Raw genomic sequence first — 72089 nt, 5'->3', positions numbered from 1 at the left:
TGTTAGTCAAACGAATACGATTCGCTGGGAACTTCGTTCATAGGACTCTTTTTATCAATTGGGGGCTTATTCCTAGCTTTATGTTAGGGATAACTTCATATAGTGCACAAGAATCCATATGCAGTGATAGGGATTAGATCAGATTTAATCACATGCAGTGTTTCTTATTGTCTGGTTTAAACTTTGTATTACAATGCATATAATAAAAAGTACAAAAATAAGCTTTGATGAAAAGAACCAGAGAAAAATGCTCATTATCACTTATTCAGGAAAACACAAAGCATGAAAATGAAATGTTATCTCACATAAAATGACCAGATAGACCAGTATCAAAAAAGCTAGAAGCAAGTTCTGGTGGAATTATGGAGAAAAAGGAAAACTTATACACTATTTTTGAAAAATTAGTATGGATATTATTTTATGTAATCTTAAATTCATCTTATGATACAGCACAAGAATCTAAGAATTTAATTAAGAATCATAAAAACACACTAATTCAAATAGATATGTCTACGTATTTATTTCAGTATTTTTTATATATTCTTAGTTATGGAAAGAACTCAAGAACCCAGTGGTAGACTATTTTTAAAAATGTTACTATTTATGTACTTTGGTGATGGCTAAGTTATATCTTATATACAGACATAGTTATTGAATAAGTACAAAAATATTTTTCTAAAATCGCAATCATTTAAACTTAGCTCAAATAATTACTTTTATTTTAAATAAACAAAAAAGCACATGCCTGTTATTTTAAGTAGTACTTTTAAAGCCACCTTATACCTAAATTTTAAATTAACCATCACTATGTACCTAAAAGATACACAAATCAATTATCTTCTCTAATTATGTTTTGCCTCATTTTATTAGCATACAGTTGTCCATGATTCTTGAATTTTCTTCCCATTATATATTTCACAGTACCTTGTTCACTCTCCAGTTAATATGATTAGATTGCACATCTGTTTACATCATCTTCCAATTCTTTGAATTACAATGTTATGGTAAATATATAAACTTCCCTTTACTTTCTATTTCCATAGTTTTTAGACTCCATTCTCAAAGTTTCAGGACTTTTTTGTTTCCGATAGATATGAAAAGGTATGGAGTTCTGTGTTTCTCTCCCCTTCATCCTCTTTGAGTTTACTTTGAAGGATAAATCACAGTTTCTCAGGCCTTATGGCGGTGTGTTATTATAAAATATTTCATACCTGATGACCTTTGAACATTTATTATTCAAAGATTCATGAAAGCTTAGCATGAGGTACGTCTAATGATCCCTGTTGTAAACACATTGAAAGCTCCCTCCTACAAAGGCACAGGCAGGTGGAAGACATATTTTCGACACGCTGTCTTCAATCTAAGCGTCAATGGCAGTGTCTGACAGGTCTCATTTGCTAAATAAAGTACAACGTGTCAATTTGAAATAAATGTAAATTATTACCTTTCTTCCTTGTTAATTAAGGTCTGATTAATGAAATGCAGGCTGTTGTTGAGAATACAGTAAGAAAACGGCTTTTGTTGCAAAAACAAACAAAATCCCTCAAATATAAATCATGGTTTGCCTCACCCATTGAACTTTGGTTTACAAAGGTTACTTGGAATGATTTGTTCAGATGGAACATGGACAGATGTTCACATAACAGACTTCTAATAAATGAATACCAAGAAGTGGATTGCAAAAGGTACTGAAGGTTTTGAGGTAAGAACCAGCAAAGGTTTATCTAAACTTATTATAAATCAAAACGGAGGCTATATTTTAGTTTGGTTTTACAAAGAAATAAATGAGAGCTCTGGCTCAAGGACTATGCATGTTATTTATTTATGAATTATTTTGTAGGCTAAAAAAATGAATTTTCACATGGGATTCCTTCTTCTAGAGGTTTAAGAAATGATGTATGGGTAAAGGTAAACAAGTTTATAGGATAAAAAACTGATAGAAGCTAAAAGAAAAAATAATAATAAAGGAGTAAACATAGTCCATTATAATCCAGATGTCCATTTGGTTAGTTGTGCAATCCTAAAGTTAAAAACAACGCATACAAAAAATGTTAAGTCATGGAATTTTGGAAATGTGAGTATTATTTTTATAATTAACTGAGGTTATAAACTATAATTTTTTTCATAAAGAATAAAACTATTATTGGTACACAATGAAATAAGAGTCATGCTATTTGACCCATTGGCATGCTTTTCTTTCTAATATTTTCTAATTTTCTGCCTCCTTTTCTATAAGTTTGAAACATCTGTAAAATTTCTAAACTTCCAAATTTAAATATAAACTATGATATTAAACATGAGATTTTCAATATGAGAGTTATTATTTTTTACTAATATTATGTTTTTGGATTAAATATGTATAATTTAAACCAAAATACTATAATTTATAAATTTTCTTCATATTTTAAATAATTTTCAGATACATTTCATATAATTAATGAGTTATAAATACATTTATGATCATAGAAGTAGCAGAAATAGGTTTAATTTTTATTTATTTAAATTCAATGCTAGTTAAACAATGATATTGGAATAGATAATACTTTTGAACAAACACAAGGAATACATTCAATCACCAGCAATATATCAGCAGAATGATTAAATATTTCTAAACTTGTAGAAACTAATCAGTTACAAAACTATACTTTCTTTAAACACTCTCCACAGCAACCTGAAAAATACCCTTACTATATTCCTTACTTGCTTAGATAGGACAATTGTAGAGAGTGAACATGAGAAATGTTTGTCATAGATTGTAGAAACTATGTTTATGATATTGGTGACTGTACAACGTGTTCCTCCATATAATTGATTTGCTTCTTAGGAAGGACATAATAGTAAGATTTTTAAAAAGTCACTGATTAAAAAACTGCTAAAACAAGAAATTGATCATTTTTAAATAATGGTATCAGACTGAACAAATCAAATAGTTCTATCTTATTTGTTGAAACTATCAACTAATAGTTTCTTTATAGTACATTAAAAATTTTTTTCAAAAGTGTTATAAATTTCATTCATTGAGGCTGAAAAAACCCAGATTCTGACTGGAAAGACTACCACACAATATTTAAAAAACTCAAAAACCTATAGTTAAGCATTTATTCTATTCTTACATTAAAGACTCTTCTGGGGGGAAAAATGCCATTGTGCTCTAAATTATGAATTTCATTCCACTGAGCACAGGTTATAAGAGTCACTAATGAGTAACAAATTCAAAACTCACTTATAACTTGGTATAACGAGTCAATGTCTTAAGAAAAAGACATTAATCAAATGTATGCCTGGAACTTTGTATTTAGTATATTAAATGTTCTAAAAGATTTTTTGAGACTGGTATTATTAAAAATGTAACAATATCTCAATTAAGGTTAAAATAAAGTTTACCAATTCTAGTTCAGTTAGTTGGAAAGGAATATTCTATCAATTCAGTATTTATATTTAATTTAATTATTCTATTTATCTTTGAGAAAAGGAAAAAATATAAACTATAAAAATTATTAAAGTATACCAATTATAGTAATATTGATGGGTACAATTACAATTTCTAATTATTAATTAAAAATTTAAATTATCAATGGCAATAACCTTTTGCTCTTTGCTTCCTGATCCATGCTCCCACACATTTAGCTTGAAAACATAAACATTCCTACGATTGGCTCGAGCAGACCCAGTAACATCTCCATTGTGACACTTGTTGTTACTGTGTTTGGCATATCGAATACATCACAAGTAGCTTGCCAGGCTTTGCGGTGTAGGCAAGATACTCTTGATAGCTTGCCAGGCTCTCTGAGAGGGGCAGAGGAATTGAACCCAGGTCAGCTGGGTTGGCCAAGTGCAAGGCAAATGCCCTACCTGTTGGGTTATCGCTCCAGCCCAGGAAATAAAGGTAGGAGAGAAAAAAGGAAGGACATGCTCTACGGCAGTTATGACTCTCAATATGATTAAAATATTCTAAATTGAGAAAAAACATAGGGATTAAAGGAACATTTTTTAAACAAAGGATAGCAAAGAAAGGTTGGGTTTTACCTAATATTCTGAGCTTCACTCCAAACAAAAATTTTAAAATGATAAATAGTAGATGAGTCTATGTTAAATTTGAGGGACACACACCCAGAGGTCCTCAGTGCTGGGGTGTCCAAATGTTACTCCCAGATATGCTTCATCTTTTGTGTTCTCCCTCCTAAGTCTTGTATCTTGTTAAGCACCGACTGCGTGAGAAATAGTCTTTAAAGACCAACTTATATTCATTTTAAAAACATTAAATGAGAAGTCTAAGAAAGCAGTGAGTTTCAATTCTGGCTATGATGAAGTTATTTTTATTGCATGTGTGCTCCAGCATCAGAAAAAAATAAACACATATATAAGGAAATCTCTTTAGACATATTTCAAACAACACAAAATGATGACTCTTGAAGGGGAGAAAGAACCATTCTCTTTACTTTTCTAAAGGGACTCTTTTAGCACAGAAGAGAAGTCGAATCCAAGAAAAATCACAGTTGTATTGGTCTGAGGAACAGAAATATGATCCTACTAGTGTTATAAGTAAATTACATGGAAAATAATAGATGGCAAAACAGAGAAACAGAAAACTTCACAGTCATTAAGAAATGTCATTTGCCAATATCTGCATTGTAAATATCAAAAACAAAACTCTAAGTCAGGAACCAGAGAGAAAGTATAGTGCTAATATTCTTCCATTGCACGTGGTGGATTTGATCACCAGCCTCACATGGTCTTCCACGTCTCCAGAAATAATCCCTGACTACAGGACTAAGACCTAAGCATCACAGGATGTGGCACAAAGAAAATGAATAATAAAAAAAGAAAGACACAAATTTCATTATCTCATTTTAAAACTGCTATAAAACTTCTAAAACTAACAAGAATTTATCCAGAAATATATAAATGCAATTTATATGTAAATATTATATAGTTAATATATTTAATGAAAATTACTACAAGTATTATGTTGGGCATACTTGTACTCCAAAATCAATGCCTTCACCCTTTAATAAATTAAAAGGAAAATCAATTAATCAAATAAACACAATAGGTACATATAACTAGCATCCTAATTAAAAGGGGAAGTCGAAAACGTCCCCAAAAGATTGGAGCAAAGTAAGAACTTTTTTCCACCCGTCCAATCTTCCTTCCTTCATCCATCTTTCCTTTAATGCCTACCCTCCCTCCCTCTCTCCCTCCCTCCCTTCCTTCCTTCCTTCCTTTCTTCCTTCCTTCCTTCCTTCCTTCCTTCCTTCCTTCCTTCCTTCCTTCCTTCCTTCCTTCCTTCCTTCCTTCCCTCGCTCCCTTTTTTGTTATTTTGAGCCAAATTTGTCAGTGCTCTGTGCTTAGGGATCACTAATGGCGATACTCAGGGGACCATTTGTGGTACCCGGGATTTAGACAGAGGCTGGCCACATGTACAGCAAGTGCCATAATCCGTGTGCCATCTCTCTGGCCCTTGAATTCTAATTTTAACAACTAAAAGTACAAGGCTCTAAGAGCTTCAAGTTCCAGATCTTTTCTCCTAATTGTCCTTGTTCTGTGACACTAAGCAATTTAATTTGCTCATGTTTCTCACCCTGCATAGGGCAAGAATGGGCTTAGAAATAAATAAGTAAACACCCCTACACACAAAAAAAAAACCTAGTTACTATTTCTTATCGATATAACTTTTAAATTGCCAATAGACATGTAATTGAAGCAAGATAACATATAAATGAAAAGAAAATTTGAATGAAAATTAAAATAGATCATATTTTCAAAAAATACTATTACCTTTACAAAACATCCAAGAAATATGATACCATAAAAACTCATAATTAAATTTCTCAAGTGTAACATATGAACCCAAATTATTAAAACATTTACATATTATCTATAAACTATTAGAAAATGAAAAGTGAAGTATCATTTTGGTATTAATAAAAATCATACATCATGTAGAGATAACAGGAATTTTATTTAAAAATCACAGCACTAAATACCTAAGTGGAAATACATATACCATTTTCACTGATTAGTTTACTCAGTATCACTAGAAGAATCAAATGTCAATTCTTCCTAAACTTTTTACGCTTTATTTTATTTTTTTATTGAATCACCATGAAAAAGCTTTACAAAGCTGTTCATGATTGGGTTTCAGTCATACAATGTTCCAAACACCGGTCCCTCCACTAGTGTAATTTCCCAGCACCAATGTCCTCCCAAACCCCGACCCCAGCCTGCTTCTATGTCAGCCATCTCTCTCTTTTCTCTCTCTCTCTCTCCCTCTCCTTCTCCTATCCCTCTCTCTCTCTCTCTATCTCTCTCTCTCCTAGGCATTACGGTTTATAATACGGATATACAGATGTTGAAAGCTTATCATGTTTATCCTCTTACCTACTTTCAAGACTCAGTTCTTATCTAGTGTGATCATTTCCAACTATTGTTGTCGTACTGGACCCTCCTCTATCTTAACTACCCTAAACCCCCCCACAAACTTGTGGTAATTTCCACCCATTGATCAGTCTCCCTGGCCTGGCCCTGCCCTCTTTTTTCTAGTCTTGGATAATTGCTTCATACAGTTTTTTTTTTTTAATTTCCACAAATGAGTGCAGTAATTCTATATGATATGTTTCCCTCTCCTTCTTACTCATTTTGCTCAGCATGATACTCTCCACGCCCATCCATTTATAGGCAAATTTCATGACTTCATTTTTCCTAACAGCATGTAGCATTCCATTGTGTAGATCTAACACAGTTTCTTTATTCAGTCGTCTGTTCTCAGGTATTCAGGTAGTTTGCAGATTCTGGATATTGTGAATAGTGCTGAAATGAACATGCAGATGGTGTTTCTGCTGTGTGTTTTTGACCCCCAGGGTGTATTCACAGAAGTGGATTTTCTCAATTTCTAGTTTTTCTGAGGAATGTCCACATTGTTTTCCAAAACGGCTGGACCAGTTGGCATTCCCACCAACAAAGAATGAGATTCTCTTTCTCGCATCCATGCCAACACTGATTGCTCTTAGTCATTGGGATGTGTGTTATCTCTGTAGTGTGAAATGATACTTCATTGTTGTTTTGATTTGCATCTCCCTGATAATAAGAAGTGGAGAGTATTTTGCTTTGTATTTGTGGGCCTTTGGCCATTCGAATTTCTACTTTGAGGAAGTTACTGTTGGTTAATTCTCCCTATTTTTTGATTGTTCTGGGTACTTTAATCTTTGATAAGGAAGCAAGAAATGTGAGGTGGAGCAAGGAAAGCCTCTTTAATAAGTGGTGCTGGGAAAACTGGAAACTGGACATCTACAAGTAAAAATTGAACTCTGACCTCTGTGCAATTACCATGCATAAAAGTCAGATCAAAATGTGTTAAAGGCCTCAACAACATCAGACTTGAATCCATAAGAAACATAAAAGAAAATGTAGGCAAAACCCTCCATGGCATTCAAGCTAAAGGCATCTTCAAAGATAAAACACCACTGACCAAGCAAGGAAAATCAAAGATTAACAAATGGGACAACATTAAACTATGAAGCTTTTACACCTCAAGGGAAACAGTGACCAAGATACAAAGACAGCTCTTGGAATGGGAAAAACTAGTCACCTAATAACCATCTATAAGGGTTAATATCAAAGTTATATAAGACACTGGTAGAACTTTAAAATAAAGAAATATTTTTATGCTTTAAAACAGTCTAAACTAATCTCACCAAAAGTACCTTTTAGAAGTAGACAAAGATTTCACAAATAAATACAGAAATGCAAATAAACTAAAATGCAAAGACAGTTGACCGAAATGTTGAAAACAATCATCACACTTCAATTACGTATGAATCTACATTTAAATAAAACTGCTGCATTGATAGATAATAGAAAAATCTATTCTCACATACATATACAAATTTTCCTCAGGTTTTAATACAAATTATTGAGAAATGAAAGTATTCTAAATATATGATGCTAAAACTTCAAGAAAAATGAATGCAAATCTACCAATTTTGATCTCTACCAAACATCAAACATTAAAATTCATTTGAAATAAATCAGAAAAGGCAAAATAAAACTAACTTTTGGTTATAAAAAAATCTAAAAAATTGATGACCTTAATTAGTTAAATATTTCTTAAATATGTGACAAAAAACATCTGAGAGTGATAGATTGGACTCCACTGATATTAACAACTGTTATTAAAAATGTAAGCATTCAGACTATAGAAATAGTTATTTCAGACCATAGAAACACATAAATGAAGAAAATAGTCCAAGTATGTGTACCTAAAAAGTTTTTGTTCAAGTGATATAATAATTCAAATAGGATATGAATTCACTGTCACCATTTTCCCGTTGTTCATCTATTTTCTCGAGCAGGCTCAGTAATGTCTCCATTGTGAGACTTTGTTGTTACTGTGTTTGGCATATCGAATACGTCACGGGTAGCTTGCCAGGCTCTGCTGTGCGGGCTAGATACTCTTGGTAGCTTGCTGGGCTCTCTGAGAGGGGCAGAGGAATCGAATTCGGGTCGACCATGTTGGCTGCATGCAAGGCAAATGCCCTACCCGCTGTACTATTGCTCCAGCCCAGGGTATGAATTGAAAGACAAAAATAACAAGGAATAACATAAAGAACAGAAAAACTCTAATTTGACATTTCAAAAAGAAAGAAAATACATTAAATGTCAATGAAGAAGGGGTGTGTGGAAATATTAGTTGCTGAGAAATGTAGAGAAAAGAGCCACTTAATATCAATACCATTGTTTTTTTTTAAGATTTTGGAGCAAATAGCTTCAACCTGATAGGACACATACAGTTTTACAAAAACTATAATAGAGAATACTTGATAGTTGATTCAGAAACCTACTTCACTTTCCATTAGCATACTCTTTTTACTATGTATTTTAATATCTATCTTTCTTAGTTCTTAGTATCTAAGAAAAATAAATAAAACCATGCCTATATTAGAAACCATATGAATTTCTACCAATAGAATGGGTACTTGAGAGATGTGGATGTCCTTGGGGCTTAATTCTGGCTAGACACTAAAGGATTACTCTTGCTGGGACCAAGGGAAATATATGTATTCTGGGGATCAAACTAGGGTCAGTCATGTGCAAAGCAAGTGCCCTACCTGCTGTACTGGCTCTTGAATGTGTATTCAATATTCACAAAATCAAAGATTTAAATTTTAAAACTAAAGGAAAGCAAACTTTATGATACATGTGAATGCGTGTGTTTATCTCAACAAAGAAACTGGATAAAAAAAGAGTATGTGTCAAAAGGAAGATGGAAGCAAAAGTAATTCATGCACCAGTGATAATTGCACCAGTGAGTACATTACCTTAGTTGTCAATATTAACTAGACAGATATTTCTCAAAGAACCACTTCTAAATAAATAAAGTACAGTCAAATATCTAAAATTTTTCAAAAATCATGGGATTTTAAACTTAATATCAGATTTTTTTTATCTGTGTTGAGTAATTAATTTTGATAGCTTCAAATTGACCATGGTTAAAGCATTTACACATAGATATCTTGAAATGTCACTAAACAAGGCTTCCTAGTATGAACAAGTCACTGCTAAGATACCTGTCTTGAAGTGATTAATGTTAAAAATAAAACTTTTGGACTTAAACTACCATATGAACAAAGAGAAGAAAAATCTTTTCTTAAGTGAGAGACGAGAAATGAGAGATACTAAATAGAACTAAAGATAAGACAAAGAATATCATATCTTACAAAACTGGGAGGATAGTATCATTTATACTTACAGAAGGATGTAAACAGAGAATTCCAGTTTAATTACTTAAGTTAGCTGCTTTCTTTTTTTTCTCACTAAACTATCTCTGAAGACTTAGTATTATCAAATGCCATTAACTACAAGAAAAAAGGAAGTAATTATATGTCCATTCCTTTTATCATAGACTATCACTACCTGATATTATATATGTATATATTTTTTCTGTACATTATAATAATGACACCACATTAGAATGAGGACAGAAATTCATTCGACTTTTACTAATGTTAGTACCTAGACTATAACTAGCATATAGTAAGTCAACAATAAAAGTGAAATAAACAAGTTGATATCAGATTTCTACATGGAAGGTAGGGAAATGTTCTATCCAACACTCAGGTGTGTGAATCAGAAGGAAGCTTGGTTATTCATAAAGGATTCAATGTTTTTATTGATGACTTTGAGATTAGAGAGGATAAGGCTACTGGGGATACACAAAAGACAGTTAACTTGGGGTACTTTTTTTTCCAAAAAGTCACTAGAGATGGACATATAAATATGTAATACATGCGATAGTAGTTGTGAAAAAGGAGCCATAGGTCAACATCTTTGTTCATTGTTATTTTATTTGTCCTTTTATCCTTAAAGAGAGGTTTGGGAGACTCATATCTACCCAAGCCTATGAATTTTATCTTGTTTAATTAAGAGAGAAAACAATTTTGAGCATACACTGACGTGAGAAAATAGCTATCAAGTGATTCACTGAAGGAAAATTTTAACAACAAAGAAAAGGATCAAGCACACAGACTAAGGGAATTACTCATTTTCAGTGAACTCTGGAGAAAACAAACTACAACAGAATCGCTGGTGCTGCCAATTTGCCCTTATGCCAAAAGTGGTGAGATCCTGTTTTGCAACAGTCTAGCATTTTCTTTAACCCCAAGTGAGATTGTTAACATTCACTTCAGCATAACTTCACATCCTGACAAAGAGAAAATCAAAACTGAGAAAAAGTCAAGTCCCAGAATTTCCCAACAATGTGAAGCAAGCAATAGTTTTGTTTCTTCTCTTACTCCCTATATAATCTTCAACATTGGAAATCCCGCAACAGAAAGAAATTTTCCATCAAAAAAACATCAAATTCATTGACCTTGAGCTATATTTTTGTGGTTGATGTCTGTTTGCTTTCAGTTAAAATGTCAATTTCTCTCTAGATAAAAATTATCTTAAAATTTGTATACAAAAAAATGATTGGATGGAGCCGCGTGGGACGGGCACAGAGGCCCAGCTCTGGGCAACAAAGCTGAACGGCTCCAATTCCAACAGGTACAGCCCGCCCCCAAGGGCCTGGGTTCCTCTCTGGGCACGCGCAGCTAGAAACAGCCCCGAGACAGCCGGTTTTCAACCCCTGAGCCGCGTGGGATGGGCACAGAGGCCCAGCTCTGGGCAACAAAGCTGAACGGCTCCAATTCCAACAGGTACAGCCCGCCCCCAAGGGCCTGGGTTCCTCTCTGGGCACGCGCAGCTAGAAACAGCCCCGAGACAGCCGGTTTTCAACCCCTGAGCCGCGTGGGACGGGCACAGAGGCCCAGCTCTGGGCAACAAAGCTGAACGGCTCCAATTCCAACAGGTACAGCCCGCCCCCAAGGGCCTGGGTTCCTCTCTGGGCACGCGCAGCTAGAAACAGCCCCGAGACAGCCGGTTTTCAACCCCTGAGCCGCGTGGGACGGGCACAGAGGCCCAGCTCTGGGCAACAAAGCTGAACGGCTCCAATTCCAACAGGTACAGCCCGCCCCCAAGGGCCTGGGTTCCTCTCTGGGCACGCGCAGCTAGAAACAGCCCCGAGACAGCCGGTTTTCAACCCCTGAGCCGCGTGGGACGGGCACAGAGGCCCAGCTCTGGGCAACAAAGCTGAACGGCTCCAATTCCAACAGGTACAGCCCGCCCCCAAGGGCCTGGGTTCCTCTCTGGGCACGCGCAGCTAGAAACAGCCCCGAGACAGCCGGTTTTCAACCCCTGAGCCGCGTGGGACGGGCACAGAGGCCCAGCTCTGGGCAACAAAGCTGAACGGCTCCAATTCCAACAGGTACAGCCCGCCCCCAAGGGCCTGGGTTCCTCTCTGGGCACGCGCAGCTAGAAACAGCCCCGAGACAGCCGGTTTTCAACCCCTGAGCCGCGTGGGACGGGCACAGAGGCCCAGCTCTGGGCAACAAAGCTGAACGGCTCCAATTCCAACAGGTACAGCCCGCCCCCAAGGGCCTGGGTTCCTCTCTGGGCACGCGCAGCTAGAAACAGCCCCGAGACAGCCGGTTTTCAACCCCTGAGCCGCGTGGGACGGGCACAGAGGCCCAGCTCTGGGCAACAAAGCTGAACGGCTCCAATTCCAACAGGTACAGCCCGCCCCCAAGGGCCTGGGTTCCTCTCTGGGCACGCGCAGCTAGAAACAGCCCCGAGACAGCCGGTTTTCAACCCCTGAGCCGCGTGGGACGGGCACAGAGGCCCAGCTCTGGGCAACAAAGCTGAACGGCTCCAATTCCAACAGGTACAGCCCGCCCCCAAGGGCCTGGGTTCCTCTCTGGGCACGCGCAGCTAGAAACAGCCCCGAGACAGCCGGTTTTCAACCCCTGAGCCGCGTGGGACGGGCACAGAGGCCCAGCTCTGGGCAACAAAGCTGAACGGCTCCAATTCCAACAGGTACAGCCCGCCCCCAAGGGCCTGGGTTCCTCTCTGGGCACGCGCAGCTAGAAACAGCCCCGAGACAGCCGGTTTTCAACCCCTGAGCCGCGTGGGACGGGCACAGAGGCCCAGCTCTGGGCAACAAAGCTGAACGGCTCCAATTCCAAACAGGAGACATTCCCAACTCCTCGCCCAGTGCCAGGGACACTTTCCGGAGCCGCGGCCGCTAACGCGGCCGCGAAATATTTTCCCACTACATATGCCATAGGAACCATAAGCTAACTTCTTAGATGGAAACTTCTCTGTTTTAGCTCAGCCACTAGAAATACAGTTGCCAATAACTCATAAGCCTATCTTAACTCACACTGCATATCAAGCAGAATAGTAACACTGAACGTGAAGGACTAAACCACACCTCTCACAATGGTAAAGCAACGCAAAAGCCCACCAAACATTCATATTGAAGAGTCTAGCCCAGATGACACCAACAGTACTGTAGTGTTTGACAACCTCTCTGACAAGGAATTCAGAAGGGAGCTACTTAGGATGCTTAGGGAATTAAAAGAAACAATGGAAAGCAATGCCAATAGAAGACAAGAGGATCTGAAGGCAGAAATGAGGAAAATGCAATCAGAAATGTCAGACCTGAAAAATCTCGTAGGCGAATTGAAAAGCTCAGTGGAAGGCCTCAGCAGCAGAGTAACAGCGGCTGAGAACAGAATCAGTGAGCTCGAAGATGAAGTTCAGAGACTCTCCCGAAAAGAGCAGAAAATGGAAAAGAGACTCACAATTCGGGAACAGATGGCAAGAGAAGATCGTGATGAAGCCAAGAGGGGTAACATAAGAATTATTGGAGTCCCAGAGGGACAGGAAGAAAACCTCGATGAAGAAGAAACTGTCAAAGACATCATTGCTACAACATTTCCAGAGCTGAAGAAAACTTGTGACCACATTCAGGAGGCCCGAAGGGTACCAGCTAGAAGAAATCCGAATAAAAATACCCCAAGACACATTCTGATCAAAATGACCAAAACCTTAGACAGAGACAAAATTCTGAAAGCAGCAAGATCTAAGAAAGAAATCTCTTACAAAGGAGCATCCTTAAAATTCACAGCTGATTTTTCTGATGAAACCCTCATGGCCCGAAAACAGTGGTGGGACATAGTAAAAAAACTCAATGAAATAAATGCCTCCCCCAAAATACTTTTCCCAGCAAGACTCTCATTCATAATAGAAGGAACAACACACAGTTTCACAGACAAACAACAGCTCAGGAACTTCATAGACTCAAAACCATGGTTACAAGAACAACTAAATGGGCTACTTTAAGGCAAGAAAGGCCCCTCAAATACACCCAATTTTAACATAACAATGGGACAAAATCCCATAACAATAATCTCTCTCAATGTCAATGGGCTAAACGCACCAATTAAAAGACATAGAGTGGCAGGATGGATTAGAAAATTGAACCCAACATTCTGCTGCCTGCAAGAAACGCATCTCAATAGTCAAAGCAAACACAGACTCAGAGTCAAAGGCTGGAAAACAATCCTACAGGCAAACAGCTCCCATAAAAAAGCTGGGGTAGCCATCCTTATATCAGACCACATTGATTTCAGAGTGAGGAAGGTCATAAGAGACAGTGAAGGCCATTACTTATTGACCAGAGGATCTGTACAACAGGAAGAACTTACAATAATAAATGTATATGCACCTAATGAGAGACCAGCAAAGTACTTAAAACAACTACTCATAGATTTGGAAAAAGACATCAATAGCAACACAATACTAGTGGGAGACTTCAACACTGCTTTGTCACCTCTTGATAGATCAACCAGACTCAAGCTTAGCAAGTACATACTTCATTTGAGGGAAACAATGGAAGAAAGGGACTTAGTAGATATATACAGGACACTTCATCCACAAAAAGCTGAATACACATTCTTCTCAAGCGTACATGGAACATTCTCCAAGATAGACCACATGCTGAGCCACAAAACATGCCTCCATAAAATTAAGAAGATAGAGATTGTAGCAACAATCTTCTCAGACCATAATGCGCTGAAATTAGAAGTAAATCACACACAAAAACAGAAAACTAAATCAAACACCTGGAAATTAAACAGTGCACTATTGAACAACGAGTGGATTAGACAGGAAATCAAAGAGGAAATCAAAAGATTCCTAGAAACGAATGAAAATGAGAACACGAGTTACCAAAACTTATGGGACACAGCAAAGGCTGTGTTAAGAGGAAAGTTTATAGCTCTACAAGCATTCCTCAGAAAGGAGGAGCGAGCACACATAAGTAACCTAACCTCACAGCTTAAGAGCTTGGAGAAGGACCAAAAAAAGGAGCACAACCCGAACAGGAGAAAGGAAATAATAAAACTCAGAGCAGAGATTAACGAGATGGAAACCCAAAAAACAATCCGAAAGATCAATGAAACCAAGAGCTGGTTCTTTGAGAAAATTAACAAGATCGATAAGCCTCTAGCAAAACTCACAAAGAAAGGGAGAGAGAAAACCCTAATAAACCGAATCAGAAATGAAAAGGGGGTCATTACAACAGAAACCACAGAAATTCAGAGGATCCTCAGGGAGTACTTTGAGAAGCTTTATGCCACGGAACATCAAAACCTCGAGGAAATGGATAAATTCCTAGACTCCTACAGACTCCCAAGGCTGAACCAAGAAGACCTGGAATACCTGAACAGACCTATCACCATCAAGGAAATTGAAATGGTAATAAAAAGTCTCCCCAAGCACAAAAGTCCTGGCCCGGATGGATTCACTAGTGAATTCTTCCAAATCTTTAAAGAGGACTTACTCCCAATACTCTTTAAGCTTTTCCACGAAATTGAAATATCAAAAACACTTCCGAACAGTTTCTACGAAGCAAATATCACACTGATACCAAAAGCAGACAGAGATACCACAAAGAAAGAGAATTACAGGCCGATATCCCTGATGAACACAGATGCAAAGATCCTCAACAAACTACTAGCAAATAGAATCCAACTACTCATCAAAAAGATCATACACCATGACCAAGTAGGATTCATCCCAGGGATGCAAGGATGGTTCAACATTCGGAAATCAATCAACATAATCCACCATATCAACAAAAGAAAAGATAAAAAGCATATGATCATATCAATAGATGCAGAGAAAGCATTTGATAAGATCCAGCACCCCTTTATGATGAAAACCCTAGCCAAAATGGGTATAGAGGGGACCTTCCTCAACATAATTAAAGCCATCTACCACAAGCCTACAGCAAGCATCATCCTCAATGGGGAAAAACTGAGAGCCTTCCCTCTAAGATCAGGGACGAGACAGGGATGCCCACTCTCTCCACTGCTGTTCAATATAGTACTGGAAGTACTTGCAATAGCGATTAGGCAGGAAAAAGATATTAAGGGCATTCAGGTAGGAAAGGAAGAAATCAAGCTCTCACTATTCGCAGATGATATGATACTCTACTTAGAGAACCCAATAACTTCCACCAAAAAACTCTTAGAAACAATAGACTCGTATAGTAAAGTTGCAGGTTATAAAATCAATACCCAAAAGTCCATGGCTTTCCTATACGCAAACAGTGAGAGAGAAGAAAGCAACATGAAAAAAACAATCCCATTCACAATTGTGCCCCAGAAAATCAAGTACCTAGGAATCAGCTTAACTAAGGAAGTAAAGGACCTGTACAAAGAAAACTACAAAACGCTACTTCAGGAAATAAAAGAGGACATGAGGAAATGGAAAGATATCCCCTGCTCATGGGTCGGGAGACTTAACATTGTCAAAATGGCAATACTACCGAAAGGATTGTATAAATTCAATGCAATCCCTATAAGGATACCCATGACATTCTTCAAAGAAATGGAGCAAACACTCTTGAAATTTATATGGAACAATAAGCCCCCACGAATAGCTAAAGCAATTCTTGGGAAAAAGAAAATGGGAGGAATCAACCTCCCGAACTTCAAACTGTACTACAAAGCAGTAATAATTAAAACAGCATGGTACTGGAACAAAGGCAGAACTGCAGACCAATGGAACAGGGTTGAATACACTGACATCTCTCCTCAATCATATGCTCATCTAATCTTTGATAAAGGTGCAAGTAATGTGAAGTGGAGTAAGGAAAGCCTCTTTAATAAATTGTGTTGGCATCACTGGACGGCTACATGCAAAAAAATAGGCTCAGAACTCTGCCTAACACCATGTACAAAAGTAAGATCAAAATGGATTAAAGACCTCAACATCAGACCAGAAACCATAAGGTACATTGAAGATAAAGTTGGCAAAACCCTCCATGACATTGAAGCTAATGGTATCTTCAAAGATGCCACGCCACTGGCCGAGCAAGTGAAAACAGAGATAGATAAATGGGACTATCTTAAACTAAGAAGCTTCTGCACCTCCAAAGAAACAGTGACCAAAATACAAAGACAGTCTACAGAATGGGAAAGGATATTCACCGAATACACATCTGACAAGGGGTTGATATCCAGGATATACAAAATACTGGTTAAACTCCACAAGAAGAAAACATCCAACCCCATCCAAAAATGGGGCAATGAAATGAACAGAAACTTTCTCAAAGAAGAAATCCGAATGGCAAAAAAGCACATGAGAAAATGCTCTACATCATTAATCATCAGGGAGATGCAGATCAAAACCACAATGAGATACCATCTCACACCTCAGAGACTGGCCCAAATTCAAAAGAACAAAAGCAACCGATGCTGGCGTGGATGTGGCGAGAAAGGGACACTCCTTCACTGTTGGTGGGAATGTCCACTGGTTCAGCCCTTCTGGAAAACAGTATGGACGATTCTCAAAAAATTAGAAATTGAGCTCCCGTTTGACCCAGCAATACCACTCCTGGGAATATATCCCAGAGAGGCAAAAATGTATAGTCGAAGTGACATCTGCACTTGTTTGTTCATTGCAGCCCTCTTTACAATAGCCAGAAACTGGAAGAAACCTGAATGCCCAAGAACAGATGACTGGTTAAAGAAACTTTGGTACATCTACACAATGGAGTACTATGTAGCTCTTAGAAAAGATGAAGTCATGAAATTTACATACAAGTGGTACAATATGGAAAGTATCATGCTAAGCGAAATGAGTCAGAAAGAGAGGGATAGACATAGAAAGATTGCATTCATCTGGGGGATATAAAGTAACAAAGTATGAGATTAATACCCAAGAATAGCTGAGATCAGCACCAGGAGGATTACTTCATAACTTAGAGGCCAGCCGGGTATCCTAGAGGAAAGGGCTATTCAGATAGAGAAGGGAGCACCAAATAAAGGATGTTTGGAGGATCCTCCCAGGAGGGGAGATGCATGTCGAAAGTAGACTATGGAGTGAACATGTTTGCCACTCAATGCCTCTTTTGCAGACCACAACACCCAAAAGGAGAGAGAGGACACAGGGGATTGCCCTGCCACAGAGACGGGGGGATGGGGGGATGGGGGTGGGAGGGATATTATCCATGGTGGTGGAAAATGGGCACTGGTGGAGGGATGGGTATCTGATCATTGTATAATTGAAACCAAAGCACAAAAAATTGTAAATCTACAACTTTAAAAAAAATAAAATAAAATAAAGGGGGAAAAAAAAAAAAAAAAAAAAAAAAAAAAAAAAAAAAAAAAATGATTGGATATAGTATATTTTTATCTTGAGTAAATATTCTTATATTGAGATGCTAGAACTTTTGGGGGGAGTGTACACATTTTATTATTCAATGATAGGTTTGTATGTTCAGAAAAGGATAAATTAATTTGGGAAAAACACAAATTTAGGTGTTGACTTCCTCCATGCACCCACAATGTCAAAGTGATCAATCATATCTGAGTTAGTATCCTAGGAAGTTTCATATATGATAGTCTGTTCAAGGGGTAAATGATCAGAGACCACGTCAAAATGTTGATCGCTACTGATAACTTTTATACAGAAAGTCATGGCAGGAACTTAGAAGCCTTTTTGATCCACAAGCAGTTCTCCCTATTACTGCCACAAGGGAAACACAAACATACAGAAGAGTGAACAATAAAGAACATGTCATTTCTTGCTAGATCTTTTCTCCATACTCTAAGATCATCTTTGAGGTGATAAAACTATTCCCATGTGTAAAGGAATTTTTCTCTAGGCTAGGAGAAAGAACAAGCAGAAGGAAAGCTTTTCTATAATCCTGGCTCATAACTGACTTTATAAAAAGCAATGTTTCTGGAGCAGTACTGGTTGTTTTACCTACATCTTTAGGCACACACACACACACACAAAAGACAGTATAGATCAGCTTCTAAACAAGAAGAGATTGTGTTCCAGTTTTCTCCATATTTTCATAGAATAAAGAACACAGGGAAAAGATGTGCCATTTCTAAGAAAGAAAAATTTCTTACTTCTAGTTTCATAACAAAAAATTAATTAGAAAAGTGTCACTGCCATATTAACTGAATTTTAACTCTATTAACACAATAGCATGTATAATAGCATGTGTAATAGTTTTAAGTTCATTCAAGCTAAATATTTTAGATTTTACTGTCAATAGAAAGAACATAATTGGTGGATTGTTAAAATTAAGAATATTTATTAATGTATTAGAAATATCTGGGGACCTTAAATGTGGCTAAGTTCCATAGAAAGATGAAACTTGGGTGTTTTCCAAACATTCCCAGACTGGACCCTTTGTCCTCAGACTTTCTTACATTCACAGGTAATATTTTACTTTTCAAATACACCTAATTTCTATGGGGCAACTTATATTCTTATTAACTTTTAATCATCAGACTAACCCTTGAAATTTCCTTTCCTACTTTCATGCCTATTCTGATCTTTATCCATCTTTCCAGCATCTGGACACAGACTGTATCATTTATTCAGAAAGCCTCATGTGGCATTTCACCACCAATTTGCTTTCCTTGACTTTACTTCATTTTAGTAGTTCACTGCTTTCCTCCCCTATAGTGAAACCCTTTAAATGTTTTTTTTTCCTTCTAAACTGAAGCATGAAGTAGCCTTTGCAAACATAAATTACGTCATAGAAACTGCTGTTCAAGCAACTGTATGGAAAAATCCCTACTCTGAAGTCACTTGATCACTTGACTTCCCCTTAATCCTTGATTTGCTGGAGTGGGCATCAGTAACGTCTCCATTTGTCCCTGTCGCATGCTAGTGTAGCAAAAAGGCATCTGTTCACTCTAGGAACACAAAGAGCCTCAAACCGATCGTTCGTAATCTTGAGGAAGAAGTCTGACCATCTGGTAGGTGGGCGGCCACACAGTATTTTGACATCCCGTGGAATACATTCGGTAACAGCTCTAGTCCAGCGGTCGTCTTTAAATCTCATTACATGACCAGCCCATCTGATTTTTGACGCCTTGGCAAATGAGACAGCATTCTTGATTCTTGATCCTCCACAGGTCTGAACTCTGGATTCTTTCTCTCTTTTGAGTGAAACGTGATATCCCAAGCATATCTCTTTCAATTCCTCTATGGGAGACCCAAATAGCATTCTCATCCTGTTTGTGTAGGGCCCAGGTCTCTGAGGCATATGTTAATGCAGGAAGAACAATGGAATCAAAGAGATGTGCCCTGAGCCTAAGGTTCTTTGTCCCCTTAGCTATTTCTTTGATGCTCTTGAAGGCATTCCAAGCCACTCTCTTCCTCCTGCGCAGCTCAGGTGCCAGGTCATTTGTCATGTTGACTTTTCAACCTAGGTACACATAGCTGCTGCATTCGGAGATGGTTGTTCTGTTGAGAGTGAATGGGGTGTCAGGAACGAGGCTGTTTCTTGAGAGTGGCACTGAAGAGTTTTGGTGAAATGGTATCACCCTGCCGAACCCCTCTCTTGACATCAACGATTACTTCTTTGTAGAATGGTGAGATCCTGGTAGTGAATCCGTAATACAGTTCACGGAGGATCTTGATGTATTGAGATTGAGTGCCCTGATTGGCTAGGCCTTCAATGACCGCTTCCGTCTCAACAGAATCAAAGGCCTTCTTTAAGTCAATGAATGTTAGACAGAGCGGCATCTTGAACTCCCGACACACCTTAATGAGCTTGGTTATCATGTGGAAATGGTCGATGGTGCTGAATTCTTTGCGGAACCCGGCTTGCTCGCATGGTTCTTCTTCATCTAGTGTTCTGCCAATTCTATTTAGGATGACTTGAGTGAACAACTTGTAGATGACAGACAATAGGCAGATCAGGTGATAGTTGCCAATATCATGGATGTCTCCCTTCTTGAACAGTAGTACAGTCCTGTTGGTTTTCCATTGGGATGGAAACTTGCATTCAGACAGTTAGCATGTGAAGAGCAAGCCAGCATATTGATGAGCACTGACAGCAGGTTCTTCAGGTGTTCAGGTCTGACCTTCTCTGGGCCGGGTGCTGTTCATTTCTTTACTCATGAAACAGCATGTTGGATTTTGGAAGGGAGAACATTGGGAATGACATATCCATCCTGTGGAATTTGGTATATCGGTAAGTGGACATGGCTATCGAAGAGATTTGAGTAGAAGTCATGGATAATCTTCTCCATTGCCGCCGTTCTGGAGGATGTGATAGATCCATCAGGACGTTGGAGGGCAGTCATCTTGGTCTTGTAGTTGGCGAAGGACAGGCGGGCGTTACGAATACTTTTCCTGGCTTCTGTCACATCTACCAGCACTTCTGCTCTTTGAGGTCTTCCTTGATCACATCTCTGCACTGCTTTGTGAGCTCGGATGTTCGCTTGTGGTTTCCTGAGGCATGTGCCAAACCACGTTGTCAAATAAGCTCAAGAGTTTTCCAATACAGGCATTTTTTTGTGGCTATCTCTCTTTTGGCGTTCCTCTCACAATCATAGAGGTGCTGAACCAGTCGATAGTACTCCTCGTCAATGTTGTCAACAATGTCATCTTCCCATGTTGCCGCAATAGTGCCAAAGAGCTCCCAGTTGGTGGTCATTCTGGGAGTTCTCTTTTTAAACTTTGCAACCCTTTCTCCCTGCTCTGTGAAGTAGAATTTTGCACGAAGGAGACGGTGGTCCGATCCCGTTGGGAATTTTGGGACAACGGCATCATAGGTCAGGCAAAACTGTCGATTGAATATGATGTGGTCTATTTTGTTGTGGAATTATCCACCAGGAGACGCCCATGTCCAAGGTTTAGATTCGGCCTTCTGGAACTGTGAGTTACCATTGATGGTCTTGGTCGACATGATGAACTCAGACAGTCTCTCACGCTGTTCGTTTCATTCTAGGCCATGGGTCCCTATGTGAAGTTCATCGGCTGATCTTCTCGATCCTATCTTGGCATTAAAATCACCCACAATGATCTTGTAGAAGGTGTGGTCTTCTTTATAGAACTTCTCCAGATCCATGTAGAACTGTTCAATTTCTCCTTCATCATAATTAGATGTTGGTGCGTAAACAACGAAGATAGAAACTGCCGGCAGTGAGCCACATCTATTCAAATGTAAAGGTCCCATTCGGGTTGTTTGGCATTCAAATGAATCAATGCTCATGGCCAAGTTTGTGTTGACAAGGATACCGATGCCTCCGACACCTCTTTTATAGCATGTTCCAAGGGACAATTCTTCTCCAGTGTCGAAAACGGCATGATGAGATTGGTGTCTTCTTGTGTCGGTCAAACCAATGATGTCGTACTTGATCTTTCACACTTGTACCATCAGGTCCTCGATGGATGCATCTGATGCTAGTGTACGTGCATTGAAAGTACAGACAATCATTTTTGTATTCCTTCGTTGTGGCAGCCTAGTTCGGCCTTGAGATTTTATCGGCCTCTTCTTGGTGAAGCCTTTAGGGTCAGGGGAATGAGACCCATTGTAGTTACTGGTTTTGGCATATCGAATACACAACGGAAAGCTTGCGAAGCTCTGTCGTGCGGGCGGAATACTCTTGGTAGCTTGCCAGGCTTTCTGAGAGGAATCGAGGCTTTTGGAGCAACCTCTAATCGCCCTTGTAGGTGTTACCATATTTGAACCCTATCAAATATGGTAAGGCAATTCTGGAAGATGGGTATTTAATGTCTTATAATGTGTATAAGAAAGTGGGTCTTATAATGGTTCTTATAATGGGTCTGAAAAGCCTCCTGGAGTGTGGCAGTAGCTGGGTAGTGGAGGTAGTGTCGAAGTCAAAACCAAAAATATTAAGCTTTGCATAGTTCAGGCCTATGTCTGTTCCTGAAAGATCTTCTCTGCTTTACTTCAAACTTCTTTTAGTCCCTTGATTTAATGACAAGAACCTTTCACATATTTCTTTCAATCCATATAATATTCTCAAAAAATTGTTTACTTTTTAGTGGGCAAACAGAGGTTGGGGCTGAAGCTATACTAGCAATCTGGGAGAATTATATATATATATGCAATTTATAATATATTATATATATTATGTATACCCAAAATAGAGACTCAAATACATCAAGGTATTAGATCTAAGTTGCAATCGCAAAAATTTGAAGTGTATCTGTTAAGGTGACAGGTGGGTGGAGTGAAGTGTGAGGGAGGGATGAAATGTGGGAATACTGGTGGACAACGGAAGTTGACACTGGTGGTCGGATAGGTGTTAAAATATTATCATATGCTTTAAACTCGGTTATCAACAATTTTGAAAATCATGGCTCTTTAATTAGATTTTTTTAAAAAATTTGCTTTAGTTGACACCTATTAATTTTTCTAATCTTTGTTCAAATTTATTTCTATCATGTGAAAATTCCCTTAACCCCTTATAAATCTTGGTTCATGTGCTCTCGTAAAACCAGAAACTTTTGTGCAAAACCTTGTGTAATTAGACTGTTGACAAGATATTTTGTCTATTTTACTTTTTGCTAAGTCCCTAGAACCTATTTAAAACCCCATTGTATAAATAAAGTAAATTAATGTCAGTTTAGAGAGTAACTATGGTAATATGCTCAATAAGGTACAGTAGCTATTGCTATAACAACAATTGTACTTTATTTAAAAAAATTCTCTAAATGACTCTAGTATTAATGTCTCTGCATGATATTAATCAGAATGATAGCATTACATATATCCAGAAATAAATTTAAGAAAATATGAAATAAATAACTTTTGAATATCCAGACTTAGTTAAGAGTGGACTGAAAATTTTTGACATAATATCTTAATAACTTCCACGTGAATAATTCATTGTCATTATTCCATTGACATCAGAACACACCATCCAGAAAACATGCTCTGGACTATGGAGAAGACAGATATTCATTTTAATGTATTAGCAGTATATGTATTTCCATAATTCGAAAATCCATGCACTTATTATATTGTTTCACTCTCTAGAGAGTTAAAATAAAGACAGAATAGGATAATAAAAAACAAAGGTCCAAGGATCATGGATGTAGAATGAATGAATTTTGCCCCTGCAATGAACCAACTATACAGTCATGTGAATAGCTTTAACATTCATTACTTTAATATTCCATCTACAAAATGAAAATATAAACCTTAAAACATAAATGAAAAATAAGAAAAACCCTATATTATATTAAAGGATATATAAGATCTAATTTAGAGCTACATATTGTAACAACCAGCCAAAACATTATGCATTGGTAATTAATTATGAAAAAGTAATAATTGGATGTGATCTTCATTTTATCTCAACTCCTGTTTCTCCCTACATTGAGTTTTCCAGTTATGCTTGCAGCAGTAAAGCTTTATTTTCTATATCAAAATTTTAAGTATTTTAGTCATATATTTCATCAGTGATATTTTTATTTATATAATTTTAACTCCTCTCTTTATAAAATACTGCCATATTATAATTGACTATAATTTATATATATCACAACATATAAGAAGTGAGAAGGGGGTTCGGCAGGGTGATACCATTTCACCGAAACTCTTCAGTGCCACCCTCGAGAACATCATGGGATGACTGGAATGGGAAGGAATGGGAGTGAAGATAGATGGTCGGCAACTACACCACCTTCGCTTTGCTGATGACATTGTTTGAGTAACACCAAACATCAGCCAAGCGGCACAAATGCTGGCCAACTTTGACCGTGAGTGTGGAAAGGTCGGACTACAACTGAATCTTACGAAGACAATGTTTATGAGAAACAGCCTCGTTCCTGACGCCCCATTCGCTCTCAATGGAACAACCATCTCCCCATCTCCGAATGCAACATCTATGTGTACCTAGGTCGAGAAGTCAACATAACAAATGACCTGGCACCCGAGCTGCGCAGGAGGAAGAGAGTGGCTTGGAATGCCTTCAAGAGCATCAAAGAAATAGCTAAGAGGACAAAGAACCTCCGACTCCAGGCATATCTCTTTGATTCCACTGTTCTTTGTGCATTAACATGTGCCTCAGAGACCTGGGCCCTCTGTAAACAGGATGAGAACGCTATTCGGGTCTCCCAAAGAGGAATTGAAAGAGCTATGCTTTGAATATCACGTTTCACTCAAATGAGAGAAAGAATCCGGAGTTCCGACATCCGTTGACGATCAAGAATCAGGGACACTGTCTCGTTTGCCAAGGTGTCAAAAAATCAGATGGGCTGGTCTGGTCACGTAATGAGATTTAAAGACAACCACTGGACTAGAGCTGTTACTGACTGGATTCCACGGGATGTCAAAAGACCGTGTGGCCGCCCACCTACCAGATGGTCAGACTTCTTCATCAAGATTATGAATGATCGGTTTGAGGCTCTTTGTGTTCCTAGAGCGAACAGATGCCTTTGGGCTACACTAGCACACGACAGGGACAAATGGAGACACTACTGGCGCCCACTAGAGCAAATCGAAGATTAATGGGAAGTCAAGTGATCAAGTGATAAGAAGCGCATATATCATATATTTAATCAAATAATTTAAGAATAGAACTTGAACGTATTATTTGAGAAATGGTAAAAATCATTCACTTGGAATTTTAAATTTGAATAAATGAGGTGGCTATTGTGAGGTAATTTTGTTGTCTAAAAGTTTTTAGAGTTTGAAATGATGAAACTTTGCAAAATATATTTCAATATGTTCTAGCTATATAAATTAAAATATTTATTTAGTTATTAAGTGGTTATAAATATTTAGTTAAAACACAAGTCAGTTATCCATATCAATCTAATTTCTCATTTTTATGTATTTCTTATTTTGACCCTGCACAAGAGAGCAGTGTCCAAATGGTAATTTTCACCCGAAGAAGATTTATTATCCAATTTAGAACAATACTACTTTTTCGATTCAGAGCTGTATCAATTTTTGTTTGATAGATTTAACTTTTTTTCTAGCCTGACTTCAAAATGGAAGCAAGATTATATGTCAAATTAGATATTTATAAAAGAGCTTTTCTTTCTTGGTGCAACTCACATTTATGATAACCAAAATGTTAAATCAAGTGTAACAGGTAAGCAAAGGGTCTAAAATATGCAAAGTTGCTTTGCTTTCTTTGTAATGACAATAATATTACTAACAGCATTATGAGTTTATACTTAAAAAGTGTGAGGTACTATCATTTTCTCATTATCATTTTATATAACACTCACAAAGACCACATGAAGCACATCCCATCATCCTCCAAGTGACAGATAAAGACTCAATCCAAAGTTCATTGAAATGCCTGAATTCACATAACTAGTATTTCAAGGACTGTTTTGATGGGAAAACTTTGCTTTTCAAAATATTCTTTGTCTGAGCTATCTTCCTATTACTATAAGTCAGGACTTAATTGCTTCATCTCACAAACTACTCCTTATTTAATCTACACATAAAAAAATTCTGTAGCTCTGACCACATGTTGGGGCTTTCATCATTTTTTTTTAATATTTCCCCAAGTTCTAAATCAGATCAGAGAATTAGCTCCCATAGTCATGTTAAGCCCTGCCAAATGATTTTTGGACCACACCCACCTGTGCTCAGGGTATACTCTTGACTCTGGCTTCAGAAAGTGCTCAGGGTGTCAGAGATCAAACCCTGTTAACAATAGGCCAGGCAATGCAATACTCGCTGTATTATTACTCAGGTCTCCACACTGTAATTTCCTTTCTTGTTAGTTTCCAAAAAGAAAACAGGGTGAGGAGGCAATGCGGGGGACTTGAGCATTCAGTGGCTGAGAGTAGTCCCCTTCCTTCTCCCCCTTACCTCCCCCCACCCACCACCGTCCCTGACCGGTCCACTGGCAGCGGATAACAGGCAAAGGACTGGAGAAATAGGAAGTGGGCCCCAGGCTGGTAAGTTGGTGGTTTATTTCTCTCTCTTCCTCAGCAGTGTCCGATCTCCCCCTTAGGGCACAATCATAGTCATAGTTTTGGTTTTAGTCCCAGTCATCAGAGTTCCATCATTCCATAGTCCCCTTGTAGACCTCAAAGTCCTCTCCTTTGTTATATTCTTTTCCTCGATTCGATGTAGTCTCATAGTCCTCTACTTCCAGTCATCCTCACCAAATGGTTCTCCTTCTTGTCCCAACGTCTCCAAATATTCAGTTATCCTCCTCGCCTTCAACATCTCATTATCGACTTTCTCATCCTCAGCTTCTAGTCTTCAACATCTAGTTCTCAAGCATCTAGATTTCAGCGTCTTCAACAACTTGTCCTCAATGTCTTCAACATCTTATTCTCAACATCTAGTCCTCAGCATTTAGTCCCCCGACTTATAGTCCTCATCCCAATTCCTCTTGCCTTACAGCATAGTTATATAGAAATCATGAAGGGTGGAGATACAAAGGTGGTGTTAACATTTTTATAATAACAAAGGGATATAAATCCATTCCTAGAGGGGATTAACTCAAGGACAAAATCTCATTTTATGTTTCAGCACTCCAGATTGCTAGGAGATCTGCCCATGGCAGATTCCACCTAGGGTGTATAGCTTTCCCCTATCCTCAGCCAGTAATTCATTTAAACAGTCATAGTAAATTTACTTCTTATAGTTCTAACTATGCCATTTTGTCTGAGATATATTGAGCATAAAGTTTGGCTCTTTCTGGGGACATCTAGCTATATATTCCAGACTACTGTCCTCAGGCCAGGTTTGTTTTTCCTAACCCCAGCAAGGTCCTTATTCAGTTATTTCTTTTTGGATCATGACAGAGTTTGTCCATGACCGTGTTCTTAACTTATAGTTAACTATTATGCCACTTTGCCTGGCCCATTTCAATTCCAGGGTAGCCCTCAGCTTGCCCTGTGTCCACCCAATCCCTCATCAGAACCCTGCACTTGGAGTGCTAGGAAAAAAAGAAGAACCGAGGCTTAAGTCAAGTAAATATGGATGCTCGGGAGAAAATATTATTTGAGTCAATTAACTCCCACGTTACAAAAGCATAGCATCAATGTTCTGCCTGTGTCTCTACAAAAAAAGGACATTGCTAAATAAACCATGCAAATGGCATAAAGGAAAGAGAAAAGTAATATAGGATTATTAGTGCCTGATGGAATTGGGTGTGCCTCAGTTGCACTGTTGTGGGAGTGGCTCAATAAATCTTAAACTCCCTGGGAGAGGATCAAGTACAACCCAAGTTTTCCAACACTTTCTTTTTTGTCTTAGCTCTTTAAACTCACTGTGCAGATGACTAGCAACTAGTTTGGAATCATAAATGTTACTGGCACAATACTTGGCAAATATTTTGTGCCAATTTTACTAGACTAAATCAGTTAATTAGAACAAGTGCTTAGGTCAGTACCACATTTTTTCCCCAATTATTTAGCCTTTAACTCTCCTGCTAATTTAAGTCTTTAACAATTAAATGTTCTTTTCCAAATTATCAAAACTCTGAGTGGCTTCCCACTAAATGTAACTTGGAGTAACAACAGAGGTAAATATTAAAATTTATCAAGAAACCCAGTGCACATATTTCTTTTTATATGCAATCTCAAGTTGAAGGAACAAAAGGTAGAAGCATGGTTATAGAATCAACAAAGAAACTACTGTTACATAAAATAGAAGAAAACATATTTTAACTAAAATATCAGAGGACTGAGAGGTAGTACATTGGGTAAGGTGCTTTCCATACATGTAGCTAACCTGGGTTATAAACCAACCCAAGGTTATAACCTGGGTTAGCTATATGCTAACCTGGCATCCCATATGTTCCCCCAAGCACCACCTAGAGTGATTCCTGAATTCAGGGCCAGGAATAAACCCTGAATATCACCAGGTGGCCCCATCCCCTAAATAAATTAAATAAAATATAAAATGTAAAACACTATGTTTGGTTGCAAGAAGTCAAATCAATCTCTGTCCCTCTATTTTTTAATCTATACAAACATTAAGTCCTCAATAAATACTTGTTGGATAACAAATAAATATTGGATACCCACATACTTTTTTATGGGATGAATAAATCATGTTAAACAAATAATTTAATTACGACTTCTCATTATTAAAATTATCCTTGAATTTTTATACCTGAACCAGACTCAGTGTCAAAAATTTTGGAAACTATCCTACTGCTTTGAGTAATTCAAAATCTGCCCCCAAATATATTGCACAGCATTTATAAAATTCCAGCCTATGAGTTATTCTGAAATATTAGTATAATATTTATGGTTTTTACTCTGAATATGAGCCGGCATAAAATAATTCTCTATTTATTAAAAACAATTTTAAGGTGTTAATAGATACTTAACCTACTGTACCATCCACTTGATATTGGAAGAATTAAGATCAACTAGATAAAGAATCATCTGTATTTATCTAGAAGTACTACTTCAATGTCAGTAAGTCATTATTAATTTAATAGTTTTAGGGGGCTTTTGGGGAGAGATGTGAAGAAGTTTGGAAGTAGCAAACAAATACTTTATTTTTAATTTCATCTCCACATAGCATTTTGCTGCAAATGTTAAAATAGCTGCTCATTTTTTCTCACTAGTGCCTCATGTATTTTATGGAACTGTGTGGAGATTAATAGCAGCCAGCAATAATCTGTTGTCCTTTATGGAAAAAGCTGTGCTGCTGTTTCTGGAAAGAAATAATTGGTATGTAGCTTATAAAGTAAACGTCTGAATTTAATGGAGCATAAAGGGGTGGTATTTCTCATGAAGGAGGCATATTATCCGTTTAAACAGCCTTCAGTCTTGCAAATAAATTAAGCTTTCCAAAAGCTTTGGAAAAAAAGAGAAGCCACATGGTAATGAATTAGTATGCTTGCATATTCTTAACAAAGAAACCACCTCTTTTGAAAATAGAAAAAAAGCTCCAGTGTCTTTGCCACATTTGGAAATCTGAAATTAATTATTGACTTTTCCATATTGTTTGCAGTCACTTTGTTTTCCCATTTATTGTAAAATGTATATATGGTAATTGTTTTACAGGAGCTCATAAAATTCAAACTACAAATGGGATAATGTATGACCAATTTATTGCATATGCCCTTCAGACATAGAGCTAAACCTTGCATAAATGAAAAGTGGTCAATGCATGCTTTGTCAAGGTCTTTTCTTCAAGGCACTAGAGAAAGTAATTTTGCAGATTACTCATAGTGAAATTCTGAAAGAGCTTCAGTTTGAAAGCTATATTATGCTTTTTTCTAAAATAATTCCTTTACCACTTAAAAATCTAATTAACATGTTTTCTAGAATCCATTTTGATAAATATATTTATGCTAAATATGTCAATAATATATGGAATATAGAACTTTCCAAACTCCTTTCCCATCAAGTATATGCAGTAACATGATTTGTATTATTTAAAAAGGGACTCAAACACATATTTGTTGTCAAACTTTTACTTTGACATACATTTTAAGGACATTATTATAACACATGTTTTCCAAGTTATTCTCTGAGTGTTATGTCAGCTAGGAGGATCACCATTCGACATAGCTGCCTAATCTTTATGTAACGCCTCTTTTGCAAACCACAACACCCAAAAGGAGAGAGAGAACAGAGGAGAATACACTGCCATAGAGGGAGGGTGGGATGGGGGATTGGGGGTGGAGGGATACTGGGATCCATGGTGGTGGGAAATGGGCACTGGTGGAGGCATGGGTATTTGATCATTGTATAATTGAAACCCAAGCACAAAATTTCCAAGTCTACAACTGTTCCTCATGGTGTCTCACTAATAAAAATTCAAAAATAAATAAATAAATGTAAAAAAATTTAAAAAGAATTCTAATATCAATAAAAACTACTATTAATCACCTCCAGAAATTCTATACATTTTCAACAAAGTAGCTTCTTTCCACAAAGTTATTAACCTATTCCACTAAGACATTTCTACCACTGTATTGAAACTTTTCTGCTCATGGTTAACTCATTTGGTGTTTCTTCTATGACAAAGGCAGAAGAGATACAGAGTAATTACATTGAGAAAACTTTTCAAAGATCTGTGAAATATAATGGAACCTGCTTAAGTTCTCAATGAGCTGAATCAGAAGTTCATAAAGCTATAGTGCCAAAGGAGGCTATATTTAAGCAGACAGCATTTACCAAGATACTAGAGAAAAGAGAAATCTCAACACTTCAGAACAAGATGAACACAAATTTAAATATAAAGGTCCAATTATAAAGTTTATACTAATGAAAGGCAATTTAATGTTATGTGAAGGAATTATCATTGATACTTTTATGTACTTATTTTCTGTTTTGTGACCTTTCCCAATGGTGCTCAGGCCATACTCCCGATTCTGTGCTCAGGGATCACTCCTAGTGGTGCTTGGAACACAATATGTGGTACCAGAGATAGAAACTGTGTCAGCTATATGCAAGGCAAGCACCTTAATCTCTGTATTTTCCAACTCCAGAAATTATCAATATTAACAACTATTTTTAACATATGGACATCATAAAAATGCCTGAGAGAAAAAGAGGTAAAGGTAAAGGTAAAGGCCCTCCCATTGATCATCGATTTGCTTGAGCGGGCCCAGTAACGTCTCCATTGGAGATTTTGTTGTTACTGTGTCTGGCATATCGAATACTCTCAGTAGCTTGCCGGGCTCTCCGAGAGGGGTGGAGGAATCGAACTCGGGTCGGCCATGTTGGCTGCATGCAAGGCAAACGCCCTACCCGCTCTGCTATCGCTCCAGCCCGAGAGAGAGAGAGAGAGAGAGAAAGAAAGAAAGAAAGAAAGAAAGAAAGAAAGAAAGAAAGAAAGAAAGAAAGAAAGAGAAAGAGAAAAAGAATACGGCATAAAAATGGAATTTGACTTTTTACATATAAGACTGGAGTTTTAAGTTTTGGTAAGCAATGACTGACTTTAAAAAATGTTTCATGGAGATTGTGTGTGTGAGTGCATGTGCACACACGTGTATTCACCTGAATAGTCAGGAAATTTCCACCTTTTTAATTTAGATTTCATTTTATCAAATTCCAACCATAACCTTAATACAATTGGAAACTGATAAGCACGAAGTTTTACTTCAGAGGAGTAGACTCTTAGATTTACTCCAATAAAAGTATGCATTTCTAAGGAAAGTTTTTCTTCATTTCAAAGATTTTTAAAAAAATGAAAACAAAAACCCTATATATTAGTCTTTCTTTATGTTCATTGCACAAAATGAGATAATTTTCAACCTTCAACACTCATGGTTTTACAATTTAAGATTCCAACTTTTAATGACTTATCTATTCCCCCAAACCATTCAATATATTTTCCTTTATTTTGGGTAGAAATCAGTATTTTTGCACAATATTCTTTGTAATAAAAATCCCTTCTCTTTAAAACAAAGAACAGAACAAATTAATTTTTTTTAAGTTCTGAGATGATTATAAAATTCTCTGCAGTTATGAAAGAGAATGTAGAGAGTATAGACATTCTTTACCCAGTTTACCTTGAATGGTCCTATCAATATTCAACACTAGTACCTTAACATTAATGGGAAGAAAAATATTGCTCAAATAATCCACTTAATTTGTATTCATTTATGTGTTTATGGACACTAGTATCTACCATACAACTTACCACACGCTAAATACACTTTTATCACTACTGGCATTAGTTCTCATAACAATAATTCAAATTTTTCCCCATCTTTTGCCAAGTCTTTGACTCCTGACAATAGCAAATTGTTACTACTATTATTTTATTTCATAATTTTATGAATGTTGTATAAATGAAATCTTACAGCTTAATTTTTTGGAGATTGGATTATTTTAATTAGCATAATCCCTCAACAGTCCATACAAGTTGTTATGTGCAAAAGCTGTATTTAATTGCTAATTGGTGTATAATGGCATGCATGTACTAAAATTTACTACATTCTCTTGTTGAAGGACATCTGTAGTATAAAGAATGTTGGCTATTAAAATAGAGTTTCCATGAATATTTATTTAAAAAAATTAGTTTTAAAGGGCTGGAGCGATAACACAATGGTAGGGAAATGTTTGCCTTGCAAGTCGCCAGCCCGGCAGAGCCAGGTTCGATTCCTCCACCCCTCTCAGAGAGCCCGGCGAGCTACCGAGAGTATTTTGCCCAGTATTTTGCAAAGTTTGGCAAGCTACCTGTGACATATTTGATATGCCAAACATAGTAACAACAAGTCTCACAATGAATGGAGATGTTACTGGGCCTGCTCGAGCAAATCGATGAACAACGGGAGGACAGTGATACAGTGCTACAATTTTAAAAGGATGTGGGCAAGAAGTTCAAGTTTAATTAAGAGTTTCTCTCTTGGGGCTGGAGTGATAGCACAGCGGGTAGGATGTTTGCCTTGCATGCGGCCAACCCTGGTTCTATTCCCAGCATCCCATAGGGTTCCCCAGCACCACCAGGAGTAATTCCTGAGTGAAAAGCCAGAAGTAATCCCTGTGCATTGCCCGGTATGACCCAAAAAGAAAAGAAAAAGAGTTTCTTCCTTGATCCTATCCTTCAAGAAGAAGTTTATTCTTTAAAGGACCAGTATTCTGAATGTAATACAATATAATAGGTCATAATGCCTTATTTTCTAATAATTAGTTTTTTTCTATGATATTACTATTTCTTAGAGATAGGAATAGGGTACTTTGTTTCCTTGCTTTGTCCAAAAGAGGAGAGAGAACTTAGTGGTTAAAAAAAAAATAGTCAAAGCAGGGTCGAGAAGTTCTACCAATACAAAGCTCTATGACTTGGTACAAAATATTTAGTCACCAGTCTCAGTTCTTTTATATCTCTTTTCTCTGAATGGGAATGATAACACCAAATATTAGCATAAGGAGTTTATAAGGAGATGCAATGAAAAATACAAACCACAATTTCCCATTGATTGTAGGTTCAAAGATGCTACTTGCTGGTTATTCCTTACACAGCAGGTAGGGCATTTGCCTTGCACACGGCTGACCTGGGTTTGATTCCTCCGCCCATCTCAGAGAGCCTGGCAAACTACCCGTGGCATATCCCATATGCCAAAAACAGTAACAACAAGTCTCACAATGGAGACTTTACTGGTGCCTACTCTAGCAAATAGATGAACAATGGGACGACAGGGCTACTATTACTTTTTAGGTTTTTGTCTAAGAGACGAAAGCAGTTGCACTACATTTTCCCAGCATTATAAGTAATCAAATACCTATGACTTGTATACAAAATGCAAGGAAAATATAAAACATTGCTAACCGTCAAACATGCTATATTTGAAAATGAATGCTTTTTAAAATCTCTGTTTAAGAAAAAAATGGTTTGGGGAGAAGCATTAAATTATGTTTAGAATCACAGATTCCATTTATTTTTAAAAATTTACTATAAAACTAACCATTTTCCTTTTCTCAAAAATGATTTTCTTGGGGTACCAATTTTTAGTAATTTGAGGCCATGATGATTAGAATTTAGATCAACTTTTTTAAAGAAAGATATCGTTGGGTGCATGCAGCCAACCTGGGTTATATCCCGAATATCCCATATGGTCCTCTAAGCCTTTGGGAAGTGCCCTCAGTGCAGAAAAATGGGGCAAGTACTTAGAACTCCCAGGTATGCTTAAAATTAAAAAAAAAGATATTGGTATATTGAAAACTCATGGAATTTCAAAGTAGATTTCTACTTCAAAGTTAAACATTATTATTGTATAGCTTTCAACATACTTCACAGCATTTCTGAATATTAGGTCTATATTTTCTAAAGTGAAAATAGTAATGCAGGCTTGCCTTCTTTTGTGTTTCAAGTTTCCACATTTATTTACATTATTCTCAGATATAACAGAAACATAGCTTCTTCTTGTCTTATCATTTATATGACATTTTTGATATTATTTGTTTGTTTTTTCTGAACATTTTTCTTAATTTGAAGAAAATCATACCAGCACAATATGAGAAGGCAAATTTCATCCAATAGTTTAAACTCTTTATAGCACTGTAGCACTGTTCTCCCACTGTTCATTGATTTGCTTGAATGGGCATCAGTAACATCTCCATTGTGAGACTTGTTGGTACTGTTTTTGCCCTATCTAATATGTCACAGGGAGCTTGCCAGATTCTGCCATGTGGGCGGGATACTCTTGGTAGCTTGTTGGGCTCTCCGAGAAGGATGGAGGAATTAAACACAGGTTGAACACGTGCAAGGCAAATGCCCTACCCACTGTGCTATGGCTCCAGCCCTTAAAATCTTTAGGAAGCTAAATTCCTTTCATAAGAATAATTCTTTCACATGTACTTTTCTTTCCAGCTACTTTTTTTTAAAAAAGGACATAAGAATTTTATGTCATGGTTGAAAAGGACCCATGGGAGCATAGCATGTTGAGGAATTTTTACCATTTACAAAATTACTTGTCTAGGAAATATGAAAGCTATTATATATCACCTCCACAGGCTCTAATCTCCTGAAACTGAAGAAATCCTACAGAGTATGTAACTCTAGCTAGTAGAACTCTCTTGTACTTAATTAAAAAGACTTCTAATGACAGAAAAACAAATTTTAACCATCAAAAGATTCCATAACTACCAAGAACTCCTTGTAGCATATAAAAAATCTATTTCTTTGTCACTAAACTTATGCATTGACTTCCATCATTGAGTGTATTCCTTTACATGAAAAAGTGTAGTAAGAATTTTTCTTTAAGAAGATTTATTTTATTCCTTGATTATGTGCTGGCATCTTCTAAGATGAGGTTGAAACTACCGTCTATCTATTCCTCTTGTGATAATTGCTGGGATACTGCACTTAGGGTCCTTTTCCTCTCTTTCCTGAGGAGAACGTGATATTTCCTGACAATTTGTACATAAAAATGTCCCTAGGATTTGCTTCAGACTTCTTTCCTCCCTGGACTAAAGGTTTGCCGTCCAGGTTTCAGACAGAGTTCCTTCACCTGAAGCCTTGAACACTCTTGAATTAAGATATGGAATGTTGCAGGCAGATAGAGAACCCTGTAAATGAGTTTTGAGAACTAGTAAAACTAAGAAGAAACTGCTTAGCCTTGTAGCAGTCCAAAGGCATGAGGGACTCATTCCTTAAGATGCACACACTAAATTCTTTGGAAATGCAGAAACTGAGGCTCCACCCAGTGCAGCTAAGGCACCCCCACAGAAGAGTAAATCCCTATGAATAGAAAACGTTGCAGGAGAATTTAAATGTCTTGGAGGCCAGCCACACATGCTAGGGGAAAAGGGAGCTCAGTTAGAGAAGAGAGCAAAAGGTGTTTGGAGGATCCTCCCAGGATGGGAGATGCATGCTTAAAGTAGACTATAGACCAAACATGATTGCCACTCAATGTCTCTTTTGCAAACCACAACACCCAAAAGGAGAGAGAGAACAGAGTGGAATGCCCTGCCACAGAGGCAAGGTGGGATGGGGGGATGGGGTATAGGAAGGATGCTGGGATCCTTGGTGGTAGGAAATGGGCACTGGTGGAGGCATGAGTATTTGATCATTATATAATTGAAACCCAAGCACAAAATTTGCTAAGTCCAGAACAATAAATAAATAAAGTAGTGCCAGGCAAATGCTAAGAAAAAAGTCTTGATAAGAATATAAAAGAACCATCAAGAGTCCTCGAAGACTTTCCCTATTACAACACTCAGATGAACTGTTCATGATCATGATCACGATCATCCTGTTGTTCGTCGATTGCTTCGAGCAGGTACCAGTAATGTCTCCTTCTTCCTAGCCCTGAGATTTTAAAAGAGCCATATTCAATGCACTTTCAGGGTTAGGAGAATGAGACTCACCATTGTTACTGGTATTTGGCATATTGAGTACAACACGCGAAGTTTGCCAGACTCTGCCATGCAGGCAGGATACTTTCTGTAGCCTGCCAGGTTCTCCAAAGTAAGAACAAGATAGTAAGATGTAGCATGACTATAAATGTGGCCGTGCGCTTCCGGGAGTTGGGTTTTATAGTCTCTGGGTCTTGGCTGTTAATGGGACCAACCTGGCGCCAGCAGCAGTTGGTGGGTGTGATGCATACCCACTGGAAGATGGGGGATCTGGGTGGAGAAGGCCCAATCCCGATCCAAGTAGACTTGGAAATCTCAGCCCCAGGACCCACATGCTTGGGTTCCTCTGCCGGTTCCTTCATGCATGGCTTTTCCAGATGTTTGGAAAGTGGTCTCAGCATGGCTGTGGCTGGTTCTGGAGGTCTTTGGCTGCTGGGGCTCTGCTCAGGGGGTGGGGGGGGAGGGCGGGGGAGGAAACTCAACCTGCCCCTCATCCAAGGGGCCCTGGTGAGGACAACCAGGTGTGGGGGCTGGATGAACTGTTATCCATAATTAAAGAGGAATTAAAGAAACTTGACAATTTGGCTTCTCCCCAAAACTGTTTTCTCCTTTATTCCACTATAGAAAAGCCCATGTCTCTCTTGATGGTGTAACTTTCTTTTTCTCCTGAGCAATAGCACAGAGGGTAGGGCATTTTTCTTGCATCCCGCCGACAGAGTTGACCCGAGTTTGATTCCTCCACCATTCTTGGAGAGCCCAGCAAGCTACTGAGAGTATCTCGCCCGCACGGCAAAGCCTGGCAAGCTACCTGTGATGTTTTCGAAATGCCAAATACAGTAACAACAAAGTCTCACAATGGAGACGTTACTGGGCCCACTCGAGCAAATCGATGAATGACAGGAGGACAGTGCTACAGTGCTACATATTTCCCTAAGCAATTTCTTTCAGTAAAACCATTTTGATTTACAAAAATATTTACAAATCATATTCCAAATTCATTTGAGCATGTTTACATTTCTGCCAAGCAACCAACAGGATAGTAGTAAGTTTTCCACAACACAGGAAACAGTGTTGTTCTGGGGTGCCTTCTATGAATCAATCCTGATATCAGTACATTTCCTCAAGTACAGCTGTCTACAAATGGGTACCTGGCATAGCCTTCAGAGTATTAGTGAAAAAGCAGCTCTTTCCTCTGTAATATCTGCTCTATAAGAACAATAGCTTAGACAAAAGAGGTTGTGACACAAACCATCAGCTTTTGTTACTCTTCTTCCCTTGTTCTTCCCATAAAACTTCCTCATGAAGCAGCTATTCTTTTAACTTGATTTCTTTCTTTTTTTATTTTATTGAATCACCATGAGATACCGTTACAAGCTTTCATGTTTGAATTACATTCTTATGAGATAAAGTTTCCTTTAAAATCTTCCATGTTTCAACTTTCATGACTCTTCCAAAAGGATATTGAAAAATGGGGAGAGAAATTGGTTTAATGACAATGACATAAAACCAGAGAGGAATACAGATAACATTAAATTCATTTTTCATAAAAGTATTTGGTATATAGTATTTCAATATTTATAATTATGATCTTCATGGTAACTAGATTAATTATTTTTAGACAAGTAATGAATTCAGATCTTAATGATTACAAAGGAGGTCAGTTTCAATGGATTATATATGTACATGCATACATATATATATGATTATTTGTCACAATCTAAGAATCCTAAGAAATAATGCAAATGGGAAGCAATATAGCAGAACTCAGAAAGGAAAATAATCTATAGTCTATAACAACCTGAGTCACAGAGATACATTATTTTCATTTTCTGTGTGGATTAGGAAATAGATCTACACAGAATGAAACAAAATTACTATAATAAGATTCATGTTTTTCATAAAAAATATTTTTATTTTTGAGCCACACCAGAGGTCCTCAGAGTTTGGTCACAGTTTTGTGCTCAGAGATCATATCTGGAGGTACAGGGGGCCCATATGTAAATCTGGGAATCATACCCAGGGTAGCTATGTGCAAGACAAGTACTTTGCTGCCATGCTATCTCTCAGCTCAAAAACTCATTTATTTTAAACCTCAATTACTTAAATGATTTTTAACAACTAGTATAAAACAACTGATTCTATCCTGTAAAGGGGTGGATTCTGTTAGTATTGTAAGACAAACACATGCACCACAATGACCAAGATGATATCATCGCTATATGAACACAAAGTTTAAGAAGAGAACTCTCAGAACGACCACCAACTGGGAGCTTTTTGGCACTATTGCAGCAATGTGAGAAGATGCCGTCATTGACAAGATAGACAAGGAATATGATCAACTCAGCACCTCCATGACTGCGCAAGGAATGCCGAGAGTGAAAAAGACACAAAAAGACATCTGTTTTCGGAAACTCTCGAGTTCATTCACCAACATGGTTTGGCTCAAGCCTCAGGCAATCAAAAGCTAATGTCCAAGCTGGCAAAGCTATACAGAGAAGCGATAAAGGAAGACCTCAAAGACAGAAGAGCAGCAGAGTTGGCCAATGCAGCAGAAGATGGGAAAAATATTCACAATGCTCATCTATCCTTTGCCAACTACAAGACCAAGATGACTGCCCTCTGATGTCCTGATGAATCTCTCACATCTTCCAGAAGGGCAGTGGAGAAGATTATCCCTGACTTCTACTCAGATCTCTTCAATAGCCACATCTACCTACCCACATACCAAATTCCGCAGGATGGATATGATGTTTCCAAAGCTCTCCCTTCCAAAATCTGACATGCTGTTTTGTCAGTATGGAAGCGTACAGCACCCAGTCCAGACAAGGTCAGACCTGAACACCTGAATAAATCTGTCACCAGTACTCATCAATACACTGGCTCGGTTCATCATACTCTACTTGAACTGAATGCAAGGTTCTCTTTCAATGGAAAACTGGCAGGACCATTCTTTGTAAAAGAAGGGAAACATCCATGACATCGACAACTATCGCCCAATCTGCCTGTTGTCCGTTGTCTACAAGTTGTTCACTCGAGTCATCCTGAATAGAATAGGCAGAAAGCTATATGAAGGACATCCATGAGAGCAAGCCAGTTTCCTAAAAGGATTCAGCACAATTGACGATATCCACACAATGACCAAGCTCACTGAGGTCTTTAGAAAGTTCAAGAAGAGAGTTCAACGTCCATTCTAACGTTCATTGATTTAAAGAATGTCTTTGATTCTGCTCAACATACCCAATCTGCCGACACAGAAAATTCCATAGGATGGATATGTCCTTCCCAACATTCTCCCTTCCGAAATCCGACACGCCATTTCGTTGGTAAAGAAACAAACAGCACCCGGCCCACACAAGGTCAGACCTGAATACCTGAAGAACCTGCCATCAGTACTCATCAATACACTGGCTCGGCTCTTCACTCGCTACCTGTCTGAATGCAAGTTTCCGTCCCAATGGAAAACCAGCAGGACCGTACTACTGTTCAAGAAGGGAGACATCCATGACATTGGCAAGTATCGCCCGATCTGCCTATTGTCTGTCATCTACAAGTTGTTCACTCGAGTCATCCTAAATAGGATTGGCAGAACACTAGATGAAGGACAACTGTGCGAGCAAGCCGGGTTCCGCAAAGGATTCAGCACCATCGACCATATCCACACGAGAACCAAGCTCATTGAGGTTTCTCGGGAGTTCAAGATGACGCTCTGTTTAACGTTCATTGATTTAAAGAAGGTCTTTGATTCTGTTGAGACAGAAGCGGTCCTTGAAGCCCTAGCCAATCAGGGCATTCAAGCCCAATACATCAAGATCCTCCTTGAGCTGTATTGCGAATTCACTACCAGGATCTCACCATTCTACAAAGAAGTGATCGTTGATGTCAAGAGAGGGGTGCGGCAGGGTGATACCATTTCACCGAAACTCTTCAGTGCCACCCTCGAGAACATCATGCAACGACTGGAATGGGAAGGAATGGCAGTGAAGATAGATGGTCGGCAACTACAGCACCTCCGCTTTGCTGATGACATTGTTTTAATAACACCAAACATCAGCCAAGCGGCACAAATGCTAGCCGACTTTGACCGTGAGTGTGGAAAGGTAGGACTTCAGCTGAATCTTACGAAGACAATGTTTATGAGAAACAGCCTCGTTCCTGACACCCCATTCGCTATCAATGGAACGACCATCTCCGAATGCAACAGCTATGTGTACCTAGGTTGAGAGGTCAACATGACAAATGACCTGGCACCCGAGCTGCACAGGAGGAAGAGAGCAGCTTGGAACGCCTTCAAGAACATTGAAGAAATAGCTAAGAAGACGAAGAACCTCCGGCTCCGGGCACATCTCTTTGATTCCACTGTTCTTCCTGCATTAACATATGCCTCAGAAGCCTGGGCCCTAGGCAAACAGGATGAGAACGCTATTCAGGTTTCCCAAAGAAGAATAGAAAGAGCTATGCTTGGAATATCACGTTTCACTCAAATGAGAGAAAGAATCTGGAGTTCTGACATCTGTCCACGATCAAGAATCAGGGATGCTGTCACATTTGCAAGGTGTCGAAAATCAGATGGGCTGGTCACGTAATGAGCTTTAAAGACGACCACTGGACTAGAGCTGTTACCGACTGGATTCCACGAGATGTCAAAAGACCGCGTGGCCACCCACCTACCAGATGGTCAGACTTCTTCGTCAAGATCATGAACGATCGGTTTGAGGCCCTTCACGTTCCCAGAGCGAACAGATGCCACTGGGCTACACTAGCACGCGACAGGGACAAATGGAGACGTTACTGGCACGCGCTCGAGCAAATCAACGACTAACGGGAAGTTAAGTGATTAAGTGATTACTAGTTTCTTAATTATTACTATAGTCATTAATTTGTGTTTTTAGTTTCCTGGATGTAGTTTCTTTATAAGAAAGAGCTTTAGACTTCAGTGAGTGCTATACTATTTTGCCATAAACTTTTGTATATATCCATGTTTTCACACTCAATACACTCTGTATTTATGTTACTGCATACACCCGAGTTCGATTCCTCCGCCCCTCTCAGAGAGCCCAGCCAGCTACCCGTGATGTATTTGATATGCCAAACACAGTAACAACAAAGTCTCCAATGGAGACGATACTGGGCCCGCTCGAGCAAATCAATAAACAACGGCAGGACAGTGACAGTGACATACACCAGAGGTATTTCTTCTACTATTTCACATTTTTATGTATAACTTCAATTGCAATCTCCACTCATCTTTGTAGGAAATGGGGTGCTATGTCACCTTTTCCCAAGACTGTCCAAAGAGTCAAGTTATTTTTCTTATCCTAAAAATTCTCTTAGTTCTAAATTAAAATGCAATGGTAGGGTAAGGATTATAATAATAGAGAAACGACTAGGTCTGGGCTAAGTTAATAATCCAAAGAATGTGGTTGAGTCACCCAGTAGTATGATCAAAGATGTTCCATAATTTGTCAAATCCAAGTAAAAGTATTTACTGCAAAACAAGAAAACAATTTCTCTTCTATGATATACATTTTCTCTGCCTGGATTTTTGTTATTCCATTTAACTCCAGGTTTTAATAAGCAAACATCTTTCTATTACAAACATAATTTACCCATATCATTCTGTTTTAGACTAATCCAGGTGGGTTAATGGGTGGCTAGGAGTGGGAAGATGTCCATGACTCCTTCCAAAAATCATTATACCCATAAAAATAGCAAAATATTTACATAGCATGACCAAATAAATTACATGTATATTATCTAAACATCTGATAAATTATCAGAATTATTACCATTCTTATCATTATTATCAATTATATTTAGACATTATTTGCAAACTCTCAATAATATTGCTGCTATCCAGTACTCATACCCCAATCCAATCAATACTCTGTGATTTGCTTACTGTCTGTGTAGAATCAGTTCATTTAAGCAAACTGTAACCTCTTATCTTTGTTGATATACTGCTCCAACAATCAAGGGTCATGATGTCTCCCTGCACGGAACTCTACTTGTATGAGCTCGAGAGCTACCTGTTTCTTTGGGTTCTACAATGAGAACTCAGGTATCCACTTCCTAGCTCTCAGGTTCTATTTATTCCCTGGAATGAAGGCTAAAACTTAGAAAACAACTTAAGATCCCTAGATAAATGAGATTGCCTAGAAGAGGGATGGAAATGGATGGGAGAGTAGAGTCAGACTATCTAAGACAAGGCTTTCACTTCTGGATTTTTTAACGAAAGGGAACTAGGTGAACTAGTTGCCAGGACAACCTGCTGTTGGGGGTAGGGAGATTGGGCCAAGGAAATGAGAGACTTCTGGTTACTCCTGCTCCTGCCCCTGTCTCTTACAGCCATCCATGGGATCACAGGATGTTTGGAATGTGACTCCAAATTCACCGAGGATATTAGGACCTTACTGGCAAACCTGGTACCTATGGAAGTCCCTGGCCGAGAATTTTTGATTCAACGGCATATGAAGGAGACAATTCGTTTAAGCTTCAAGGTCTCCCACAGGGACAAGATGCTTCGGGTATTGGGTGAGGGAAGCTTGAGTCCATGAGAGTTTGGGGCACTACAGAGAGAGGGGGGTAGGGAAGAAAGCACCTGGGTCCACATAATTTTCTCCATATTAAGGGTTATCCCTCTCCCCCACATGCAATTTGTCTATCCCTCCTCTCTAGCTGTTAAAAATGTTATCAAGTTGAGAGTGTGGCTGAAGAATGAACTTTATAGACTGGGCAATGAAACATGGAAAGGTGAGATAATATTTCAAAGTTAAAAGAATATATTACTCAAATAAGTATGGAAAATATTGGGAAAAAAGACAAGAATTATGATTAAATTCCAAAGAAAAAGGCCACCTCTATTTTCTGATGTCCCTTCTACCCCATCTTAGGTGTCTTTATTCATCAAGGAAAACTTCTCAGTATTCGTCAAAACCTGGAATTGAAACTGAAAGAAAAATTAACGAACTTCTCTGAAGTTGGTAATAAAGATGTCTACCTAGCACACAAGTCATATGAGAGAAGTAGAAAATTGGGAGTGAAGAAATGTGTTTTTTTAACTTTTGTGATTTAGAATGGATAAATGGGAAGTTAACGATGGATAAACAAAGAGATTGGGTATAAATATAGCATACTTTCTGTTGATTCTAAACTAACTAGAACCTTTTGTTTTTCTTTTAGCTTGTTCTGAAGATTGTGGTGAGTAGTGTACATATGAGTAGTGTACATACACATTCTTGAAGTTCCAACCCATATTCACTCACCTACTTTGCCTTATTTGACTAGTTCACCTATTTTACTAGGAATGCTATTCCTTTACTTGTGATTTGAAGAAGAAATGCCATTGATCTCTAACAATAAAGTCTAGTTTATGAAATCTCAGATACTTATGATCTTGGATGTGCATAAAGTAATAGCTTACAACTTTCTGCTCCTATATAAGTTGAGACATCACTTTCCTGCTTCTTCCTCAGAAATCTGACTTAAGTAACACAACTAATGGTAAAACAAATTTATAGTCTGATTACTTTAATAGCCCTGGAAATGCCTAAAATCTAATCCATACTTGATATCTTAAAAAAAAGGTCATGCTATTGATTTCTTCTAATTATTTTTCTAATCTTTATCAGTTGTGATTGAAGGTCCTATTCTGGATTGTTGGACTTGTCTTCGAATCACTGTCCAGTGTCTTAAAGGAGAGTACTGTGGAGGTAACAAAGACATATGACATTTTGAGGGGACAGAGATTATGCAATTGGGTTGTTTGCTGATTCAGTCAATAAATAGTTTTTGAGCAATTTATATACAGGTCAGGCTTGTGTTATATAGAATAAAGACTGGGATAAATAGAATAGAATAAATATATAATATATATAGAAAAATATAGAAAAATAATATATAGAATAAAGACTGGGATAACTGAAAACCACAGAAATAAAAAAGGCTACACTACAAGTGTAAAACTTAGTCTGGGGAAGTAAGGATTAAAAATTTGTAGTTGAGTCTAAAAAAAATGAAGACAAAGGCCAGAGAAATAGTACAAGAGGCAAGACACTTTTCTTAAATGTTGGCATCCCTGGTTCAAATCCTCAATGCCATATATAGGTCCCTGAAGTATGACCAAGAGGGATCCCTTAGCAAAAAGCCAACAGTAACCCCTGAACACTTCTGGGTGTACCTCCAAATAATAATAAAGTTAAGAATTACCAGGAACTGTGATGGAAGTGGTAAATAGAGAAAACATATTTTAAAGTTTTCTATCCTGGATAGATTTATAAATTACTCTTTTTGTTCCCTAAAACTCACTTTCATTTTTACCCTTTCTTCTTCCAGAAGTGGATCCAAGAATTTCTGAGAATAAAGAGATTATACTATTTCTGATATTGCTAACAGAAGCTGTAATATTGGGAAGTGCTTTGCTACTGTGAGTTTTCCTCCCTCCGAATAAACACTGGGTCAAGTATTGTTTGGCAAAGAGACTTTTCAGTCTTTCCCCATCCTCCACCCCCAAGGGAAATAAGGGAAGAACAGTCATTTCAAAATCTGAGATCTGATACTGACATTAATCAAATGGATGAAATTTTGCTCAAAAGTTGGAACAGAAGGAAATGGAGGAGGAGCAATGAAGTATGAGAATAACTTTTGCAAGGGTATCAAGAAAAGGAAGGGAAAATATATAGTTGTTTAAAAGAGACTGCTAGTATTAAAATTTTGGATTATCTTGTTTCTTTACTCCAGATTCCATATCTGTATAACTCACCGAAGGAAAATGAAGGCAATACGAAGATCGCTAAAACAATATTTGGAGAGAAAACTTGACGAATTAATGAGGTTAATGAGTGAGAAGGAGAAAGAAAAATTGGAAACAAAAATGACAAGAAAAAGTTCACAATTCTCTTCTGTTGACTCGGAGTAGAAAAATTGGAAATTAAGCTAGAAAAATTGGAAATTAAGTTCCTGTGTGATGATAAAGTCATAATATTTTAAAGCTGAATAAGAATTCTTCCATAAAGATTCTTACTGATATCCTGAGTTAAAGGAAGTAAAGAGAGGGCAAATGATTTACTCAGAATTCTACAGAAAGTACTGTCAATATGCTGTAATGCACAAAAAAAGATGATACAATGCATAATAAAAATAATTCATGATAGAAAATAATCATTAATAACAATTAAGATAACTTTTGAATTTTTAAAGCTGCTTTTTATTTTCCTCTTTTTATTTATTCATTAGATTTAATGTGGACATTTTTCCTTAAGTCTAAAGATTTAATCTCATCAGGATATGTCATACATGTCAACTAGAGAACAAAATATTGGTTCTAAGTAGTTGAGATTTGCTCTAATAATATGTTCCTAAATATATGCTGCAGGACATTAATGTATAATTATTTTAGTGTTTCTACTAGATAATATGTATAGTACCTTAATAAATATTTTACATCTGTTATCTAAAATTCAACTCTCCCAATATATTTGTCATCTTGTATTTGTATAGTACGTTTTGACTTGCCATAATAATCACAAAATACTTAAAGGATACTGGGGCTCTCCTACTAAATTTGTTCCCAGACTTTAATGGTTAAAAATATGTTTTTTAACTCTAACTCCCAGTGAGAATTAAGGAGGTCACTTTTTTTCTGGAAGTAAAGGGACTTTTTGATTTGTTTTTAATGGGACTGGAGTGATAGCACAGCAGTAGGGCGTTTGCCTTGCATGCAGCCAACGTGGCCGACCCGAGTTCAATTCCTCTACCTCTCTCGGAGAGCCCGGCAAGCTACCGAGAGTATCTTGCCCGCACGGCAGAGCCTGGCAAACTACCCATGAGGTATTCGATATGCCAAACACAGTAACAACAAAGTCTCCAATGGAGACGGTACTGGGCCCGCTCGAACAAATCGACAAACAACGGGGAGGACAGTGACAGTGACAGGGTCACATCTAGTGGTGTTCAGTGATTACTCCTTGCGGGCTTAGGGAACATGTAGGGTGCTGGGGATAGAACCCAGGTGAGCTGCATGCAAGGAAAACATATTACCCATATTCTCTTTCTGGACTCTAAAGGGACTTTTTTCACTGGCAAATAAGACTCATAATTTTTTAACTCAATGTCTCAAATTTTGTGTGGGTTTTTATGTATACACCTCCATCCTAATTAATAGTATCCTATTATCTTTTTTGTTCTTTTCTGGTGGAAGGGGGTATCCAAAACAGTGCTCAAATGTCTCAAGGTTTACTCCTGGTAATACTTGGTAAAACCAGAATAGATGATTTACAACTCAGGTCCTTGGGGCATTCAGGTTCAGTGGCACTCAGAACTCTAAGGACACCGCAGAAAAAATTTAATGTCTTATGTAGAAGGAAGTTCAAGATCATGCACATTCTCTGTGTACACTTTTGTTCTATGGAACCTTTATAATAGTATGGGAAAAGGTTCCCTACCCAAGACATTTATTCAAATGTTGAACTCTACCAAAATGCTGTATATAAATTCATAATGTTTTATCATCAAACATCACCTATACCAAATTTATGCTTAAAATTATTACCAAACTATTACCTGTTAAATCAGAAGTTTGTATTAAAAAGTGCATAATTTCTATTATATGACAATTTTTTACACATAGGAAAATGGTAAATATGACTTTCAAACTAAGCACCTCAAAAAGAAGTAAATTAAAATAATATATGGATGGATTATGTTGGATTATAAATAAGTGAATGAATACAGAAACTATAGATAGCTGATATTCTATACCAATTTTAAGTACTTAACAATTTAAATTATGTATTAAAAATAAATGTTTTAGGATTCTTTTACTTGAAATAACATTAATTTCTTTGACTGTATAGGATACTATTTTATGCCCTTTTTTTTAATTTTTAGGTCACATCTGGCAATTTTCAGGGTTTAGTCCTCACTCTCCACTCAGGAAATACTCCTGGTGGTGCTCGGGGGACCATAGGCGATGCCAGGAATTGAACCTAGGTCAGCTGTATGCAAGGCAAATACCCTAGCCACTGTACTATTGTATCCATTGGACAACCTTTCCTTCTTAATCCCTTTATTCCCTCTTCCTCTGTTATCAAAGTTCTGCATTAGAGCACATGGGTTCCCTTAGTTTGCCTTTTTCTACTCCCTGGTTTTGTTTCTCTGTATTCACCATATGAATGAGATTATCTGGTTTTGTTTTCTTCTTCACACTTATTTCAGTTAACATGGTCTCATGTTGCTGCAAAAGTCAGTATTTCATATCTTATATCTGTGTATTATTTTTCTGTGTGTTCGTACCATGATTTCTTTATCCACTCAGTTCTCTTTGGTTATTTGGATTGTTCTTATATTTCATTTATAATAAATAGTATGAAAAACAGAAGGTCATTTAGTTTGATGGAAAGGACATAATTCAATTTGGAAAACAACTCAGCATCAATTGTTTTGGGATACCAGAAGAAAAACAATTCAGTTTTTTTTACACAAATGAATAAACAAAATGAATTAAAGAAATATATTTCAAAGAATTTGAAAAAAATTAGATAGTAAACCTGATGATATCATTGAAATCATTCAGGCTGAGGGTAAAGAATAACAACAAACATAGAAGAGTACATATATATGATATTATAATTTAAATATTGTTCTCAGTAGGTTGAGAGAAGCATTAATAATACTAATATGATATTAAGATATCTATAATAACAGGTTATCATGAAATTAACTTATTTTATAGATGGTTACTACTTGAAAGTATTTGCAATGATGACTTGGAATTAAATTTCTACTTGCATTATATTATGTTTTTCAAATATGAAGCTGCACAATTTAGTATAATTGTTTTATGATATAAATTCAGTTTGATTTTTATCATTTCTAGAAATGACAAGGAAGGGCATGCCATTTATGTTTATAATTGTTTGTAATATAATAAAAGGTGTTCTAAATAAATGATTGTTTATCTGTGAAAGGTCCTATGCCACTTATGCTTTTCAAATGTAAACACAAATCAAAATTAATTGTTTACAATCCTAATTTAAACTTGATGTAAAGGTAAAGGTAAAGGTAAAGGCCCTCCCATTGATCGTCGATTTGCTCGAGTGGGCCCAGTAATGTCTCCATTGGAGACTTTGTTGTTACTGTGTTTGGCATATCGAATACTCTCGGTAGCTTGCCAGGCTCTCCGAGAGGGGTGGAGGAATCGAACTCGGGTCAGCCATGTTGGCCGCTTGTAAGGCGAACGCCCTACCGCTGTGCTATCACTCCATAGAGTGATGTGTTCACATAAAATCACATAAACTTGATGTGTTCACATAAAATCAAGGATATGTAAAAACATCTTCTCGATAAGCAAAACTTTAACCAAACCTCATTTACAACAACTCTTAAAAACTGTAAATTATAGTAGTTGAACACCAAGCGTGAACCTTAACTACAGTGCAGGACATAGACTTTAAGCACTGCTTAGAGTTCCCAAACAGAACAAGAGTTCTAGGTCCTGACTTGCACCTGCTCCCAACCTCATCTAATATTTCTAAGTACTTACTGGACATGGGCTGGAGCGATAGCACAGTGGGTAAGGCATTTGCTTTGCACGTGGCCAATCTGGGTTCAATTCCTTCGCCCTTCTCCAAGAGCCCGGCAAGCTACCAAGACTATCCTTCCCACAAGGCAAAGCCTGGCAAGCTACCCGTGACATATTTGATATGCCAAAAACAGTAAAAACAAGTCTCACGAGTTGTTGTGGGACGTTAACTGGTGCCCACTCGAGCAAATCGATGAACAATGGGAGGACAGTGCTACAGTGCAGTAGCACTGTCCAGTAAGTTACTGGACATACTTGTCTAGATAGGCAATGTGAACTTTAATCCAGCATGCCTAAACCTGTACGAAATTAAGCATTTTGGTTTTTGTTTGAATATTTGATAAAGATATACTCATAAACCACTTGGAATCTTACACAATTTATCCTTGAGTGACCTGCAGCCTGTATACAAAATATATGTTTAGTGTAGAGTGCAGAAAGCACACTTGCTAAGAATTTTTGTATAGAAAAGAAAACAGATTCAGTGCATTTAATAACTTCTTCCAAGTGTGTAAGTAGAGATGAGCCAGGATTCAACCCCCAAATCTTAAGCTTTTCCACTAACTGACACTGGTACCATGGATATAATAAATTAGCCAAGGTAGAAATTGCAATGTATTATGGACTTCTATTTCTCCTTCATCTATCCTAGCCAGTCACTCTTCAAATTAGCATCGATTTTTTACTCTTAACTATCTCTTAAATCTCCCTGGCTAATGCCACAGTTGAAGTCCTTCCCTTCTCTCTGAGGGCCTATTGCAATGACCTTCTAATCAGTCTCTCTGAGTCTAGTCTCTCCAGAAACCAAGTCTAGTTATCCTATGCTTTATCCTCAGAATGATAAATTTAAAAATACAAATAGACTTAAACTCCCAATTAAAATACTAGCATGCCACCTACACTCTAAGAACAGATGTATAAGTTCATTCAAACAATAGTTTACATGTCTTAAATTTTACCATCTTGATCAATAAATTATTTCATTGGTCAATTACCTTTTCTGTTTAGTCGGCGTTTGCCAAGCATACTGGGCTTTTTCTAGTGTCCAGTCTTGACTTGATATAATCTTCAAATTGACAGCCTGGAAATCTTTATCAACCTTCAAATATATTGCCTTTAAAACCTATACCTACAGTCCTATTTTCAGAAAACCTTCCTTAACACTGAATTAACCCTGCCTGTACATTAAAGTCACACTAAAATTTGTGTATTTCTAGAGTGCCTTTCATAGTGGTTTGTATAACATCTCTTTCCTGAACAGTAAGTCTTCAGGGAAAGAGTATAACATGTTTATTTTCACAGATCCAATATGCAGTAACATCGCAAAACTTTGCAGTGATGTAAATGTCACTCAAGAAGATTTTAGTGAACCTCCTTATATGCTATCATTCCCAGCTATGCTGAATTACTGCTATTCTTTTAAATATTTTGCAAGAATTGACATTATTCTATAGCTGTGAATAAATGTAAGATTTCAGAAGTTAAAAATCATACTTATTTTTATTTGTAAATATACCCAATCCCAAACTTATTAACTTATAAAATATTAGTTGAGTGAAAATATAAATATGTAAATTAGAACACTAAAAATGCTACTGACATCAAGTGTGCCCTATATACTCATAGTACTACTACACACGTTTTTTTAATACTATCCAGTCTATCCTTAGTATTCATTATTAAAATCCCTTAAAGCTTAATGTCCATCATTATCATGAAACAAATAAGTGCTTCTTTGACATGGTTTAGTACTAATACATCCCGTGGAGTTATGACTGAAATAACATACAAGTCCGCAAACCATGCATATAGGTTTCAAGTATGAAACTAGATTAAGGGCACCCCGGAGAAGGTCCCTGGACTCATTTTATAAAGGAAGCTCAATGAACTCTGTCCTACCAATTAGTCTTACCGATAGTTGTCAGAAAGGCCTGACAAAACCCAAACTATATCAGAGTACACAGGACTTCAGATTCTTCTCTAAATTCAGAAATCATCTTACAGATTAGGAGAGTAAAGCACAATTTTAAATTACCTGATTATAAGGATAAGTTGTAAGTTGGACAAGGGATAGTAATCACTGTCATCATCATCACTGTATGCCCGTTGTTCTTCGATTTACTCAACCGGGCGCCAATTACATTTCTATTCCTCCCAGCCTGAGATTTTCATAGCCTCTCTTTACTCATATTTTCCAAAGATTGGAGGCTCTTTCAGGGTCAGGGGAATGAGACCTGTTATCATTACTGTTTTTGGCATATTGAATACACCACAGGGAGCTTACCAGGCTCTGCCCTTAGCAGTAGTATACTCTTAGTAGCTTGCCGGGATAGTAAAGATGTTAGTTTTTAGATACCCGATAATCTTAGATAAATAGTCAAGTGTTTCTGGAACCCTTCGTCAAGAAAGAAACCGAGCAGAGCAGGGGAGACTAGTGGTCAATCAGTGCTCCGTTAATTGACTCTTACACAGCGGTTTTTATGCATACACAATCGGGGAATATTCCATGCATGTATCATGTTTATATCGTCGAGCTCAGTACAGATGCTAGTTAATGTTTTGTATTCCCCAATATCAGGGCCTGGTTAATCAGCTCAGGCAAATGTTAACTGTCACGCCTCTCATCACATTGTCTCCTCAACCAGAGTGCCTACGTGTGTGTTATGCTGGAGCAAACTCCTGGACCCACATAAACAGAGCCGGCTCTTGCTATCAGGGGCAGGAGAGTTGGTCAAAGTCTCAGGCTGGCTGCTGAGACCCCCAACACCAGAGAACAGAAGAAAATTTCTGAATATGACACACTGTACTTTACCATTTCAAGGGGCTGATCTATTTTTGTATACAGTTTACATCCCCCGATCCAAACTCACTAAAATTAAAGAGACATTTTACACTTGGATACCTATCTTCTCTATCAGAAAAAAAGAAAATACAAATTCTTTCCAATCAAATTTCATCCAGAAAGAACCATTACTTTCTGTGAGAACTTAACCCATAAACTTCTTCAAACCTTACCTAGTAAACTTTCAACAACTGGCGCTAAAGGTAAGAGTCTTCATGACTTCTCATGGAAGTGCTAGTAAGCACAGACATTTCAGGATTTGGAATTCATTTTTTTTCTTTTTCATAAATATCTTACTAATATATCATAAAATGTTGAGGAAGACTCTCTAGTGGATAAAATAATTCCTTTTAGTATTTAGTGCTTTGGAAACCCATGTGAATAATGCTTTTAAGCTAAGAATAAATCATTTATTAAGTTATTATTTCTATAAATGATAACCTCATTCTGAGTTATAAAAAATAGTCCAAAAGTAGTTCAAAGGAAAGGGTAAAAAGTATTAAACACAGCTTGGAACTCATTGCTTATTAAAGCATACCAAATCCTGTCTAAAAACCAACTGTATTTCCTTAAAAGAAATTTCAAAGAAAATTTATAATCATTATCTCTGGATGGTTTAGGTTACAAGTGATTATTATTTTCTCCATTTTGCTTGTTGAGGCTTATGAATTTCCTTAGTGAGTCTTCATCTTTCTTTTGTAGAAAGAAAGGCTATTTAATTCAACTTGGGGCTATATGACATCCACAGTGCACACAATGTAATACAATTTGTCCCAGCTCTCCAACGAATTAATTTAATCCAGATTTTTTTAATGGAATAGTTTTACATAACAGAATGGTCCAAGCTACTGATTCACTTTATTTCTGCCCTTGAAAATGAAATTTACTCTTTTTTCTCTTTTCTTCTTTCCTATAACTCTGGTATCTTCTCTTTTAAAATCTTATTGTAGTAAAACCCTTTTCCATACCTCTGTAAAATGCAATAAATAAAATGTAGTAGGCTAAAAGGAAATTAAAAGAAGGTGACATTAAAAAATAGCGTGTGGTGGAGAGATCATACATTTGGGTAAGACACTTGCCTTCCATGCAGTCCATCCAGGTTAAATTCCCAGTGCAGCATACAATTCCCTGAAAACCACCGAGTAAACCCTGAGTACAGAGATAGGAATAATCCCTAGCACAGAAGGGAAAGAAAGGAAAAGGAAGGGGAGGAGTGGGGAGAAGAAGAGAGGGCTAGAAGATAAAGGGAAAGGAGGGTGGGGGAGGGGAGGAGAGGAAAGGGAGTCCTCTTCACCACCTTTGCATAGCAGGCCACCTATCTATCTCTTGACAAGCTAACATTCCCAGCACCTTTTCCATCTGGAAGTGGGTTCTATCCCTGCCATCTTGATCCCAGCAGTCTCAGTGCAGGAACCATTACAGGCCTACCTCTATAGCTCCTGAAGTACACGACTACTCACGCTACCATATAACAGCTCTGTGCATCACGCCTCACAAAATTAACATTGGCATTGGGTGAAAACAGGTAGAAAAGAAAAATTACAATATTCAGACTAATTCTTCAGAGGCTCACAAAAGAGGCATAACTAAAAAGATTTCCCCTTAGCACAGCAGAACAACAAACACAATCAGAAAGACATGTAGAACCCCACTAAGCTCAGTGAATGAAAATAAGAAAGCTCACAAAGCTTGCCAATACCAATCAGATCTGTAAATTCTGGGAGTGATTTTAGTGACATAATAAGCTCAAAGAAATGATAGCACAGGTAGTCGTCAAAGCACAGGAAAGTATGAGAGAGGAATGAAAAATCTATATTCAAAAGTGATAGAAAATGAATATGCTCAATAACATAAATATACAATATAAGGTCTGAGCAGCAGAATAACAGCAGCTGAGAAAAATACTCAGATTTGAAGAAACAATACAGAGCTTAATAGATAGGTAACATCTTAGGGAATTCATAGTCTTAAAACCAGCTTTGCAAGAACCATTAAAAGACAAGACAAATTTCACAGAAATTTCATTGCGGTGGAATTCACTTATTGTGCTTGTGGTTGTCTTCTACAAGATTAAGAAAAATCTTTTTTGTTCTTAGCTTACTAAAGTACTTTATACTTATTTAATAATGAATCAATATTTTACTTATTTTGAATATTTCCTGTCATTCAGGTGGCTGTTTCATCTATAGAGATGTTATTAAACTTTTTAAAATTTATTAATACAGACAAAAACGCCTGTCTTCGAAAACTCTTGAGCTAATTCACCAGCGTAGTTTGGCGCATGCCTCAGGCAACCGTAAGCTAACATCTGAGCTTGCAAAGCAGTGCAGAGATGCGATCAAGGAAGGCCTCAAAGAGAGAAGAGCAGAAGTACTGGTAGATGCGGCAGAAGCTGGGAAAAGTATCCTTAGGCCCGCCTGTCCTTCGCCAACTACAAGATCAAGATGACTGCCCTCCGATGTCCTAATGGATCCATCACATCCTCCAGAACGGCAATGGAGAAGATTATCCATGACTTCTACTCAAATCTCTTCGATAGTCATGTCCACTTGCCGACATACCAAATTCCACAGGATGGATATGTCGTTCCCAATGTTCTCCCTTCTGAAATCTGACACGCCATTTCGTTGGTAAAGAAACAAACAGCACCCGGCCCAGACAAGGTCAGACCTGAACACCTGAAGAACCTGCCATCAGTACTCATCAATACAGTGCCTCGGCTCTTCACTCGCTACCTGTCTGAATGCAAGGTTTCGTCCCAATGGAAAACCAACAGGACCGTACTACTGTTCAAGAAGGGAGACATCCCTGACATTGACAACTATCGCCCGATCTGCCTATTGTCTGTCATCTACAAGTTGTTCACTCGAGTCATCCTAACTAGGATTGGCAGAACACTAGATGAAGGACAACCATGCGAGCAAGCCGGGTTCCGCAAAGGATTCAGCACCATTGACCATATCCACACAATAACCAAACTCATTGAGGTTTCTCGGGAGTTCAAGATGCTGCTCTGTTTAATGTTCATTGATTTAAAGAAGGCCTTTGATTCTGTTGAGACAGAAGCGGTCATTGAAGCCCTAGCCAGTCAGGGCATTCAAGCCCAATACATCAAGATCCTCCATGAGCTGTATTGCGAATTCACTACCAGGATCTCACCATTCTACAAAGAAGTGATCGTTGATGTCAAGAGAGGGGTTCGGCAGGGTGATATCATTTCACCAAAACTCTTCAGTGCCACCCTCGAGAACATCATGCGACGACTGGAATGGGAAGGAATGGGAGTGAAGATAGATGGTCGGCAATTACACCACCTCCACTTTGCTGATGACATTGTTTTAATAACACCAAACATCAGCCAAGCGGCACAAATGCTGGCCGACTTTGACCGTGAGTGTGGAAAGGTAGGACTACAGCTGAATCTTACGAAGACAATGTTTATGAGAAACAGCCTCATTCCTGATGCCCCATTCACTCTCAACGGAACGACCATCTCCGAATGCAACAGCTATGTGTACCTAGATCGATAAGTCAACATGACAAATGACCTGGCACCCGGGCTGCACAGGAGGAAGAGAGCGGCTTGGAACGCCTTCAAGAACGTTGAAGAAATAGCTAAGAGGACAAGGAACCTCCGGCTCCAGGCACATCTCTTTGATTCCACTGTTCTTCCTGAATTAACATATGTCTCAGAGACCTGGGCCCTACGCACACAGGATGATAACGCTATTCAGGACTCCCAAAGAAGAATAGAAAGAGCTAAACTTGGAATATCACGTTTCACTCAAATAAGAGAAAAAATCCGGAGTTCCGACATCCGTCGACGATCAAGAATCAGGGATGCTGTCTCATTTGCCAAGGTGTCGAAAATCAGATGGGCTGGTCACGTAATGAGCTTTAAAGACGACCGCTGGACTAGAGCTGTTACTGACTGGATTCCACGGGATGTCAAAAGACCGTGTGGCCACCCACCTACCAGATGGTCAGACTTCTTTGTGAAGATCATGAATGATTGGTTTGAGGCTCTTCATGTTCCCAGAGCGAACAGATGCCACTGGGCTACACTAGCACGCGACAGGCACAAATGGAGACATTACTGGCGCCCACTCGAGCAAATCGACGACTAACGGGAAGTTAAGTGATTAAGTGATTAAGTGATTAATACAGACACTTAAGTATGGGTCTGGAGCAATAGCACAGTGGGTAGAGCATTTGTCCTGAATGCAATAGACCTGGGTTCAATTCCTCAGTCCTTCTCGGAGAGCCTGGCAAGTACCGAGAATATCCACCCCACCCCCAGCACTGCAGAGCCTGGTAAGCTTCCAGTGGAGTATTCGATATGCCAAACACAGTAACAAGAATCCTCATAATGGAGACGTTACTGGTGCCCACTGGAGCAAATTGATGAACAACAGGAAGACAGTGCTACTATGCTTTCAAACATAAAGCCTGCATTCCCCTTTTAGGATAAAACACACTTTCTAGGCCTTCCCATCCAGATTCTTCTTTCAAACTTTCTTGATTTCCCACTCCACTAAACTGAAAATTTTTAGGATTTATCCATTTTTTGTTAATTTTTAAATGTGTTAGCCATTTTCCTCTAAGGAAATCTTTTGATCAATTTTTGTGGATTATGATCACTTGGATCACTTGACATCCCGCTAATCATCGATTTGCTCAAGTAGGCGCCAGTGACATCTCCATCCGTCCCTGTTGTGTGCTACTATAGCCCAGTGGCGTCTGCTCCTTCAAGGAACAAGAAGAGCCTCAAACCGATCGTTCAGGGTTTTGACAAAGAATTCTGACCATCTCATAGGTGGGCGGCCACACGATCTTTTGACATCCCGTGGAGTCCAATCAGTAATGGCTCTAGTCCAGCAGTCCTCTCCAAATATCATTACGTGTCCAGCCCATCTGATTTTTGATGCCTTGGCAAACGAGACAGCATCCCTGATTCTTGATAGTCAACAGAGGTCAGAACTCCAGACTCTTCCTCTCACTTGAGTGAAGCTTGATACTCCAAGTATAGCTCTTTCGATTCCTCTTTGGGAGACCCAAATAGCATTCTCATCGTGTTTTCATAGGGCCCAGGTCTCTGAGTCGTATGTTAATGCAGGAAGAACAGTGGAATTGAAGAGATATACCCAGAGCTAGAGGTTCTTCATCCTCTTAGCTATGTTTTCAACACTCTTGAAGGCATTCCAAGCAGCTCTCTTCCTCCTGCGCAACTCAGGTGCCAGGTCATTTGTCATGTTGACTTCTCGACCTAGGTACACATAACTGTTGCATTCGGAGACGGTTGTTCTGTTGAGAGCAAATGGAGCGTCAGGAATGAGGCTGTTTCTCATAAACATTGTCTTCGTAAAATTCAGCTGTAGTCTGACCTTTCCAAACTCACAGTCGAAGTCGGCCAGCATTTGTGTAGATTGGCTGATGTTTGGTGTTATTTGAATGATGTCATCAGCAAAGCAGAGGTGGTGTAGTTGCCTATCTAGTTGTCTATCTTCACTACCATTCCTTCCCATTCCAGTCATCGTATGACATTTTCGAGGGTGACACTGAAGAGTTTTGGTGAAATGGTATCACCCTGCCGAACCCCTCTCTTGACATCAATGATCACCTCCCTGTAGAATGGTGAGATCCTGGTAGTGAATCTGCAATACAGCTCAGAGAGGATCCTGATGTATTGAGTTTGAAAACCCTGTTTTTCTAGAGCCTCGATGACCGCTTCAGTCTCAACAGAATCAAAGGCCTTTTTTAAATCAATAAATATTAGACAGAGCAGCATCTTGAACTCCCGATAAACCTCAAGGAGCTTTTATATTGTGTAGATTTGGTGGATTGTGCTGAATCCTTTTTAGAAACTGGCTTGCTCATATGGTTGTCCTTCATCTAGTGTTCTGCCAATCCTATTCAGGATGACTCGAGTGAACAGCTTGTAGACGACAGACAACAGGCAGATCGGTAATAGTTGCCAGTGTCAGGGATGTCTCCTTTCTTGTACAGTAGTACAGTCCTGCTGGTTTTCCACTGGGATGGCACCTTGCATTTAAACAGGTAGTGTGTGAAGAGCCAAGCCAGTGTATTGATGAGTACTGAGGGCAGGTTCGTCAGGTGTTCGGGTCTGAACTTGTCTGGGCCAGGTGCTGTTCATTTCTTTACTGACGAAATGGCGTGTCAGATTTCATAAAGGAGAGCGTTGGAAACAACATATCCATCCTGCGGAATTTGGTATGTACGCAGGTGGAAATGGCTATCGTAGAGATCTGAATAGAAGTTATGGATAATCTTCTCCATTGCCCTTCTGGAAGATTTGACAGATTCAACAGGACATCAGAGGGCAGTCACCTTGGTCTTGTAGTTTGCGAAGGACAGGCAGGCTGTCCTTCGTTTTGGCAACCTAGTTCGGCCCTGAGATTTTATCAGCCTCTCTTTCCTCATCCTTCTTAATGCTGCCATATTGGTGGCTCTTTCAGAGTCAGGGGGATGAGACCCATTGTATTTACTGTTTTTGGCACATCAAATACATCGATAGCTTGCCAGGCTCTGCCGTGCAGGTGGAACAACCTTGGTAGTTTGCCAGGCTCTCCAAGAGCGATAAAGGTTTTTATGGCATTTCTAATCATCCTTGCAGCTGTTCCCATCAAATATGTTGTGGCAATCGTGTATTAAGTGTTTTATGGGGCCACGTGGTCCAGAAAGCTTCCTGAAGCATGGCAGTGACTGGGTATGTGGAGGTAGTAGAGTAATAGAGGTCTGTCGGGCTGCTGGGAGCAGGTAGAGGATCTCTGTTCCTGGGTCCGTTGAGCCTGGAGTCCAAGGTCACAGAGTTCTGCTTCCCTGGTTCTGTGGGGCTTCACTCGTGCATGAGTCTCAACCTGAGTGTTCAGAAATCGTCCTGGAGCGTGGCGGTGGCTGGGTAGTGGAGGTAGTGGGGGTCTGCCGGGCTGCTAGGATTATGCATAACATAAAAATCTGGTTCCGTGCATGTCTTTTCGACTCCACCTTTCTTCCTGCACTAACATATACCTCAGAAACCTGGGCCTATGAAAATAGGGTGAGAATGCTCTTTGGGTATCCCAAAGAGGAATCAAAAGAGCTATGCTTGGGATATAACATTTCACTCAAGTGAAAGAAGGAATCCGGAGTTCCAACCTCAGTCGATGATCAAGAATCAGGAGTGCTGTCTCATTTGCCAACATGTCGAAAATCAGTTGGATAGGACACGTAATGTGATTTAGAGAAAACCACTGGACTAGAGCTGTTACAGACTGGATTCCACGGGACGTCAAAAGGACTCATGGCTGCCCACCTATGAGATGGTCAGACTTCTTCATCAAAATCCTGAATGTGTAGTTTGAGGCTGTTTGTGTTCCTGGAGTGAGCAGATGCCATTGGGCTACACTAGCATGCAACAGGGACGAATGGAGACATTACTGGTGCCTGCTTGAGCAAATCAAAGATCAACAGGATGGCAATACATAATAAACAATACACAATAAATTATTTAGCATCTGCCTTTGGGGTAGGCTTGGGTGGTGGTGGGAAAACTCAAAATAATGGTGGTGGCATTGGTATTGAAATCTTGAATGTAATAAGTTATTGTAAACAACTTTATAAAATAAATTTAAAAAATAAAATATGTTAGCATAGAATTATTCACATCATTCAGTTTTCAATTTATATACCCACAAAACAGATAAAGTGTTTGAAAAAACTTTTTCTCAATATCGATTTATAATTTTTTGAAATTTCTGGAATTTAGCTTTGATAATTTATATGTGTATAGATGACCCCACCACCAAAATAAAAAATTTTTAAAAGTCTCTCATATGTAGAATACAAAGTAACAGAGTAAGGGAGCAACAACGGCCAAAGTCATCAAAACTGGAGATTTTGTATAGAGCTGAGTTTATATGGGAGGAGCATGTCTGGAAAGGGCTCTTGGGACACTGGTGGAGAAAAGTGGACATTTGTAAAGAGTGTGGAGTTGAATGATGTATGCATGAAAACATAATTAACAGTACTGTAAATCTCGGTACCACAATAAAATTTGTAATAACCAAATAAATCTATAGTATGGGAAAGAAACGGTATTAGCTAAAAGATAGACAAGTAGATAGTGGAACATATTGGAGTGTAGAACTAGACATATATTTATGTGAACATTTGATTTATGACTTTAAAATTGATATTTAGGAATTGATTTGTGGCCACTTGACATTCATTGGATACTAATAGAACATTAACATATCTGTGTTGTGGATACACCCTATCCACTTCATAGGATATAACCTACGCCTTCAAGAGTACCACACTACATTCTATGGCATTCAAAGTAGGAGGCAACCAACCTACTTTGGTTGTAATATTATTACATTATTGTAATATTATTACATTATTATTATATTGAAGTATAATATTATTTTGGTTCTGCTTTGGGGCAGGGATTGGGGTTTGGGATGGAAACACCCGAAATATGGTGGTGGGAAGATGTAATGGTGGTAGGGTTGGTGTTTGAATATTAAATGTAATCAAAGATTATCAACTACCTTATAAAATAAAAAAAATTAAATTTATTTTTAGGAGCTATACTTAACCGATCAGAAATTTATATGAACAAGTACACTTTGACTTTTTATACTTTTGTGTAGCTTCCTTATACTATACAAAAAAAATACAGATATGTTAGTGTTCTATTAGCAGCAAACAATGTACCTTCTCAGTGGGGCTGGAGAGAGTATTAGGGTTACCTTAAACACAGCTGACTCTGGTTAGATCCCTGCATATGGTTCCCCCTAGAACTGCAGGAGTACTCCCGAAGTATAGACGAGTTTACGTGTTGAACACTGCCAGTTGTGGCCAATAAACCATAATACCAACAAATAAAACCAACATTTTGGGAGATAATAGTTTTGAGTCATGCACATGTTTCTTAAATAAGACCCAGCACTATTAACCAGAGTAAAAGTGTTGACTACATTTAGAATCTGATCTCCCATAGAGTAGGAGAAAATATTTGTAGTATGTATAGTTGAAAAACAAGTGTAGAACATACACATGCAGCTCTCTTAGGCTGTTGGCAGTATAATTACTTTTGGAAATAATGTCTCATTGTCTACTAAAGTTGAATATATAGCTTTATATGGCAAACCTATTAGGTAATGACCTCAGAGTAGAGTTGCCATGGAATTTGTAATAGTTCTTTGCATGTTGACTCTTAGCCTAATATCCACTGATCCACTGTATGTATCATGAAACACTGTACATAACGTGTCATTAATCTTTTCAATTTTCAATTTTTTCAATTTTCATTTTCAATTTTTTATATAAAAGTTTTACAAGTTCTACAATAAATTATATATATATTGCTTTACAACATTGTAATAAAATTATTGTTAAAGCGATGGCTTATTGTTGATGCTAAGATAAAAATAGCTGGAACACCATTGGAAGGAAATGTTTTTCATCTTGAGTCCCTAAGCCAGTTCAGGCACTACATATTATCAAACCCACTAGCATCTTCTAACAGACTAAGATAAGTTCAGAACTCCACATGACCTAGTGACCACACTTCTTAGCATCTATTCCAGGAATGAAATGAAAACAGTAATTCAAAAAGATGTATGCACACCTATTTTTATTGCAACACTAAGTACAATATCTAGACTAAGTAAAAATGTAAACAACCCAAATGGCCAACAAAAGATAACTGGATAAAGGATAAAAAAGTTTATATTTCAATACATTTAAATTAAAATACAGAAAAAATATTCATTTAATTTTGTAATATATGTGAAAGTATTAACAATCTACCTCAGATACTTGTTTCGAAGTGGCATCTTATAATATGACTCGCATTTTATATTTTTAATATTCCAATTTGATCACCTACCCTGCACTTGTATATATTTAAAATATAGGAATTAAAAGTTTAATTCAAAATAATTTTGAGATGTTAGAAAAGATAACAATAACTGAATCTACTCTGTGTTTATAAATTTTTCTCAGTCACACTTCTATTTCAAGTCTTTAATAACCACAAGACAATATTGGACAACATCAATTAAACATACAGGCTTTTTCTGCTTTATACTTATCCTACAGAAGCAGCGCTTTTATTTTTGCCATTTCCTTGGCAGTTCCTGCTGGTAAAGTCCAGTGTGATCCTATTACAACCTTCCATAGAAAACACACTCAGGTAATCACATATACAATGATTCACACCACAATCATATATAAAAATAGGAAAAACACATAACAAAATATTTCCTTCATGAAAACTGATAAAAAAAATCCCTTGGGAAATAACTACTATACTATAAAGTTATATGAAGATAATTCGTGAAAGAAATAGCATTTAAAGAATAAAGTGAAGAACTAATCCTAGAAAATTCAGATTAAAATATAAACATATGTTTTGAAATATATATAAACTAGTTTGAACAATAAAAACTGATTTACTAAGTTGCCAACTCAGTGCCACCCCTTAGAAATAAATTGTAAGAATCACCTATTGTGTGATTTTAATTTATATAAGAATTTCCTCCTTCTAATTGATCCCATTGTTGACATATATATATATATATTCAAAGGAAAATAAACAGATAGTTTGCATAACCTTTATATAGGAGGGGGATTATTATTTTGTATTTTGTTTGGTCTTCCGTTTGCAGGAACGAATAAAGAGGGTTGGGCAAATAATATGGCATAATTGATTTGTACTGATTTTATTTAAAATCTTCAGTAAGAAAATTAATTTTCTATATACTTTCCAAATATCCAGATAAAGAGATTTCTTTGCAATACATACATATATTTACATATGTGTGCGTGTGGGTATGTGTGTGTGCATGCATATAGATATGCACATTTGTAGGATTCACATTCAGAGATGATCCTTTATAAAAGTTTGAATGAGTTTATGAAATACATTTTTTATTTTAATATAAACTTCACATATATATTTGTCACCTAGCTTTCTTGTAATTTTTTCCAATACATTTGTTGTGACTTTCCCTCATGCTATAAGAAATCTGAGATCACATCTTTATTAGTATGGCTTATAAAAAGCCATTTACAAAAATTTAAACGAATTTTATTGTCAGAATGTAAACCATTTTAATATAGTTCTCAGAGCAAGATTATTTACTCAGAGTTTTATTAGCAGCTTCCTTCTTGTAACACAGAATAGAACTACCCAAAAGAAATACAATTCACATATGGTAAAGGTAAAGGCCCTCCCGTTGATTGTCGATTTGCTCGAGCGGGCCCACTAACGTCTCCATTGTAGACTTTGTTGTTACTGTGTCTGGCATATCGAATACTCTTGGTAGCTTGCCGGGCTCTCCGAGAGGGGCGGAGGAATCGAACTCGGGTTGGCCATGTTGGCCGCTTGTAAGGCGAACGCCCTACCCGCTGTGTTATCGCTCCAGCCCCACATATGTAATTTTTGTTTAAAAATACTTAAACATTTTAAATTAATAAAAATTGAATAATATATCTTACATTCATCATTGAAAAGCAACATGTATGTGTATATATACAAGTTTCACCACTCAGATATTTCTAGACTCTAATTTTAAAAGTAAAATAGAAATAGGTGCAATTGATAGAATTTTATTAAACTTTGTATGCATCCAAGGGATTTAATTCACCCATTTATATGTAATTAAGATATTGAAATTTGGTAGATAATTTTCATTTATCACTGATCACTTGACATCCCATTACTCATCAATTTGCTAGAGTGGGAGCCAGTAACGTCTCCATTCGTCCCTGTTGCATGCTAGTGTAGCCGAATGGCATCTGCTCGCTCCAGAACACAAAGAGCCTCAAACCGATTGTTCAGGGTCTTGATGAAGAGTCTCATCATCTCGTAGGTGGGCACACGATCTTTTGAAGTCCCATGGAATATAGTCGGTATAGGCTCTAGTTCATCTCCAAATCGAATTACGTGTCCAGCCCATCTGATTTTCGATACCTTGGCATCTCGATCGTTGACAGAGGTCGGAACTCCGATTCTTCCTCTCACTTGAGTGAAGCATGATACTCCAAGCATGGCTCTTCTGATTCCTAAGTTTTTGTGACCTTGGACTCCAGGATCAATTTTCATTTATAGCCCATCTAAATTCAAATGTGCTATATAGTAACTACTAAACAGTAATATGTTGCTTGGTTTCCATATTTGGCAGTCCAGGCAAAAAAAAATATTTAGAGCAAAATTGTGTAGATTATTGAATACATGTTTCTCTGCCAGACAAGTTAGAACATAAGACCAAGTCAAACTTAGTTTAAATCAGTTAAATGTCAATTTTCATAGTTATTAAAATAAAATTGAAAGAAAACTATAATCATTTCTCAAATAACGTGTTCTTTAATGTACAGAATCTAGTTCTTTTATGTTCTTTTGCATATATGTTCTTAGCAAGTTTTCAGGTTGGGTTTAATATCTATATCTATATATACATATATACAGCATAGAGAGATAAATCCCCTTGATTGTGTTTTTAACTAGTCCTTAAAATTAGTTCACTTAATTACTTGTCAGTGGGATATGTAATTGTTTTTCTGCTTTATAGAAGCATTTTTAAATCTAACATCTTCAGACCTCATCACTAAGAAAATTAAAGCAATGTACTAGAAAAACATACTTTGCATAGAAAATGTTAATTTTCATCTCAACATTTCTTCAATTCAAATATATGATGTTTCTTAGTGTTGAAAAATCTGTAGTATTAATCTTGTGATTTAAAGAATAATTTTATTTTATAGCACCATACTGGAAGACACTGGATATGCTGCAGAAATATTTACAAAAAGAGTATGTCCACAAAGCTAATATATTGTTGTACATTGGTGCACTTGTCTGCCTATGTAATATTTTTTCTATGTTCAATGGTGCATATCAAGTTAACAACCACAATTTATTATCTAATGTATTATGTGATTAATGGGATAGCTCAGATTTTAATCATTCATAGATTTCTTTTCAATGAGTTTTACTTGCTTTTTCAATGAGTTTTACTTGCCTTGAGCACAATAGAGCTTTAACTTTTTAAAATGGCTTTTCTTTTACTTTCTTATTTATTTTTAACAAAAGAGATTTCATTTGAATGCAGTTAACAAATTTAATAAACCAGTTTTTGATAATTTATTTTAAAATACCTATTCATTTAGCTCTGCAAGAATGCTTTAGATTAGGAGTTAGCAATAACTATTATAATAGTAATATAGTTTATTTATCACTTCCAACTGAGTAATTTCTCTATACTTTTTACTTCGGAAATATTTTCTACCACAATTTTACCTTATGTTAATGTCACTTGTGTATAGCTATTTTATTTCCTATTATAATCCATTTAATAAAAAGGATGATGTTATATCCATTTTTAGTTTTAAAAAATAATAGCAGCATAACTTACATATAGTAGTGAGTCATAAGATATATGAACTTGTTTAAGATTAGAATGATTTCATCAGTGTTCAGATATAAGTATGCATGACAGCAAAATTAAAATTATTAACCATTGAACAATATAACACTGCTTTTGGTTCTGAAAATCTTGTATAGCAAGGCCTTTAAATAGTGGGGTTCCTAAAAGTAGGATATATCTCCTGATGCTATAATAACGTTAAGACCAAATTGCTGAAATCTTGTATGCATTAGTATCTTTTTAAGTGACATAGGTAATGTCATTTTTTTCCTGAGTAGGCATCAAGTACCTACAATGATACATCTTCATCTTAAAGGTTTTAATTTCCATTCCAGATTCTAATAAATATGTGTTAGAATAATAAAAAAGTTCTGATTTTAGAGAATGTGTTCAAGTTTGTTGGTTTATAACTATAGTCAAATGTGGATTGGCCACTATTGATTTTTTAACTTGACTAGACAATTGAATTTTCTCAGTGACTAGAGGCTATTGAGAGTTTATTTGATTAGAGTTGCTTGCTTTCACTTTGGTTCTGGGTTAAAAGATCATTTACTATCAACTTGCTACAACATCTGTTAAAACATGTTCCTAAGGGAAATAACAAGCAAATTAGGAAAAAACAAGTAAAAATTCACTCAGAAATATGTTCTTCTAATGCTTTAATTTTCATGCATGTATCAAAATCATATTTAATAAACTAAAAATGTCCTGCTTTTTCTACAGTTGCATTTTACCACTATATATGCATACTTATCATATATTATATAAATATGCTTAATTATTATTCAGACCCTGAATAATTAGTTTGAGGCTGCTTGTGTTCCTAGAATGGGCAGACGTCATTGGGTTACATTAGCACATGACAGGGATGAATGGAGACGTTACTGGTGCCCGCTCAAGCAAATCGATTTGTAACAGAATGTCAAGTGATCAAGTGATCAATTATTATTTATATGTGTGTATATAATTTTTTCTCAAGAAATTTCTTCATTTCTATAGTGGTTGTAGGAAAATGAGAGACTTAATGCTATTTTTCAAGGGGAAAATTGTATTTCTTAAATACCAGCTAAGCAAATTATGGAACTATATTGGAATCACTTAATCACTTAATCACTTAATCACTTAGCTTCCCGTTAGTCGTCGATTTGCTCGAGCGGGTGCCAGTAACGTCTCCATTTGTGCCTGTCACGTGTTAGTGTAGCCCAATGGCATCTGTTCGCTCTGGGAACATGAAGAGCCTCAAACCGATCGTTCATGATCTTGACGAAGAAGTCTGACCATCTGGTAGGTGGGTGGCCACGCGGTCTTTTGACATCCCGTGGAATCCAGTCGGTAACAGCTCTAGTCCAGTGGTCGTCTTTAAATCTCATTACGTGACCAGCCCATCTGATTTTCGACACCTTGGCAAATGAGACAGCGTCCCTGATTCTTGATCGTCGATGGATGTCAGAACTCCGGTTTCTTTCTCTCATTTGAGTGAAACGTGATATTCCAAGCATAGCTCTTTCTATTCTTCTTTGGGAGACCTGAATAGCATTCTCATCCTGTTTGCGTAGGGCCCAGGTCTCTGAGGCATATGTTAATGCACGAAGAACAGTGGAATCAAAGAGATGTGCCCAGAGCCGGAGGTTCTTCGTCCTCTTAGCTATTTCTTTGACGTTCTTGAAGGCGTTCCAAGCTGCTCTCTTCCTCCTGCGCAGCTCAGGTGCCAGGTCATTTGTCATGTTGACTTCTCAACCTAGGTACACATAGCAGTTGCATTCGGAGATGGTCATTCCGTTGAGAGCGAATGGGGCGATAGCACAGCAGTAGGACGTTTGCCTTGCACGCAGCCAACATGGCCGACCCGAGTTCGATCCCTCTGCCCCTCTCGGAGAGCCCGGCAAGCTACCGAGAGTATCTCGCCCGCACGGCAGAGCCTGGCAAGCTCCTCGTGACGTATTCGATATGCCAAGCACAGTAACAACGAAGTCTCTAATGGAGACGTTACTGGGCCCACTTGAGCAAATCGATGATCAACGGAAGGGTCTTTACTTTACTTTACTTTATATTGGACTATAGGTAGAAAGTTAAGAATTCTAGCAAAACAAATTCTCTGCATGTTCCAGGTGTCTGATCTTCGTACTTGAAGTTTTATAAGTTGTTCTAGAGATCCTGAAAGCATGAATCCTTTAAGTGCCTTCATCTGGCCAGAAGGGAAATGAGAGGATTTGTTTTCCACATCACTTTTCTTTATAACTCTCTTCCCCTTTCCAGTTTCAAATTGAGCAATACATTTAATTTTGGATTTAAGAAGTTATTTAAATTCCAAGTGCTTTGGTCGACTTTCCATAATACATAGAGAGAATTGAATAAGGTAACATATTGGCAACTTTCTGAAATAATCTGCTTGCGTAATATGAATGGAGAAGTAGTTTTACCAAATAAGTAATTTCAAATGAGCATATAGGCTAGCCAAGTTTAAATTTTCTGTTACATAGGTTTCTTACAGAAATTATTAGCCCCATCAAAATAAGCTTACAAAAGGTAAAGGAATGAGTTTTATTTTTGTTTGTTTAGAACACTCTAAAATTGTCCCCTAAGGAAGTTTTATGTATGCAAAAGAAAAGGAAATGTAGATAAAAGGGGAAAACAATATTTCTTAAATAATATCTTATTTGAAATTTTATTTTTAACATTCTCTAAAAGAGCTGTTTCTCCCAGGTCATGAGTTCGACCCCATGATAACTCCCTATTTCCATATTTAATTCAAAATGATCCAAGCACTTGAGATTTCATCGTTTCCTGTACCTTAAAGACATTTTAGTTTTCATTACCACTGTTTATCCCTCTAATAAGATATCATCAGTCACTCTTGTGCTGAAATATAAAGAATATGAGAATCATATTCCACATGTATCCATCTCTGTCATCATCTGGGCAATTTCTCTGCTCCACTGACCCTCTTTTATTATACTGCCACTTGGAATAGCCACCACTTTTATTGTACTCTCACTTAGAAGAGTACCACTAGTGTTCCTGCTAGATATCTTCTATGTTTTGTCTTGGATCTCTAACTAAAAACTATTTAATGTGGGCACAATTTAATCATTTAACTATCAAGAAACTCATGTATGAGAGAGTTAAAATCAAGTTTAATGTTGCTGCTAAATTGTAATGGATGCCCATCTTTTATCCCTTTATAATAGAACAGAAAAGGAATTGAGTGTTCAAGTTTCTAGATATCCTCATTGTTTTAGACTTAGCTCTTTCTTAGAGTGCTGTAGTGACACTATTTCAAACACAATCAGCACCACCCTGAAATTGCTGACTTTAAAAGATAACATCAGAAACATTAAGCCTACCCACTCCCAACATAGTTATTCTGCTCATCTCCTCCACCAGACAATCGCCCATAAATGATTTGTCTCATTTCCTAAAGGTGAGATTAATTTGGGTAGAGACAAAAAGCAATCCTGAAGGGGGAAAATAATAACCACTACAACAAACCAAGCTACTTAATCTGAATTCAGAGGTTCTGGCTAGTTCAAACAACTAATAAAGAAAATGGGAAGGATACAATTTGCAGCAATTTTGCAAAAGAGGAAAAAACCTTACTTTACAAATAGCTCTGACTTTATATCTAGCCAAGCAAGCAGCAAGGCAGAGGCAGATAAAAATGTGATTACTCTGGTAATGATATGCATTAGATACATTATGGGAAACAATAATGCTCCCTACTGAATGCAGTCAATCCCGTTATTGATTTTTCTTAATGTTAAAAGTGCTACTCTAAAACTGAAAAGAGATATCCTTTATTTATTCTCTTTCCTTTTCAGTTTCCAAGTTCATAGATCCTTTGATGCAGAGTAGTATACCAAGATAATGGAGTAATGTATATCTAATCTGACACCTACTGGGCCAGGCTAATGTTTCAGATAAAACTGCTTGAATACTGCTGCTCATGGAAAAAAAACAACATATGACAGAATATAATCTAAACTTTTGTTTTTTTTTCCTAGAATATCCTTGCAGATCAAGCAAATTTTCCTTTGAAATCATAATGGTAACATACTTATTAGATTAGACTCAGTTTAGATTCAGTTGATGAGTCTACATTAAAATATTCTCTCTATAATATATATATACATCACTGTCACCCCATTGTTCATCGATTTGCTCCAGCGGGTGCAATAACATTGTGAGACTTGTTACTGTGTGTGGCATCTTGAATTCATCAAGGGGAACTTGCCAGGCTTTGCTGTGCAGGTGAGATACTCTCGGTAGCTTGCCAGGGTCTCCGAGAAGGGCGGAGGAATCGAACTCGGGTCGGCAATGTTGGCTGTGTACAAGGCAAAAGCCCTACCCACTGTGCTATTGCTCCAGTCCAATGTATATACATATAGCATATATATATGTAAACTTCCAATAATTATAGTTGTGTAGAAAACAGGAACATGTACATGTAAATATAGTTCCCATTCTTTTTCCTCTGTTCTATAATTATCATTTAAATTACTTTTTCTAATATGTGCATTCACGCATATACACATATGCACAGACATACACACACACACACTCACACAACTCACAGACTTCTTTTGCTCTCATTGACTACTTTATTCCTTCTTTTAATTAACACTCAATATTTGGAGTTGAAGATGTCTTATGAACACCAGAATGAACATTTCAATAAATACAAAAAAAGGACAAAATTTAATTACCTTCTCATCTCACAAAATAACATTAATCTTTACTAAACCTTATATCTCACTTTCTTTGTCAAGCAAATAAGTTAAAAAATAGACTGGTATAAAAAGTTTCATGTATGTTGCATCATTTTCATCAGAAAAACTAAGTAATGGACTTTTGTAAATCCTTTGCTGGATTCTTGAAACTCATTTCCCTTGTTTGTACATGTCCCATTTACCCGTTTTCACTCTTTAGGAGAATTGAAAAAACAAAAAAGCTTACTTCTTATATTTTTACTTAGCCAACTTCGTTTAAACTGCCCCCAGAGAACCTGAAGCAGTCCAAAGTGATAGATATAAGGTAAGTAACATGTGAAAAAAAATCCAAGTTGTACTCAATGTAATCAACAAAAATCATATGTAAACTTGTAACAAACCTTTCTATACATTGCAAGGGTAAATAGTCAAAACTAAGAGATAATTCAATATTATCAATATACATTAAATGAGATCTTCTCTGGGTCTGTAAATGTTAATTATTTAGAATGAGAAAACTGCTTACTTTTTAAAGATCTTTCCACATGACAAACTTTTCATTTAGCATATTGCTTGCTTGGCCTAAAGCCATTTAGGTGAATAATATAAAATATTTTGGCCTGGTGTAGGAAAACAAACAACAACAGGAATTAATCACTTAGTCTTTGAAATGGCTCTAGGCCCAGATAAGATGATTTATTCCAAATTTTAATAAGGCTATACAAAATATACAGCACTTAGGATGAGAAATAGATTTCTTTTTCTCAGTTCACTAGGCTCACTATTTTCTCTTTCTACCTACAAGGCATTGTTGTCGACTGATTCAGATTTCTTGACATTTAAATGGTTTCCTATGGAGAATCTTTTGTGTGTGTTTTTCTCTTCCTCTTTATACTTGAAAATTCTATTCAAAGAACTTTCTATTTGGTCACAGGATTTGGATAAAGGAATTTTGAGACCTTTTAATTAGGAAACAGAACTGACCAAAAAACATAAGTCAGAGAGGAAGTCTTCATCTAATTATCTGAAGATTTTTTTCAAGTTATTTTTAGGAGCATATGAAGTCAATACATTTACCAAAGATTGCCTGTTACCTAAATATGGTATAGTATATTTTACATATAAACAATCATATAGTTAAGTAAGTGGTAGCCTGAAAAGGCAGGGATAGCCATGAAGCAGATAAAATAAAATTCAATATAGAAAGGGCATAAGAGTCAGGGACAGACATAATAGTTATTAGAAATCAATCCAGCAAGAGAAATCAGTACTCAATAACATATTCTCCAAATGCAGGACCATTAAAATATATAAAGCAACATTAATTGACCTAAACAGAGCCACCTACAAACAAGTATTTCCCACAGGGATACATTGACCCCTGGTGGATCAAGAATATTCCATAGGGGCAACAGGAGAAAAATGACATAAATGGGGCAATAGCACATGAATTCAGGAGGTGAGTCAGTAAGACAGGAGGGCAACAGAAAGAAAGTTTAGAAGAGGGCCATGAGCAACAAAGGTTGACAAACTTACAATGACAAACCAATGATAGAAGGGAACTTCATCACCCCACTCACACCATCAGACAGATCAAACTGACAGAAAATAAAAAACAAATAACAACTTGTATCAAATATGCTTAATGGACTTTTGCTCTGCACTCCCAAACAAACTAGAGGTTCATTCTTCTCCAATATTCATGAAACATTCTTCTGGGTAAACCACATGTTGGCACACAGTACAAATGTCAAAAAATTTATGAATACTTAAATCATAGCAACTATGATTTTGTATCACAATGTTATAAAACTGGAAATGTCAACCAAATAAAGAAGAAAACTGGAAAAAAACTTAAATATGTGGAGATTCAACATAGTAATACAAATGGCTAAAGAGTGATTAATAGGAATATTATATTTAGAAAGCTTCTGAAAACAAAACAGAATGAAAATATGAACTACAAAGACATAATACAACAGAGTAATAAGATACAATGTTTTACCAATGTATGTTTTACATCAAAAAACAATAAAAATTCAAGTCATCCATGTAACATGACATAAAAAGAATTCAAATAAAAAAACTGAAAATCAGTAGAGGAA

The 72089-nt window shown here is 37.4% G+C and overlaps 1 protein-coding gene across 1 annotated transcript; it reads left to right on the top strand.

Annotated features, from left to right (window-relative positions):
- Positions 1-42722: 42722 nt before the first annotated feature.
- IZUMO3 (IZUMO family member 3) lies at positions 42723-45337 on the top strand. The gene is made up of 7 exons (XM_056117420.1): positions 42723-42954; positions 43099-43173; positions 43314-43403; positions 43603-43620; positions 44052-44132; positions 44755-44845; positions 45160-45337. Exons 1-7 carry the CDS (start codon positions 42723-42725, stop codon positions 45335-45337), a joined length of 765 nt encoding a protein of 254 aa, XP_055973395.1.
- Positions 45338-72089: the final 26752 nt, after the last annotated feature.

This window comes from Sorex fumeus, unplaced genomic scaffold, assembly GCF_029834395.1.
Source record: "Sorex fumeus unplaced genomic scaffold, SorFum_2.1 ptg000034l, whole genome shotgun sequence".
NCBI lineage: Eukaryota > Metazoa > Chordata > Mammalia > Eulipotyphla > Soricidae > Sorex > Sorex fumeus.
The sequence above is the reverse complement of the archived record's forward strand: the minus strand, read 5'-3'. Positions and strand labels throughout refer to the sequence as shown.

Excerpts from the sequence above, each read along its gene's own strand:
- IZUMO3 (XM_056117420.1), top strand. The coding sequence starts at position 42,723 with ATGAGAGACTTCTGGTTACTCCTGCTCCTGCCCCTGTCTCTTACAGCC. Across the intron at positions 44,133-44,754 it reads TAAAGGAGAGTACTGTGGAG|AAGTGGATCCAAGAATTTCT; the intron begins GTAACAAAGACA and ends TTCTTCTTCCAG. Across the intron at positions 44,846-45,159 it reads TTGGGAAGTGCTTTGCTACT|ATTCCATATCTGTATAACTC; the intron begins GTGAGTTTTCCT and ends TCTTTACTCCAG.